The 63,268-nt window shown below is 35.9% G+C and overlaps 6 protein-coding genes and 1 long non-coding RNA gene across 15 annotated transcripts; 2 read left to right on the top strand and 5 right to left on the bottom strand.

The window, feature by feature from the left end:
- LOC105157135 (strictosidine-O-beta-D-glucosidase-like) lies at nucleotides 1-4,020 on the top strand. Its single transcript, XM_011073444.2, has 13 exons — nucleotides 1-136; nucleotides 240-309; nucleotides 571-629; nucleotides 710-785; nucleotides 889-966; nucleotides 1,069-1,156; nucleotides 1,697-2,033; nucleotides 2,110-2,222; nucleotides 2,299-2,510; nucleotides 2,625-2,659; nucleotides 2,756-2,864; nucleotides 2,971-3,079; nucleotides 3,586-4,020. The coding sequence occupies exons 1-13, from the start codon at nucleotides 23-25 to the stop codon at nucleotides 3,824-3,826; spliced, it is 1,641 nt and encodes a 546-aa protein (XP_011071746.1). The 5' UTR covers nucleotides 1-22; the 3' UTR covers nucleotides 3,827-4,020.
- On the bottom strand, nucleotides 5,641-8,208 carry LOC105157136. Of its 2 annotated transcripts, XR_847420.2 has the most exons (4): nucleotides 7,921-8,208; nucleotides 6,492-6,570; nucleotides 6,219-6,326; nucleotides 5,641-6,109 (listed from the first exon to the last, which is right to left on the bottom strand). It is a non-coding gene; the product is annotated as an uncharacterized LOC105157136 (long non-coding RNA). The 2 variants fall into 2 exon arrangements; XR_847421.2 differs by lacking the exon at nucleotides 6,492-6,570.
- LOC110011237 (raucaffricine-O-beta-D-glucosidase-like) lies at nucleotides 19,848-23,994 on the top strand. The gene is made up of 13 exons (XM_011073442.2): nucleotides 19,848-20,079; nucleotides 20,183-20,252; nucleotides 20,525-20,583; nucleotides 20,671-20,746; nucleotides 20,850-20,927; nucleotides 21,018-21,105; nucleotides 21,650-21,986; nucleotides 22,058-22,170; nucleotides 22,247-22,458; nucleotides 22,574-22,608; nucleotides 22,710-22,818; nucleotides 22,921-23,029; nucleotides 23,512-23,994. Exons 1-13 carry the CDS (start codon nucleotides 19,936-19,938, stop codon nucleotides 23,762-23,764), a joined length of 1,683 nt encoding a protein of 560 aa, XP_011071744.1. The 5' UTR covers nucleotides 19,848-19,935; the 3' UTR covers nucleotides 23,765-23,994.
- Nucleotides 25,461-27,070, bottom strand: LOC105157149. The gene is made up of 2 exons (XM_011073459.2): nucleotides 26,282-27,070; nucleotides 25,461-26,074 (listed from the first exon to the last, which is right to left on the bottom strand). The coding sequence occupies exons 1-2, from the start codon at nucleotides 27,068-27,070 to the stop codon at nucleotides 25,916-25,918; spliced, it is 948 nt and encodes a 315-aa protein (XP_011071761.1). The 3' UTR covers nucleotides 25,461-25,915.
- LOC105157133 lies at nucleotides 31,834-35,806 on the bottom strand. 2 transcript variants are annotated; one of them, XM_011073440.2, is made up of 4 exons: nucleotides 35,266-35,806; nucleotides 33,554-33,667; nucleotides 33,144-33,419; nucleotides 31,864-32,338 (listed from the first exon to the last, which is right to left on the bottom strand). In XM_011073440.2, the coding sequence occupies exons 1-4, from the start codon at nucleotides 35,764-35,766 to the stop codon at nucleotides 32,153-32,155; spliced, it is 1,077 nt and encodes a 358-aa protein (XP_011071742.1). In that variant the 5' UTR covers nucleotides 35,767-35,806; the 3' UTR covers nucleotides 31,864-32,152. The 2 variants fall into 2 exon arrangements, with proteins under 2 accessions (XP_020548574.1, XP_011071742.1); XM_020692915.1 differs by lacking the exon at nucleotides 33,554-33,667 and having other exon boundaries at nucleotides 31,834-32,338.
- LOC105157132 lies at nucleotides 46,090-48,716 on the bottom strand. 6 transcript variants are annotated; one of them, XR_847419.2, is made up of 4 exons: nucleotides 48,646-48,716; nucleotides 47,133-47,564; nucleotides 46,760-47,053; nucleotides 46,090-46,662 (listed from the first exon to the last, which is right to left on the bottom strand). XR_847419.2 is itself a non-coding variant. In XM_011073439.2 (3 exons), exons 2-3 carry the CDS (start codon nucleotides 47,409-47,411, stop codon nucleotides 46,895-46,897), a joined length of 450 nt encoding a protein of 149 aa, XP_011071741.1. In that variant the 5' UTR covers nucleotides 47,412-47,564; nucleotides 47,646-48,639; the 3' UTR covers nucleotides 46,090-46,894. The 6 variants fall into 6 exon arrangements, 1 of the variants encoding a protein (XP_011071741.1); XR_847416.2 differs by lacking the exon at nucleotides 48,646-48,716 and adding an exon at nucleotides 47,646-48,639 and having other exon boundaries at nucleotides 46,760-47,065; nucleotides 47,126-47,564; XR_847417.2 differs by lacking the exon at nucleotides 48,646-48,716 and adding an exon at nucleotides 47,646-48,639 and having other exon boundaries at nucleotides 47,126-47,564.
- On the bottom strand, nucleotides 50,964-52,469 carry LOC105157148 (transcription factor MYB35-like). Of its 2 annotated transcripts, none has more exons than XM_020692931.1 (3): nucleotides 52,201-52,469; nucleotides 51,886-52,030; nucleotides 50,964-51,744 (listed from the first exon to the last, which is right to left on the bottom strand). In XM_020692931.1, the coding sequence occupies exons 1-3, from the start codon at nucleotides 52,334-52,336 to the stop codon at nucleotides 51,066-51,068; spliced, it is 960 nt and encodes a 319-aa protein (XP_020548590.1). In that variant the 5' UTR covers nucleotides 52,337-52,469; the 3' UTR covers nucleotides 50,964-51,065. The 2 variants fall into 2 exon arrangements, with proteins under 2 accessions (XP_020548590.1, XP_011071760.1); XM_011073458.2 differs by having other exon boundaries at nucleotides 51,886-52,018.

The raw sequence follows: 63,268 nt of genomic DNA, 5'->3' as shown, positions 1-63,268 counted from the left end.
TCTTTGATCATACTTTGAGAAAATGCAGGCCAACACTCTCAACTCTGCCCCAACAATCCATGAAAATGGTGCCGGTTTAACCCGTAGTGATTTCCCTGAGGGTTTTATCTTTGGAACTGGCACATCTTCCTTTCAGGTATTTGATTAATTTTCACACAGTTACAAGAATAATTACGTAACTCTGCTGTATTTAGGTTGATTAATTTTTTATTGTTGTGTATGTTTTACGTATTTTTCAGGTCGAAGGAGCTGCTGCAAAAGGCGGTAAAAGCATAAGTGTATGGGATGACTTGACGCTGAGAACTCCAAGTGATTACGTACCTTTGATCTTTTTTTAGATTTTCTTATCTTTAAATAAAAATTTTAGTTTGTACTTGTGTACGTGTGTGTGTTTATATAGGCTTACATGCGTTTTTTGTTTCGTAATTTAAGTTAGTTGGTGTATTTCATCCTTTAATTTATAGTTCTTTTTTTTATCGCAGTCACTCTTCTTACAAAATCAAGAATACATTTAATTCATATATTACATTTTCAATGATATATAATAATGAGGTTTAATGTGAGCGACAGATTTGATTGTGGATGGATCCAACGGAAATGTTGCTTGTGACGGGTACCATAGATACAAGGTATTAAACTATTTATTTATTAAATTTTGCGATAGTGTGCAGATGTACTGCATGCTTATTTTATTGCATGTATTTTGCAGGAAGATATTAAGTTGATGAAGAACATGGGCTTTGATTCCTACAGATTTTCGATTTCATGGCCAAGAATTCTGCCAGGTAACCAGACTAGAAGATGCATGGTAGAATTCGGACAGTCGATTATATTGCAATAATCAATAATACGTTTCGACTAACTGTACTAATTAATAATATGTAATAGGCGGAAGAACTTGTGCTGGAATCAACAAGGAAGGAATCGATTACTACAATGATGTCATCAATACTGTGTTCGATCACGGTTGAAATCCACTCTACACATCTCAACCCCTTTTAATATGATGTCTTATTTTCTGGAGCAATACGATGAAGTACTAAACTGACTTCTATCATTTTGATGAAGGCATGAAACCCTTTGTGACTCTCTTTCACTGGGATATTCCTAATTGCTTGCAACTGGAGTATGGTGGCATGTTGAGCGATAAAGTAGTGTGAGTTACTAAATTTTTACAGCTCAGTCTACATCTCATTCGTTGCACATTAGCCAGATCACTCGAATTGAAGATGTTTTCGAGTAAACATGGCGATTGAATTACACTTGTTAATACAATTGATATACTTTTATTATCGTCATCTCGAGAAAACTTATAGATATCATGGAGGGGCACACCCAGGTGAACTGGTTGTTTTTAGAGCATAAAGTTTGGACAATACATTTTTTAATCCCATTATAGAAAAGTTGTAACACTTTCGATTCCATTATAAATATAAATAACTATATTCAAACATTAATTTATTATTTATATAAAATAAGTAATTTAAATTTCCCCTCCTAGAACACTCAACTCCAATGAGTTTTTCCCTCCAAGTGGCCACTTAACAACCACATGCAATGCATGTGCCTTACGCCGTTAATTTTTCAACATCATGACCATGTTTTACAAGTTTAGTTCAACGGGGCTAAAAAAGCATTATACCTATTTTCGTCTCCTACGATGTATGAATGATATATAACTTTAATGATCTTGCAGGGATGATTTTGTAGAGTTTGCAGAGATATGCTTTCAGGAATTCGGTGATCGGGTGAAATTCTGGACAACGGTAAACGAGCCATGGACGTACGCGGTGCGTGGGTATACGCCTGGTGATCACTTCTTAGACATCAATGCTGCAGACAAGCAAGGAGAAGTAGGGCGCTTTCCTGCTCATAGAGCTTGCATACGAATGAAACGATTAGACTCCACAACTCAGCCCAAAAGGGACACTTGGTTTCTTGTGAATGATCCGGCCAAAGATGCATATACCGTGGCAAGAAATTTGCTTCTTTGCCATGCGGCAGCAGTTCAATCGTACCGAACCAATTTTAAGGTGCGTATGACATAATTATGAATACAAATTAAATAGTTAACATTTAATTTCAACTTACTGAATGTACGTAGCGCAGGTAGTTCAAGAAGGCGAAATAGGAATTGTTCTTAATTCCAGTTGTCACTATCGATCTCAACTGCTTTTGGGCGATGAATCAGTCAAAAGAGCCTATGATTTTATGATAGGCTGGTACGTTTATTTCAACGACATATCTTGATTTCAATCATATATGATCGTTGTATATGACGGGAAAAATTCTCTACAGGTTTTTGGAACCCGTAATATATGGCCAATTTCCAAAAACGATGTTGGATAATGCTAAGGCCAACATTGTCCCTTTCTCAGACAAGGAAACACAACTGCTCAAACGTTCGGTTGATTTTTTTGGTCTGAATTACTACACAGCAGATTTTGTTGCTACTGAGAGTAACCCTCCAGGTGTTGGCTACCCTGCAGATCAACGTTGTATTTACAGTTGTAAGTTAAAGATTATTTATATTAAGAACCCCACTCTTCATGCCTTTTTTTTGCTTCAAATACAAATTGATATACCTCTTAGTTAAATAAAATATTCCTCTCATTTTCATGCAGCTTACGACAAAAAAAATAATCCAGTCGGAGAACCCGTAAGATTTCTAATTTATTTTATAAAAATAATTAAATAAATTTTAAGATATATTTTTTTTTAACTAATCTTACATTTGTTTCTCTTCTGTTATTAGACTTCTTTATCATGGTTGTATATGGTTCCAAAAGGATTATATGACCACATGGAGTATCTAAAAAAACAATATGGCCAAGACTTGCCTCCTATGTACATTACTGAAAATGGTAGTATTTTGTTATTGTTATGCTATATAAATTATTTTCTATTTCAATTTTATAATTACTATGAATTTCTTACAAATGATCCAATCGTTTATATATATATATATAGGAGTTGCCGATAAAAATGACTCTGCGCTCACAGCTAAACAAGCTTGCGCAGACACAATAAGGACTCGATATCATCAAGAGCATCTCGCCTATCTTCGAAAAGCAATATAGTAAGTTTTAAGATAACCTCTTTAGTTTTACTACCTTAAGTTTCAAATCATTATTATTAGCGAAATAAAATTTTTGCGATGGTTGTAGGGATAACCATGATCCAAACCAAACAAACGTTACGACTATAATGACAAATTTTAAAGTTATCATTAAAAATATATATTAAATGACAATAATTTCGATTTTATCGCATGATAAGAACCATAACAAGTAGCCACTATTAATATTTTATGACACATCTATATATGATGACAATTTAATTACTTATAATAAAAAAATTATAGTGACAGTAATTATTTATTGTCACTATATATCTGTCGCCAATCCTTGCTACTAACAACGTTTATAAAATAACTATAATCCGCATTAAGAATATGAAATCCATTATTGCAACAAAATAAAAAACAAATCTTTGTCATTAAATAAATATATAATTAGTGACAATATCAATACTTCTCTTTTTTTTTTTTTCTTTTTGTGCCGTTAATATTCTCTTCTTTTGTAGTGAATTGCAGGTTGACGTAAGGGGCTATTTTGCTTGGTCGTACTGTGATAATTTTGAATGGACCGACGGATACACAGCGAGATTTGGTTTGGTCTACATAGACTATATAAATAACTTGACACGATACATGAAAAATTCAGCTCTGTGGTTTATGAAGTTTTTAAAGGGGCGACCAACTTCAGAGAAGAGACAAGTTGAGATGGATTCAGAGCGTGGATCCAAGAAAAGGAGAGGTACATAAAAGGTTTGATCTCTTTGGAGATTGTGAAAAAATTATGTACTAAGTACTTTTATTTCGAATAGGAGAAAATAAGGAAGCATTGTTATGTTCCCATGTTGTCGGAGGATGGTGTATTTCCCTCTATGTGTTATTTTCTTTTGCTACTTGTTTTATTGTACGAAATTTCCATAATGAAAATTAAAAGTTTATTCTCATATGGTTTCTTTTTATTTATTTATTTATTTATTTATTGCATGATTTAATCAACACCATGAAAGAAATTTTCACTTTTATTTACTTAAGTAGCTATGTATTTGCTTTTGGTTCACTTCTTGAAGTAAGTAGAAAAAATAACATTCTTAAAAAATTCAATTCTTTTTAGGGTTTAATTATACGTAATTCTGTTAAAAATATAAACTCACACTTTTTCAGAAAAAACTTTAAAATTTATATTTATATTCCTTTTGAAAATATTTGATCTAAAATATTGATATCAGCAAACAATTTAAGAGAACTTCCAATATTACCCTCTTTATTTGAAGGTATTATGTTTTAGGGTTAAATACACTTTACTACCCTCAATTATGCCGTAAGGTACTGCATTCACCCCCTTAAATTAATAAAATATAACACTTAACCCCTTGAGTCAATTAGTTGAAATTTTTTCCCTCATATCGTATATTTTTATATTGCTTCTAATGTATTTGAGTGTTTTTTTTTATATATTAAATCAACATCAACAAAAGAATTAAGAACACATTTTATGTTAAATGCTTTTGTGTATTTTATTATTCCCACTTATTATGTGACACTTTAATCTTTAAAATGTAAATTATATAAGTTAGTATAGTTGAAATATATTGTTTTAATTAAGAAATATTTGAAGTTCAATATAAAGTGTAAAATATTAAACAAACTTTGTGTATTATATATGTATATATATAAGGGTAATTTTATCTAAAAATTTAGCCAAAAGGGATAATACTACACTTATTAATTTAAAATAAATAATATATTTGGGGTAAAGTGTATTTCACCCTATTTTATTTAATTTATTTAATTCAAAAATAAGAGGGTAAATAAAAATTTATTTAATTTAAGAGATAATTCACGAGGATAATATACTATAGGGCTGCAAAATGTATTTAACCCTAAAAGTATACATAAAAATATATGATGTATTATTATAATAGAAATATGGTAGAGTTGGCTTGATTGGATTAGGTCATATTCATATTGTGATTAAAGTATGTACAAGACCAACACTGTGATAATGATTTTGGTTTAATAATAATTTTATTTTAATAAATCATTTGAAAATTTACTATGTTTATACAAATGTTTTGGTTAATTCACTACAAGAAAATAGGGTATCAGAGACGGAAATTTCCATCTCTGAAAGTAGGATTTCCGTCTCTAAAACAAATTAGAGACGGAAAAATCCGTCGCGGAAGTCCGTCGCAGAAGACCTCGTCGCTAATAATTTAGCAACAGAAATATTCCGTCGATATATCTGAGACCGAAAATTCGGTCGCTAATTCTGTTGACAAAAAAGAAGAAAATTTAACTGTAATCCGTCTCTGATTTCCGTAGGTAATCCGTCTCTGATTCCGTCGATAAAGGTAAAATAATTTTCGTCTCTGAAATGAAGAAAATATTCTGTCTCTAAAACCTGACAAATTTTCGTCTCTAATTCGGCCTAAAATTTAAAAAATTTTCCGTTTCTGTACCCAAATTAATATCCTGGTCATTATACCATCAAATATACATTCCATCAATACCAAAATCTGAATTTCCCAAACAAGAACAACAAATATTAACAAAAAAGATACTCATAATACAACAACACTAATATAATTGATGTCATCATCCAAATACTACCAAATAATATCAATGTCTACTCCCAAGTCAACAAACATAAGTCAAAGTACAACCCAAATCAACATACACTAAGTCATAAACAACCCAAATCAACATACACTAAGTGATAAACAACCAACAAAAAAAATAAACTAATTATCTTTCCTGGAATGTTGTTGCTCCTGTTGTCCCGACCCACCAGCAAATTGATGGTTTGTGTATCCCACATCTTGAATTAATTTTCGAACTAGTTCTTGTAGGTCTGCCTCCCTCTTCCGAGCCTCTTCATCCCTCTTTCGAGCCTCTTCCTCCCTCTTTCGAGCCTCTTCCTCCCTCTTTCGAACTTCTTCAAGAGCAATTTCAAGCAATTTTTTATTTTCTTCTTCTCATTTTGAAAATTCCTCCATAACTTTTGTTAACTCATTAATCTGCAAGGTATTCTTCCTGTGCAAGTACATTACATACAAAGGAACATTTATGTAATAAAAGTCTAACAAAATTTCTCAACATATATACTAATCAATATTTAAATCCAATGACAAATTATACTTACACTAATTCTTTTGGATTTGTTGTCGATGAACTCCCTGATTCCTTTGTTCTTTCTATGGCATCTTTGAAATAGCTCAAGATCAGTCACTTCTCTACCAAGTGCTTTTTCCTATAGTGTACAAAACAATATTAATCCATTTTTTACTATGTGTAAATGCGCATCACTCCGATTCAAAAATCTTGTGTTGCTGCATTTAGATCATGGACATTTGATTTGTCCATTATTCAGAAATCATGGGTTATTAAAGGCAAAGTTCAAGAACTCCTGATCAACCTTTGTTACGAATTCATCTCAAAGAAACCCATTATCATCCAAGCGCCTCCACATCCAACTACGGTCAATATTCATTATTCTGCAATTTTTAGAGAAAGGAGGCTAGATGAATTAACCATTATTTTGAAGATCATGGTTTTTTATCTACTGATATAAGAAAAGTCCCAAAATTTAAAGGATCTGACATCAAAATGAAGTGAGAAATGCTAATCACCAAATAAAAAAGAAACAAGTGAAAAAAGAGGAATAGGAATAAAAGATCTCAGATTAGGCCTAATTATAACATTTAAATACATGTGTAAATTAAAGTATCTCAATCTTAATGAAGAATAAGATAGTCATCAAAAGATTCAGGAAAAAATGATTTTTGTTTGATGAAGAAACTATTACATACATGCACAGTCTATAATTAATACTCCAGTTCTAGAAAACAATGATGTGGTATTCTAAGAAAGAGAGAGAGAGAGAGAGATCGCAGCAGAATAATTGCTTTGGTACTATTGTTGGTATCATATAATGGTTGAAAGATGTAATTGGTGACAATTAATGTTGTTGGTTAACAATTTGAAAAACAGAGGTTTCGTATTAGTTTCCCAAGTTTGTGGATAGAAGCACTAAAATGTATGAGTGGACTGGAGAATGAATAGTTGGAGGAATTGGTTCTGAAGTCTCCTTCACACTCTCAAACTATCAACCTACTATTCATAGTTACAAATGGAATATTATCCTGCTCAGCAATATGAGATTAATTGGCCTTAGAGAACAACATTTTACAAGCAATATTAATGAATAACCATTGTCTGTTTCTTTCACCTATGATTTAGAGAACAACATTTTTGCAACTCTTTTATGTAGGTGTAAGTTGCAATTATGTTTTTACTGCTTCCTGTTTTGACTTGGTGCTTTCATATTTTTGGAAAACCAATCATTCCACTGAGAGGATAAGGTATAGTTAGCTCACATCTGATGCACTAATTTTCCTGGCTCCCTAATTTATTAGAATTTGTTGTTAATTGTTTCAGATTTTTGTCTTGCTAAATATTTATATTTTTAGCAAAAAAACATTCATTCTAATATTGTTTTTCATTATTAACCAATACATGGTAACATTACAAATAATTGAATTTTCAAACGTCTTCTCACCTTAGTTCAAAATTCTCAGTAATGTAACACAACAGTGAAAGCTTCTCTTTTGATACTTGCATCTTCTTCTTACAACTAGCCTGTTATCAGCTGGAAGTTTCATCGGGAAATTACTATATATCTAACATCCATAAAAATTATGTTTGCCCCAAGTCTGCTATCAAGATCTACGCAGAGTCTACCCAAGTACACTATCGGCCAGCGAATAGTCTACCCAAAGCAGAGTTCCAACAAACCCAAAAAAAAAAGAAGAATAAGTAAAATGCAACAAAGAAATAAGGATTACCTGGAGAAGCCGTACTCGTCGCCTTCCTCGTTGCCGATTTACCGTCCTTGTTGCCGTGAGTTTAATTTGGGGCTAGGGTTCTAAGAGATGGGTTTGGAGAAAAAAATGAGAGGACAAAGATGGAAGCCGTACTCGTCCCCGTCCTCGTTGCCGACCTGCTGTCCTTGTTGCCCTGAGTTTGGAGTTAGGGTTCTAAGAGATTTGGGGAAGAATTGAGAGAGGAGAAGGAATGGAAAAGAAACACAAAGTGAGAGAGGAGGAGGAAGAAGAACGATAACAAGAGAGAGAAAGAGGTGAGTTTTTTATTTTTGACTTTTTGTATAAATATTTATTTATTATTATTATTATTATTGTTATTATTATTATTATTATTTTAAATCATGAGACATACATCATAAAAAATTTACATAGATATAGTTGAAATTAATATATGTTCACAATCTGCAAAATTTATATATTTATAAATGTTATTATAACATTGATATAACTATCATCTTATATTATTAAACAACATGGGTTAATCTGGCTATCAAAATTCAGATCAGACCGTTATATAAAATATACGGATGTCGAGATATCGTACTTGAAACATAAGAGTAATCATTCAAGAAGGTGTATCGTTGAATCATACCATGTGATTTTAAATCATACCGTCCGATATGATCTAATGGACATAGTCTTGTATATATTTAAATTTCGTATGAATCAGGTGCCCGGATTTTAAGATATCATAATTATTGATTAAACTTTTTAATCTCATTATATATAAAATAAAATAATAATTAGAATTGTTCAACTATCATCATCATCATTATTATTATTATTGTTGTTGTTATTATTATTATTATTATTATTATTATTATTATTATAATTTTTTGATTAATTCATAAGAATTACTAAATTTTGACATAAATTTATAAATAATAAAAAATTATAAATGAATTACTTGTCAATTTAAGAAAAATATAACATAATACAAATATATATTAAAATATAACATAAAGTTTATATATGTCATATTAAATAATAATTTTAATTATAATATAATTTACTAAGTTGTTGATTAAATTTATTTTTATATAAAGATTAAATGTATAAATAAAAGTACCATAATTTATTATTATCCCAGGAACACACACATACTTAGGCCTGGCAACGAACTCGAAAATAATTATAATATATGGTCAATTTTTTTGATTATAAAATTTATCAAATATTAAATATAAAATAAAATATATAAAAAATTCAAAAATAAAAATATATATAAAAAATAAAAAACAAGTTTACTTTTAGTTTTATTGTAATTAATTAAAATTAAAAATACATTATAATTATACAAATATATATATATATATTATCATGTTATATAATTACAACTTAATTATTACATAAATAAATAAATTCTTATTTTTGTGTTTTAATATTTTAATAAATAAAAAAATTTCTATTTACACCATCAGAGACGGAAATTTTCGTGGCTAAATTAAATAAAAAACTAGCTACGAAAACAGAGACAGAAATAATCAAGTCTTAGCTATCTCGATTTTTAAGCAATCATTTAACAGTATCAGCGTCGGAAATAGAGATGCAATTTAGCGAAATTATAAATCTGTCTCTAAAGTAAAAATTATTAATAATTTATCATAAAAGGATTTCCGTCTCTGATAAAGACGGACGGATTTTGTTCCGTCTCTAAATTTTGGTCTCTGATACCCTGTTTTCTTGTAGTGATTTAACTTTTGAGGTATGAATCAATTAAAGGTACAAATTATATATCTAAATAATATAGTAATATATGTTTAGAATCTGGAGCTTAAAAATATAAATTATAGTATAATAATAAATTACAAAAATAATATATATACATTTGTATAATATGGATATTATTTAAATGATTTCCGAACATGGCATGGTATTAATATCAGTCTACATATATATAGCAGATGGCTTTGGTCAGAGGCAAGTGAATTTTGATCAAATACTAATTTTTGATAACTTAAATTTTTTTAATTGTACTATTTTTTATTGAATAGAAATTTTATTTATTTTAAATAGATTAAAGTTTGTGAGTTCGAGTCGTACGAATATAAGTATTTGGTTTTTTTTCTACAAAAGTATGTTTTATTTATTTATTTTTGTTTACTTGAATTTGTTGGTTGATTTAAAGATACTAATGTATTGTATATTGAATGTTGTACTAATAGTATGTTGGTTGATTGGTGCGATCATATCAACACTAATGCATCGGATCTCATCAGAACTCTGAAGTTAAGCATGCTTGGGTAAGAATAGTACTAGGATGGATAATTCTCTGGGACGTCCTCGTATTACACCCCTTTAAAAAATGTGTTAAATAAAATAGTATGTTGGTTGATTTAGAACTGTTGATGTATTTTTTTTTAAAAAAAATTAGAGTTTTATTTTTATTTTTATCTATATGCACCAATTCAAAATACTAGAAAAAAAAATAAATGGAGTAAAAATCATAGTAAATAATTTTTACTCACCACGTTAAATAATCGATACAAAACATAGATTTTCCATCAAGAAAAAGTTATTTGCCATGACTAAGAGCCATGATAAATAAAAATCATAGCAAATATTTTAGCCACCCTCGCAGATACAATGGCCAACAGCTGTTGCATGGTGTGATCAATAACTATTTGTTACAACTATTTATTTTTAACCATGATTAAATATTACATTTTTTGTAGTGAAATCTTATCTCCAAATTTAGGATACAACACAATTTGTAGTTTATCTTAAATAGAATTATATTTTAGGATTGTTTTAACTTTTAATTATTAAAAAAAATTATTGGTTAGAAACCACATCCACTTTATAACTTTACTTTGTTTTTATATAAACAAATTCACATATCCAAAATCTTATCCTCAAAATTAAGATACTAATTTAATATATATTTATCTTAAATAAATTCGTATTATAAGATTATATTTTATTTTGTAATTATTATAAAAATAGTGAATTGATTAGAAACCTGATGTGCTTTGAATTAATTAAAAAATTAAGCTCATATATTTATTTAATTCATCTATACACACATATATATTGCGAAATTATATTTTCGCCCCACTAAATATGGGTCTCCACTTTTGGTCCATGGTTTACCGATTTGACACATGTAGTCCCAGAAATCCTAAAAAGTAACTTTATTTAACAAAAATAAAAAAAATAACTTCAACATAGATATTATTTTTTTTATTTTTATTTATAAGTACTCATACTTTTATAATATCTTATTATAAAATTTAAATTATATCAAATTAATGAAAAAATATTCCACAAATTGCTTTCCTTTATTCGAAGAGAGGTCCTTTCAAGTTTTTAAATCGTATTTTCTCCTAATTATATAGTTATTATATTTTTTCTAATTAATATTAAGATGTTAACTAATTTTGTTTAATTACTTATTAGTTACGAATAAATCTCTTTATTATAACTTGTTTATACACACAAATCCATTATTATATGAAAATTATACAATTGGAATAACAAAAATAGAAGAAACATAAAACAAGGCAAATAACGAACACTTTTATAATATACATAAAATAAATAGTCTAGAGTGAGGAAAAAAAATTGATATTTTAGAGCCAAATTTTTCCCTCCATAAACGAACTCCAAGGTCTACAGGCTATTTCCCCCCTCTTACGCTCGTTGAGTCATTAACTAACAACACGTAGTTGGCTTGTACAGTTCCTATTAATACTTAATCGCAATTCGCAAAGGTCTAACAGTGTCCCTTTTTAAGAGTTTTGAGATTACATATGTTAAATTTGTAAATTATGAGATCAAAAGTGAACACCCCTTATCTCGTAGAACCAAAAATGCATTTTCACCTATATATATTGAATGGTGTCCCAAAATATGCAAAATCCATGAAGGAACCCAACATGAGAAAAGCCCAAGAAGGATTCGAAGTCACATGCGCCAAAGGAGGAAAAGACCTTAACCCCCAAAGCCTTAGTAGGAGCCATTGAGTGAAAAGGATCGAGGAGGCCCAACAGAGCTCACGGAAAGTCTAGGAAGGTTGCTGGTCTGGTAGCCACATCAGTACTTGGAAATTCCCCCTCACACATGGCCTAGCCTTAGGCGGACAACTCAGAGGAATGACAATCTCCCTGCCACGGAGGACACCCAAGAATCTAGGAAGTCAATCATCCCCTAGGAATCTAGCAAGCTTTATACCAAGAAAGAATCCTATTGGATCGGCGGATAAGTCTTCAATGGTTAAGGATCCAAAATGAAAGTTTCCGACGATATTGGAATTTATCGCCTACCAAAAAGGGAACGACTCTCCAAAACAAGAGGCAAGGGTTATAAAAAGGGTCCTTTCCCCTCGGTAAAGGGTAACATTTTCTACACACAGAAACATTATTGCACAAATACTGAAACAATGAATAATTATCCTACTTTACACTTTCTTTTCAACTTAATTCTTATTTCTATCATTATTTACTAACTTGAGCTTCGGAGTGTTGATGCATTTTTTGTAGATCCCCTTTCCAAGACTTGTGAAAAGTTAGACCCAAATATCTTAAGTTGGACTTACCTAAACAAGCAATTTTTTGCTCGTATCAATAGTGTCGTCTGTGGGAATCATAGAATTAAGACCTGAGAGTCATGAACGTACCTAACATTGGGATGAAGAATCAAAACTATGTCAACTCTCAAGTTGAAGAATTACATATGGTACTGAGGGCACCCTTGGCCCCTACTGGTCGCCGAGCGGAAGAGCCCGTAGATCCAACCCTAATAGCATTTCATTAGACACTTCTTCTGGGAAGCTATTACGCATCCCACTGGAGATTCTGTAGCAAATGATTGTAGTGACAGTACATACGCACAACTACTTCCCAAGTACCTCTAGCAACTCCCCCAGCCACCAAGAACCCTAACTCGCTGTAGGAGAAAACCTGGTGAACTTGTCTCAGGACCCCCAGCTTAGCAAAGAGAAGCCAGTCCCCACCCATGGGAGGATGTCCTGAATTAATAGATAGCTCGGAGCATCTCCAATGAGGACTGCAAAGTGTGCAGCACCACGTCCTTGAAGTCCTCTTCAGGGGAGCAACGAGGTGTCCTTTTCAGTTAGTAGGTCATGGCTGACGAAATCACTTCTAATTGTTGAACCCGAATTATGTGGAGTACAACGGTTCCACAAACCCTTAGAAGCATTTATCACTGTTCGAGAATGCAACCCTACTTCAACGCTATACTAATAGTGTTAAGTGCTCATCACCGTGTTTGCTCGAGCAGGTCAGGAATGGTTTAACCAATTATTGTTTGGTTCAAACCAAACTTTCCAAGAGTTTCACTCCATTTTCCTTCATTAATTTGCTAGTGGTAAGCGACACCGAAAGATGAACATTGGCCTCTTCTTCATCCAGCAGAAGGTTTTGGAGTTCTTTCAGCTATTCCAGAGGTGCGTGTTAGTGCTTTCTCATCAGGATTGCTAGACAAAGACTTCTTTAAATCTTTGGATAAAAAATCGACAGTAAACATTGGCAGCCTCCTGGGGTGGGCAGAAAAATACATCATTATAGGGGAAGCTCGAGCCTCTAACAAGGAAGGACAAGAAAAACGAGAAAAGATGGCAAGGAAGAAGGTTCTTCTATGAAACAAAAATTGGAGTTTTTAGACAACAAGTCCCCTTTCCAGAAGGAGTATCCCCCATACACTCCCTTGAACGTACCACATCACACAAGCACTAATGCAGGTAGAATGTAAAGGACTATAGCCTGTCTGCGAACGACTAAGGATTGTCTTTCTTGCCTCGGTCAATCAAGTTCTATCATTTCCATAATTAGTATGGACACACAACAAAGGAATTCCAACATGAAAAATGAAATAGAAATATTTATCCATAATGGATACTTGGAGAAGTTTGTTTTCAGGAAAAATGACACAAGGTACTGGTCCTTATCAAAAGCGTGATGCCCCTAAGGGAAAGGTGCATGAGAAATCCAGCCCAAACCCCTAAGAGGGGAAGATCACAAGCCCTCAATGGAGAGGTGCCCTGAGGAATCTAATGCCCCTCGTTAGGGGGTCATTCGTATGATAGTAAAGGATCATCGGGAGGAGACTTCCACAGGGCTCAAAAAGCCCAAATAAGAGAATTGGAAAGAGAATTCCTTATGTGTTGGCATAGAAACAACCACTGAACCCCTATCATTCAGTTCGAATCTACTAAAACACATGGGTTGGCTTCTCCTCATAATGATGCTTCAGTTATCATAGCCACGTTAGCAAACTACGAAGTTAGTCAGACATTCATCTATTCGGAAATTTTGGCTGACATTTTCTTTGCGAGAGCATATGATCAAATGCAACTGGGAGACACTCCGTTGGAAGCTATTGGCACTTCCTTGTACGGTTTCTTAGAGAAAAGGTCCGCCAGCTTTACCCTCTCGCTAGGGGAAGAGAGCCTTGACGAAGGACTTGTATGATGAAGTTTCTATTAGTAAATGTCTCTTCATTAAAATTAGATACAAGGGAGATCATACTTAATACCTTCCAAGATGTGGTATCTACGTTCCATATGAAGATCAAATTCCTTGTCCATAAAGGAATAGGGAAAGTAATAAGTGATCAACTGTAGGACTGAATATTATGTTGGAGCAGTCTACAAAGGATAAAACTAAAGCTTCCTGTATTATCCTCAAGAGGAGTCCTACAAATGTAAAGGGAAGGATCTTATACTTGAGGAAGGATTAGCTCCCGAGGAAGAACCCCAACCAAAGCCCCTCCTATGGAGGACTGCTAAATATCAAATTAGTCCCCGGGCACCTGTTAAAACCACCACGTACCAACTCCCAATTAGAGCAAAATCAAAGAAGAATTGGTTCTCTACCTCCAGTGCAATATTGCTATATTTGCATGGACGCCTCAAGATTTGGAGGCATTGGCCCAGTGGTGATTATGTATCACCTCAATGTAGACCATTTGATGAGACCCATCAAACAAAGAAAAAGACATTTTGGCCTAGAGAAAGATAAAATTGTACAACAACAGGTGGATAAATTATTGGCAACTGGCCACATTAAAAAAAATTTAGTTCCGCGAGTGGCTATCAAGCATAGTACTAGTCCCTAAGCTAAGGAACAAATGGTGTATGTGTGTGGACTTTCGACACCTTAATAAGGCCTATCCCGAGGACTTCTACCCCCTCCCATGAGTTGATCAACTGGTTAACTTTACCTCGGGGAATGAGCTCCTCAACATGATGTATGCCTCACAGGTACCATCAGATAATGTTGGCCTTTAAAGACCTTAAGCAGGGCATTTTCATTACCTCCTCAGGGGATTTCTATTACATTGCTATGCCCTTTGGACTCAAGAATGCCTAGAGTATTTACAAACACTTGCAGATAAAATCTTACGATCCCAATTGGGAAGGAACATGGAAGTATATATGGATGATATGCTGGAAAAAAAAAGTAAAAATGCAGGTGATCATGTGACAGATCCTAAAGAAACATTCGGAGTCCTAAGAAAGCATAGAATAAAAACGAACAAAATGCATAAAACCCCCCTATATTTTAGAAAGTATGCAAAAAACACCCTCTTGTTTTCAGAATAGGCTAAAACTCTCCTCCTGTTTTGTTTTAGTCAGCAAAAAAAACCTTCATTCTGTTAGCAACTAACGGGAAGTGGAAGGAATGCGCGTCTACTGTGTTTAGTAGTCATTTTCTGCGGTTTAGGTTCATATTTAATGACACTTTGGACTAAAATACCCCTCTATGGGTCTATATAACATACAAATGATTTTTTGGCTTATTTTGTGTGTTCTTTTTGTCATTTCTCACCTTGAAAAATAAATTAAATTTTTTCATATTAAATTTAAAATTGAAATATTAAATTAAATTATATTTAAATTCAAATAATTTTATAATTGTTAATTATTAAATCTAACTATTATTTTTAATTAATTAAAATATATATTTGATTACAATAATTATTATTAATTAGCCAAAATATTTAATTACTATAATTATTTAAAATATTCTTAATCAACTAAAACATATTTTAATTAATATAATTAAAATTAATTAAAAAATTAAAAAAAGAGGAAAAATAGTGATTTTTGCCCTTTTTTGCCTGAAACTCGCCGTCCGGATGAATTTTTTACGGCCAATGGTACCATTCGAATCCTCTTTTCAAGACAAACATTTTCATACCTTCAATTTGAGTTTTCATCAATCATAGAGAGTGGGCTCAAGTCACGACCTTCGAACATGTTTGTCCTTGATTCATCTCCGTTCGGTCGAATCTCAGTCTCAAACCACCACCATCAGACTCGTCTCTTCAAGAAGATTCTAATGAGACCGACCTCACTCAATTTGGTAAAGAATTTACGGAGATACGACGATTTTAATAAATATTAGCCGCCGACGATGAGAATGGGGGGAAGCCGGGGGGTGCTAGGTGGGTAGTTAGTTTTTTTTTAAAATATATAATAATAATATATTTTTAAAATTTTAAATTATTTATATATAGTATAAGTTAAATAATTTATTGAATCTAAACCTTATATTTTTCTAAAATCTAACGGTTGAGATTAATTGAATAGATCTAACAATCATTATTTGATCAAAAAAGATCTAATGGTCATTAATATAAGAAATAATATATAATAAGTAAGGGTACAACGATCATTTTTTAAAAAATTAACACCGTTAGTTGGATTTAACGATAATAAGAGAATTTATTTTGCAAACTTTTTAAAACACAGAGGGGTTTTATGCATTTTATCCTAATAAAAATATAATGTGGACAAATGTACTTTTGAAGTAAAAGGCGTTAGATTCTTAAGATTGATTGTGATGGAAAAGGGTATTGAAGCAAAACCCCTTCAAAATTAAGAAAATATTCAATGTGAAGGCTCCCTTTCATATGAATGATGTACAACACATGCTGGAAAGATAGAGACTTTCAGCCAATGTATTTCCGAGTCTACCTTTCTCTAAGGTTTTGAGTAAGAACGCATGCCGGAAAGATAGACTTTCAGCCAATGTATTTCCAAATCCGCGGAAAAGAGTTTACCTTTGTCTAAGGTGATGAGTAAGGCTAATAACTTTGAGTGCGGCCCGGGATGTCGACATTATGTTTGGTTTTAATTTTAACTTATTTTGATGTGTTTTGTAGAGATAAAGAGAGAAAAATAAAGATAAGTAAGTATGTGTTAGAGATAATGTGTATTTTTGGATTTGTTTTCTGAAAATAATATAAAGGAAAAAATATTTTTTAAGTCCGTCAAGTATGCCCAATTTTAGTTTTAGTCCTCTAAGTATGGTCATTTTTTCTTAACTCCAGTAATTTGCAAAATTGATTACATTTAGTCATCCGATGGCTAGGATTTATAATTTGCGCGTAAAAGTGACATGGCTGGACACCTGGATGCGTTTTTGTTGATTTATATTCCTATGTGGTTAAAATCATGAGGTGGAAGACAGGTTGACCATCTTTTGGAGGGAAGAAAGGTGACTTTTCCCTGCAAAACACTTTTTCTAACCAACAAAATATATTTTCTTCTCTCCAAGCTTGGACAAACCCATTTCTCTCCCTCATCTCTTGGCTTCAATGTCTTCTTCTATGGAAGGACCACTTTTTTGCTACTGCGGAAAGAAAGCAATGGTCCGAATTTCTTGGACTAATCAAAATCCAGGAAGGAAGTTCCATTCTTATCAAGATTACAAGGTAATAATAAGCTCATTTTTTTTTCCCTAATCATTGTTTTTAATTTTTTTTATTTTTTAAATGAATTTAATTTTGTAGAGAGAAGTGTCTGTCCAGGCAGCATACAAGCCACGTACTCTCTCATGTGGCCTAACACGTGGTTAATTGGCCGAAAATTCAACTAATTTACACGATGGTAAGTTTCAAGTAAATTTAAAATTTTGGCTCGAAAAAAAAGTAGAAAAACCTTCAAACGGACTAAATCTAATCAATTTTGCAAGTTACTGGAGTTAATAAAAAATGGGCATACTTATAGGATTAAAAACTAAAATTGGACATACTTAACAGACTAAAAATATATTTTTCCCGAATATAAAATAAGTATGGTATGTTTGATATTGTTTAGTAGGAGACAAAAACTAATGTTCATTGTCAAATCATGTATCTTTTATATATATTTATATATATGTGTGTATGAGTATGTATATAATTTTAATATTGTAGGATTTATAATTAGTGTAGACTTATTTTGATAAAAAATAAATAAGTCATTATTTTAAAACATCTCACCAGAAAAAAAAAATTCATATAATTTATTTGTCTTCACAAAAGAATTAAAATGAGATGATTATTAATAGCTCTTTCCACTTGTTACTATTTATAACATTTCATCAAAAATAACCCAACATTTAACACTTTAAAAAGCATTAACTCGTCCAAACATCTCATTGGTTACATTTTTATAAATTTCTAACCATCTTGTAAGGCTATTAAATCACACAGTAAATGGAAAAAGAAAGACGACATCGTAGGGTAGCAGCCGTCACATTTAGACATTACAGTAGAATATAAGTAGCTAAGACAGTTGTATGTTGGGTGGTAGTTTTGGTTCATTTATTAATCTAATCTACTCTAACTATTGTAGGAAAAGTTATCCACAAGGTGAACATTAAAATGAGTTAATTTTGTTATATTTATTCTTTCTTAGTTATTATTATTAAATTAAAGGGTAGCTTATTAAAATACGTTTACACACGTACATTATTTTTATTTATTTTATTACCCATATACATAATTTCTGTTCAATTCTTTTTTCCTTCCCTTTGATAATGTCGATACATAATTTTTTTAGCAAAAGTTACCTAATTGCCGGAAAAACTACTACGTCGTCCTACAAATTGACCTACAAAATAACTATGCAACACATCAAGACAACCCCTCACAACGTGGTTCCACTGCAAGATAATTAAACGAAAAAAAAAAGAATAATAGTACAAACACTACCGACATAAGGGTAATCGGTTACCTTTTCAACCGGTAAAATACCAAACTCACCACGTGACCCAATTTTTTTAAATACAAATTCTTTTGAGCAGATTGTGCTAGTAATATTTTTATTGAATTTAATGCAATTTACCCTCTTATGATATTACAAATGAGCTGATTACTCTCATGTGAAAAAAATAATAATAATTTACCTCTCTATATTAGTTAAAATGAAGCAATTCTCCCCCTATTTATTGAAAAAAATATAAATTCAAAATATTATAAATTATACAATTAAAAATTAATAATTATTGCAATAACAAAGAAAATATAAATTATACATCTAAATTAATATTCGACTAGTATAAATGTACTATTTATAAAAGCATTTTTAAAAAATTTTAAAGCAAAATATGTCAAGAAATAATTATTTGATTCTAATAGTATCATACACATTTTAGTTATTTTATCAATAAAAAACCTTATTATACAAAACATCCTAAGATAATATTCGACTAACTTATAAGATGTTGGATCTTATTTTAAATTTTTTTTTTAAAATATTTGGATTTTAAAAAAGTTTATCCAAACACGCTCTAAGTTGTTTATAACTCCCCGTGTGTACATACAAAGAAATTCAAACTATCTATTTATGAGGTGCAGTGACACAAATATTAAATGCCAACTACCACTTGTGTATAGTCAAGGTGGATGACGTGTAAATTCTCCTTTCAGCCAGAAATGTTTAACACATGTTCGGCGCACATGACCCACGCCATTAAATTGTGGGCGGAGAGCTGGATGATGACCAAAAATACTAATTTTTATAAGTTACGAGACTAAGAGTACTCATCCCACAATGAATGGGACCGAAAGTAAAACGGGCCTAACATATGAGATCAAAGATGCTATTTCCCGCACTTCTATTATTGCTTCAACCCGGCAGCAACTATAAATAGGCGCAGCTGCTCTTCATTTTTCATCACGGCTAAGTCCCTCTAGTAGTAAACAATTTTATAAGAAGCTATACTTTGATCATACTTTGAGAAAATGCAGACCAACACTCTCATCTCTGCCCCGACATTAATCAACACTCTCAACTCTGCCCCGACAATCCATGAAAATGGTGCCGGTTTAACCCGTAGTGATTTCCCTCATGGTTTTATCTTTGGAACTGGCACATCTGCCTTTCAGGTATTTGATTAATTTTCACACAGTTACAAGAATAATTACATAACTCTGCTGTTTTTAGGTTGATTAATTTTTTAAGGTTGTGTATGTTTTACGTATTTTTCAGGTCGAAGGAGCTGCTGCAAAAGGCGGTAAAAGCATAAGTGTGTGGGATGACTTGACTCTGAGAACTCCAAGTAATTACGTACCTTTGATCTTTTCTTAGATTTTCTTATCTTTAAATATAAATTTTAGTTTGTACTTGTGTACGTGTGTGTGTGTGTGTTTATATAGGTTTAAATGCATTTTTTGTTTCATAACTTAAGTTAGTTGGTGTATTTCATCCTTTAATTTACAGTTCTTTTTTTTTTTTATCGGAGTTCACTCTTCTTACAAAATAAAAAATACATTTAATTCATATATTACATTTTCAATGATATATAATAATGAGGTTTAACATGAGCGACAGACATGATTGTGGATGGATCCAACGGAAATGTTGCTTGTGACGGGTACCATAAATACAAGGTATTAAACTTTTTATGTTTTATTTATTAATTTTTGCGATAGTGTGCAGATGTACTGCATGCTTATTTTATTGCACGTATTTTGCAGGAAGATATTAAGTTGATGAAGAACATGGGCTTTGATTCCTACAGATTTTCGATTTCATGGCCAAGAATTTTGCCAGGTACCCAGACTAAAAGATGCATGATAGAATTCGGACAGTCGACAATATTGCAATAATCAATAATACGTTTCGACTAACTATGCTAATTAACAATATATAATAGGCGGAAGAACTTGTGCTAGAGTCAACAAAGAAGGAATCGATTACTACAATGATGTCATCAATACTGTGATCGACAACGGTTGAATCCACTCTTCACATCTCAACCCCTTTTAATATTTCTGGAGCAGTACGATGAAGTACTAAACTGACTTCTATCATTTTGATGAAGGCATGAAACCCTTTGTGACTCTCTTTCACTGGGATATTCCTAATTGCTTGCAACTGGAGTATGGTGGCATGTTGAGCGATAAAGTAGTGTGAGTTACTAAATTTTTACAGCTCAGTCTACATCTCATTCGTTGCACATTAGCCAGATCACTCCGAATTGGAGATGTTTTCGAGTAAACATGGCGATTGAATTACACTTGTTAATACAATTGATATACTTTTATTATCGTCATCTCGAGAAAACTTATAGATATCATGGAGGGACACACCCACGTGAACTGGTTGTTTCTAGAGCATAAAGTTTGGACAAAATATTTTTTAATCCCATTATAGGAAAGTCATAACACTTTCGATTCTATTATAAATATAAATAACTATATTCAAACATTAATTTATTATTTACATAAAATAAGTAATTTAAATTTCCCCTCCTAGAACACTCAACTCCAATGAGTTTTTCCCTCCAAGTGGCCACTTAACAACCATGTGCAATGCATGTGCCTTACGCCATTAATTTTTCGACATCATGACCATGCTTTACTAGTTCAGTTCAACGGGGCTAAAAAAGCATTATGCCTATTTTCGCCTCCTACGATGTTGTATGAATGATATATAACTTTAATGATCATGCAGGGATGATTTTGTAGAGTTTGCAGAGATATGCTTTCAAGAATTCGGTGATCGAGTGAAATTCTGGACAACGGTAAACGAGCCATGGACGTACGCGGTGCGTGGGTATACGCCTGGTGATCACTTCTTAAAAATCAATGCTGCAGACAAGCAAGGAGAAGTAGGGCGCTTTCCTGCTCATAGAGCTTGCATACGAATGAAACGATTAGACTCCACAACTCAGCCCAAAAGGGACACTTGGTTTCTTGTGAATGATCCGGCCAAAGATGCATATACCGTGGCAAGAAATTTGCTTCTTTGCCATGCGGCAACAGTTCAATCGTATCGAACCAATTTTCAGGTACGCATGGCATAATTATGAATACGAATTGACATTTAATTCAACTTACTGAATTAATCTACGTAGCGTAGGTAGTTCAAGAAGGCGAAATAGGAATCGTTCTTAATTCCAGTTGTCACTATCGATCTCAACTGCTTTTGGGCGATGAATCAGTCAAAAGAGCCTATGATTTTATGCTAGGCTGGTACGTTTATTTCAACGACATATCTTGATTTCAATCATATATGATCGTTGTATATGACGGAAAAAATTCTCTATAGGTTTTTGGAACCCGTAATATATGGCCAATTTCCAAAAACGATGTTGGATAATGCTAAGGCCAACATTGTCCCTTTCTCAGACAAGGAAACACAACTGCTCAAATGTTCGGTTGATTTTTTTGGTCTGAATTACTACACAGCAGATTTTGTTGCTACTGAGAGTAACCCTCCAGGTGTTGGCTACCCTGCAGATCAACGTTGTATTTACAGTTGTAAGTTAAAAGATTATTTATATTAAGAACCCCACTCTTCATGCCTTTTTTTTGCTTCAAATAGAAATTGATATACCTCTTAATTAAATAAAATATTCCTTTCATTTTCATGCAGCTTACGACAAAGAAAATAATCCAGTCGGAGATCCCGTAAGATTTCTAATTTATTTATAAAAATAATTAAATAAATTTTAAGATAATTTTTTATTTATTTATAATTAATCTTACATTTGTTTCTCTTTTGTTATTAGACTTCTTTATCATGGTTGTATATGGTTCCAAAGGGATTATATGATCACATGGAGTATCTAAAAAAAACATATGGTCAAGACTTGCCTCCTATGTACATTACTGAAAATGGTAGTATTTTCTTATTGTTATGCTATATAAATCATTTTCTATTTCAACTTTATAATTACTATGAGTTTCTTACAAATGATTCAATTGTTTATATATATATAGGGGTTGCCGATAAAAATGACACCGCGCTCACAGCGAAACAAGCTTGCGCAGACACAATAAGGACTCGATACCATCAAGAGCATCTCGCATATCTTCGAAAAGCAATATAGTAAGTTTTAAGACAACCTCTTTAATTTTACTACCTTAAGTTCAAATCATTAGTATTGACGAATTTTTCTGATAGTTGTAGGGACAACGACGATCCAAACCAAACAATCTTTACGACTATAATGATAAATTTTAAAGTTATTATTAAAAATATATATTAAATGACAATAATTTTGATTTATCGCATGATAAGAACCATAACAAGTAGCCACTATTAATAATTTATGACACATCTATATATGATGACAATTTCATTATAACAAAATAATATAGTGACAGTAATTATTTGTTGTCACGATATATTTGTCACCAATCCTTGTTAATAACAACGTTTATAAAATAATTATAATCTGCATTAAGAATATGAAATCCATTATTGCAACAAAATTAAAAAAAAATATTTGTCATTAAATAAATATATAAATTAGTGACAAATTAATATTCTCACTTTTTTTTTGCCGGTAATATTCTCTTCTTTTGTAGTGAATTGCGCGTTGACGTAAGGGGCTATTTTGCTTGGTCGTACTGTGATAATTTCGAATGGACCGACGGATACACAGCAAGATTTGGTTTGGTCTACATAGACTATGCAAATAACTTGACACGATACATGAAAAATTCAGCTTTATGGTTTATGAAGTTTTTAAAGGGCCACAAGATGGGGCGAATTGCTCTACACAAGACACAAGTTGAGACGGATTCAGAGCGTGAACCTAAGAAAAGGAGAGGTACATAAAAGGTTTGATCTCTTTGGAGATTGTGAAAAAATTATGTACTAAGTACTTTTATTTCGAATTGGAGAAAATAAGCAAGCATTGTTATGCTCCCATGTTGTCGGAGGTTGGGTTGTATCAATGCTCCCATGTTGTCGGAGGTTGGGTTGTATTTCCTTCTATGTGTTATTTTCTTTTGCTACTTGTTTTATTGTATGAACTTTTCTTAATGAAAAATAAAAGTTTACTCTCATATGGTATCTTTTTATTTATTTATTTATTGCATGATTTAATCAATATCATGAAAGAATTTTTCACTTTTATTTACTTAAGTAGCTATGTATTTGCTTTTGGTTCACTTCTTGAACCAAGTAGAAGTAATAACACTCTTAAAAAAATTCAATTATTTTTAGGGGTTAATTATACGTAATTCCGTTAAAAATATAAAATCATACTTTTTCTGAAAAAATTTTAAAATTTAATTTATATTCCTTTTGAAAATATTTGATCTAAAATATTGATATCAGCAAACAATTTAAGAGAACTTCTAATATTACCCTCTTTATTTGAAGGTATTATATTTAAGGTTAAATACACTTTACTACCCTCAATTATGCCGTAAGGTACTGCATTCACCCCCTTAAACTAATAAAATATAACACTTAACCCCGTGAGTCAATTAATTGAAATTTTTTCCCTCATATCGTATATTTTTATATTGCTTTTAATGTATTTTGAGTGTTTTTTTTTATATATATATTAAATCAACATCAACAAAACAATTAAGAACAAGTTTTATGTTAAATGCTTTTGTATATTTTATGATTCTAACTTATTTTGTGACCTTTAATCTTTAAAATGTAAATTATATAAGTTAGTATAGTTGAAATATATTGTTCTAATTAAGAAATATTTGAAGTTTAAACAAACTGTAAAATATTAAACAAACTTTGTGTATTATATATGTATGTGTATATATATAAGGGTAATTTTATCGAAAAATTTTAGCCAAAAGGGATAATACTATATATAAGTAATTTATAAAAGTAATATTAAAAATAAGAATAAATTACATCGAAACATCCAAAGTTAGGTCCAAATATATAAATATTTCATACTATTTATAAAATTATAAACACTTTTTAAAAGATTATAGTTGTAATTACATATACCCCTATTCAGAAACACAAACTTACACACACTACCTAAAATACATTACACTAACACCTCGTCAGAAAATATACCTGCAATTTTTGCAAAAATTAAGGAGTAGCATTTGAGCCTAAGCTAAAAAAGTGTCAGTGTAATTTTTCACAAAACTACATTGAACATATACCTCTTCATGTATTAGCGTATAAAAATATATAAGAATAATTTAATCAAACAATATTTATATGTTGTACAAAGATTCAATAATTAGTCAATAAAGCTAAATATGAATTTTGATTTATTTTTTCACTAATATCAATAATTTCAATACATTTAACTGAAGAATAAAATTTATTTATTAGTCAAAAATAAATATAAAAAATATTAAATATAATTTTCTAAACTGTCGATATTTACGTGTAATTATATCAATTTAAAAAAAAACAAGAATTACAGAAAAGCCAAATGGGGATAAAGGTAAGCACTACAACACTCAAAGGCACAAAACAAAGTATATGTAAAACAGTGAATATAGTCACTAGTCAGTCTCTCCATGAACTGACTGACACATCCATCAATTCTTGTATTCCCAATAATTTACTCAAACCAAGAAAAAGGCAATTTGAAAGAATCTATAACAAGCCATCTTACATCATGTGATCTAACTTTTCTTTAACTACACACACTCACAGACACTGTTGCAATCCAATCCTCAAAATTCCCAAGAACACATCTTCCCCATTTTGAGGTTATCTTTGCTAAAATGGAATAATTATACAGCAAGAACAACAACAACAGCAATATCTATCCATCTCCCAATTCCTTTTCTTGGTAATAATCAATCATTCATGCTAATATACAACAACAAATTACATGGGAGACAGACAGCAATGTCTTTTCAATATGATGATCATGTCTCTATGCTAAACACCTGCAAGAAGGAATTTTAATTACCACAAAGAACTGATCTTTTGAGTGGTTATTGATTAGTAAAAACATCTCTGAATTGGTAAGAATTCTCCTCCTCATTCTGCAGCTCTTTGTACAGTGGTCTTGAAGAGAAGGATGTATAGCTTGTGATCCATAGAGAAGTACATGAACCCACCCACTGAATGTGTTACAAATGACCCAAAACTGGTCCCTACTATACAGTGCCAAGCAGGTCCATAGACCCCATCAAACTCCTGCAAAAAGCAAACATAAACAAAAGGGAACTCAGACAGAACCATCAATCTAATCTATCTACTCAACATGTTCACAGAAACACACACACAACACCCAGTTATGTATATATATATTTGAGAGATTATCAAGAGCCCCACATCTGTTAATCAACAACCAAATGATTGTTTTGTGTTTTTTTTGTATCATATGGGGTTTTAATTAATCACCTTTTTGAGTGTGAAAGCAAGAGTCTTGGAGGTGAACTTTTCCAGGCTATCATGCGCCTTTCTAGCACAATCAACAGCATGAATCTGCATGAATGGGGGCATATCAACTGCCACAACTTTCACACCGGTGCAAGAGAAGAAATCAGCCAGCTCAACCTGTGAGCTGCAAAATGACCTCCTTCTCCCTCCATTGACCGCTGGAGGGATTGATGACACGGAGGTTCTCCTCATCACTTCACACCCTAATTCTTGAAATCCCTTCTTCACCTCTTCATTTTCAAGGCTTCTTGACATCAACTGGGATGCTAATTTCTTCACATCACACTCCTCAAAAGATGATCTTTTGGGGGGGTCTTTCTTGGAAGATATTGGTTTCTTGAGATCAATATCCTTTTCCTTCACCTTGGTTTTTGTGCTCAAGAAGTGATTTTTCTCCACGATTCCTGAGACAATACCGCTGCTATTTCTCTCATGCTGGCTGCTTGATTTGGTCAAAGTGGTGCATGAGCTGTCCAAGACTGGGGAAAAGGAGAGGTTCTTGGCTTGGAAATGTGAGTCAGGTTGAGGATTTGGATGGGGTTTCAAAGAGTTGGAAACAAGTTTCTTGTGATTTGCATAGAGTTTGGAGAAGCGGTGGGATATGTTTTGGATGGTGGAAGGGGTAATGGTGGTGGGATCTGGGAGGGGGTGGAGGTGGCGGTTCTTGGCGGCGGTGGCGGTGGGGGGATCCATAGGTGTTAGAGGGTCAGGAGCTGCTAAGATGCGCCTGTGGGTGGTGTGATGTGCCATTTAAGAGATAAAATGAAAGAGAGTATGGGTAGAAGTGTTCTTGAACAGGGTATAGTTTAGTGTGTGTGTATGTACATTTGGATGTGGACTAGACATGTTGGAAGATCTGTTTGGGTGGGGATTGGTTCTAAAATGCGCCGGGGGTGCGGAGGGGAAAGGTGTGGGTGTTGAGTCAAAGTGTTGACCTGATCTCATCTGCTTTATCCCTCACAGTCTCCGCCATGTGGTACTGACTGCATTAATGGCAGTACCTGGAATTTTCATGCCATAAATAACAAAATGTTTTTATGTTTTCTTTAGAATAAATATAAAGAATACATTAACTACCTGTGACTATTCTTCTTTTGTCAAAATGGACTCACAGAAATAGATTTTAGATTTTGGGAATTTTATGTAATGGGGTTTCCAAAAATTACTGCAATCTTAAAATTTGAGGATAATGAAATTTAGGTAAATAAAATAGAGAGTAGAATTAAAAAAAATTGATAAGTTTTGTCAACGATGCTTAGTTCAATTGGCAAAGTTGAAGCTCCGATCATAAGTTCGAACCCCACCAACGTATTGGATATTATTTGACTTTAATAGCAGGCAGTGTCGTTCTACTTTAATAGTAGTAGTTAACTAAATATAGTTATATGATATTGGTGATTAGCATATGATTGTTATAATTGCCAGTAGTTGTTAGATGCATGTATTTAATATTGATGATTATTTGTACAAAAATAGTATACCATCATTTGATTACGATCATGATAAAAATATATCATCATAGTATTCCATTTTTGTTGATGATGTTTACAAACTTTTCACATTGATTGTCGATGAGAAACTTATGTTGCTTACAAGTCTTAAGGTCTTCGCTCCTTAAAAAGATGTATTTTAAAGATAAAATCAGTCAGAGCGGATAAAACTTTAAATAAGATCTTCACTCCACGGTGCTAGACTGCAAGCTAGATCATTCGGCTTGGGGGCTAACGATGTCGTCATGTGTTTCTCATCGACTGGAGATGAGTGGTTTGTGTGATTTATATGTCTCAAGGTTTCATCTTCTTAGTAAGACGTCTTTTTAGAACAAATTCGTGTACTTTCATCCAAAAGACATCTCGCATTAAAATGAAAACTTGAGATTTATAAATTGTACAGACCCCTCATCTCCAATCAATGCGAAAAGCATGTAATAATAAATCGCAGAAAAACTTTGATTGTAATGTCTGCATCGAAATTAGGGTGTAAGTACTGGGATTCCCCCCCCCCCCTGAAAAAGTCACATTGACATTTTTTAAGGTTAGGTCCAAATATACAAATACTCCTGATCTTTTATAAAATTACAGATGCACCCCCTAAAGGGGTGTTTAATAAATAGTGTTTGTGTAAACTTTGGTCATTAAATATGGAATATATTTATAATTACGATTATAACTTTAAGAATTGTACTTGTATTTTACGAAAAATGTATTTATAATTTTATGCTGGCATGTAAATATTAAATTTAATTACAACTTCAAAAAATATATTTATAACTTTATAAAATATGCAATGTATTTGCATAATTAAATTAAATGTTAAAATGTGTTATTGTAATTTACCAAGAAGACTTAATGTGGTTTCCTACTACCATAACTTAGATTGGAATTCTAATATATCATTGCTTTTATCAACTTTCACTTGCATTAATACCACCTAAAATGTCAATATAATATTTGAAAAATTTTGAATCGAATTGATTTGACTGAATTTGAATTAATTATATAATAAGTTTAATATATTTATTTTATAATCAATGTAAGATTCAGAGAAAGTGATCAATCACATATCAAATAAATTATCATAACAAAAAAAAAAAGGCTGGTGGGAAGATTTGTCCTATATGTGCAAATCCAAATCGAGCGTATACTATAATTGGTTAAATTCGACCAAACTTAATTTTAATTTACAAATTACAAGACTTATATTAAATAAATCACACTTCATATTTTTATATTAAACCATGTACATACATATATATATATATATATTATATATATAAAGAATCATTTGTATTTATCTATCCTTGGAATAATAATGAAGAATATGGGACACCAGCAATGACCATCACTATGCTGCACGTTGTGGGTCCACGCATAGGAAAATGTTTCGAAATTACTTTTTCACTATGCTGCACGTTGTGGGTCCACGCATAGGAAAATATTTCTAAATTACTTTTTTTTTTTAATTTTTTTATCTTGAAAATTTAATGTTGAGATTTATTTATTTATATTAAGATAAATTATAATCACCTTCTCTCAAATTTAAAATAATTATAAATACCATCTAATTTTAATGTTTGTCTAATAATAAGTTTATTCTCTTAGTTTTTATTAAGTTTTCGTTCAATTTTTGTGATGAACTAACCAAAGTATCATTTTGGATCATGAATTATAATTGTAAATATTTTTCAAAATTTTCTAATATATTTTTATGAAATAATATGTCTCACAAATTATTTATTTTACCCACCCTCAATTTCTTTTTATATCTTTTCAAGTATAAGGATAATATAGTAATTTCTCGCCTTCTAAAGGCTACATAATTATTTGTCACATGAGTGAGATATTTATAATTTTTCAAATAATAAGAGGGGATTCGTGATTAAGATAAATTTTGGGAAGGTAGCTTTAATTTTTTACCCCTTATTATTAAGGGATAATACACCGTTCTTTCCTGAGATTTGGGATAATAATACATAAATTTCTTGTGATTTGAAAAATTACATCTAGTACTTTTGAGGTTTGCTTCATACAACAAATAGATCCTTTCTTTAGTCAATGCATAATTTGTTGATATCACCTTTATAAGAATGAAAATATACCTCCTCACATACATTAACATATGAAAATGTATAAAGATATTTTGATCATAAAAAGATTGTTTGACCTGCAATAAGTCAATATAAGTCATCGAAGGTAAATATAAATTTCCAACCATTCTTTTTTTTTTTTTTTGTTAAAATCAGTAGATTCAATGAATTTTGACTAACGAATGGATTTATTTATTAAATGAAAGCAAACTCCACAAGCACTAATTAAAAATTTTCATGTAAATACTTAAAACCTCAAGGAAGGATGATGTTAGTATTAATATAGGGTAAATTACAATGACCTCATCTGAGATTCGTCATAATTATGAATATCCCCTCGTTATTTGAAAAATTACAAATACCCCTCTTGATGTTTGATGAAATTATGTAATTTTTGGACGGAAGTATGAAATTATCAACTTTGCACTTACTCTACTTTTTTATTTTTTGTTTTCTAAAATAAAAACTTGTAAAAAAATCGGGTGGATGAAAAACTTTTAAAAATCATAAAAAAATACCTACTTAGTCCAAAAAAAAAAATAAAAAAATTTTAAAACATAAATAAAACTATAATTTCTAATCGATAAGGGCATTTTGGTCAGTATACCAAAATAATGAATAAAAACCTAATCGATTAAACTAAATATTAGATGATAGTTAATATTATGGGATATTAATAATTTTATAAATAACGACAAATATTCATAATCAAATCAACCCTCAATTGAGATAGTCGCAATTAATCCATTAATATATAAGCAATTCATGATAAATGACAAGATTACCGTTGGAAATACTTTGTTGGTGGATTTTGAAATTTGAGAACTGAATACCTATCGCGGCGTTGTTCCCAATTTAATCCACCTCTTAATCATTGTTAGTGTTGTATATTAAATTCATATGTGATTATTTAAATGTTGTGGTTTATTTTGATGCAACAGCTGTGACTTCCACTCTTCCTTGTCATTAATATTCTGGGATGATTATATTTATTTTTTATTTTTTATAATTATATAAATCACTCCTAATAATAAAGAAATAGGGATGTGTGATAATTTTAATATTTTTGAGAATATATGTATAATATTTTTTAATTTGATTTTTCCAAAATACTCTCATTATTTCTCTACCCTTTATAAATGTGTAATCATAGTTAAATACATAAATACATATTTTTTTTTATACTTTTCATACATATCCGAGTGTGCCAAACGAGTCAAAATCAATTAATTATAGGGATAATTAGCAAAAAATTTGAACAAAAATTCATGTTTATCTTCAATTGAATTTGTTGATAAATAGTATTAATTTTCAATCGGGGTGAACATGAATTTTCAATCAATTTATTTACTAATATCAACAAACTGTAAAATTTTAACTAACAGACGGATCTATTTGTTAGAGAGAAACAAACGTCACGGATACTAGAAACACTAAGGCACATTAACTGTAAACACTAGAAACTATTTTCATTAATGCACAGAAGCGTGTGTGTGTATTGACTGTGTGGCTACACAGATGATATGAGAATTTAGAATTCCAAAATAGCAGTGTGAGGTAATCAGTTACCACATCCAGAGTTTTGTCACAAATGAACAAAGCATGAATCACAATCTAAACATGTCATCTCCCATTTATGAACAACATGTGATGTCAGATCCATCTCCTACCAGTTTCTGTGGAGTTCATTAACAACCTCAACTACCACAAGTAATGTGTTCAGGTAGTGTAAATGGTTAAAAGTTAGAAAAGTAAAACTTGTATAATGTAGAGGCTGGGCAGTTTCCAGCGCCCCGTGCAGAGCAATTGCAGGACCAGCATGATGTTCTTCCCACAAAAAAATTTAGGAGTTACTACTGTGAATGGTATGTTGTCGTTTCTGTGTTTAAAACTCAGAATTGCTTGATCACGGAACTTAACGAACAACTTCAAGCAACAGAGCACCATAGAGTATAAATTACGTCAATGAAAGGTTATATACATATCTCAATTCTTCAAATACATTATGGGCTTTTCACTCATGAAAATAACAATCGACTTGGTTGATGTACAGCATACAAACTATTGATCCATGAGAAGATCAATCTTTCCATGATTCTATTAACTACACACTAAGAACAGTCGAAAAGTAGTCTCTAATCTTACTTCCCAATAGGTTGTACTCTGTACCAATGAAGCAAGAATAGAATATGGTTCACACTTCATAATAGATAAGAGATGTGACATGTGGCCAAAATAAAGTGCTCCTAATTCCAAGGACTCGGAAGCCTACCGTCTCTAAATACTGAAGTGCCACCTGATGCTGCAGGAGAAGGAGAAGAAGCTATATAACTTGCTCCTGATACAGAAACTGAGGAGTGTCCCTGCCCACCAGGCGCAAACCGTGAAGGACTACCTGCAACCCCTAGTGTAGTCCGATAAGAGTGAGGTATCTGCCACCACGAAAGAAAATTAATCAACTTCATGCCTAAAGATCCAAGATAATAGATTTTTACAGAGTCAGAGCTATAGGAAAGGTTTCAGATATCCACTTATCTAATTATTTGAAATTGTGACTAGATTACAGATAGCCAATTACATAGCCTCGACATTATCTATAATTCCCGGTTGTGACTTTCTACTCACCAGTTTTTTTGCATCCATTAATAGCATTTCTCTTGCTTGTTTCATTTGGACAGATTAATGATTGAAACCATATGGGCCTCCCTTTCTTTTCCAAGGACAATTGTGTGCCCACTTTGTCTGTCGCTCTCAATCATTCTGGCTCTGTTATAGACACTTACTTATGGGGACCCAATAAGTCTCCATATGGTCCAATTTTGCATATATACAAGATAGACTCCGAAAAGGCTAATCTTGAACTTACCAACTCAAATATCTATAAACTAAAATCTCAACCTAGTAAGTGAGTGCACCCAAATGAATTGAGGGTGAATTTGAAAACAATATTGCATCAGCTATCCAACCAACGATTAATGATCAGCAATCATTCTAACATACAGAATGGTTATCATGGAATTTCGTCCAATAAAACTTCCAAGGCGGTGTATGGAATTCAAGGACTATAATTTCCGCAGGCCGCTTCTTAACATCAGCACAGGTAGACCCAGATGAAAAGGTGATATGCTCATATATCTTTTACCAGAATAGTGTGATGCTCGAGTTGCATTAGAATAAATGGAAATCACGAAAAGCAAGTGGAAAAAGAAGATCTTATGAACTGATTAAAATTTTCACCACGTTAGCGGCAGGCTTCCGCTGCTGAGAGTCAGAAGATGGTGAAGTACTGCTCATACGAGGTAGACGAGATTGCATATTGTGGTTTGAAACATCATCACCTTCTCCTCCCTCCATATCACCGCAAGGATTTCCATCTGAGCCCATTCTAGGGGTGTTGACCCTAGTCATTGATCCAGAATCAGTTGTAGTATCCACTTGTAGAGGAAGAGGTGGACGACCAGATGTCCCTTGCATACTATTTTGTCTCTTTAACTGCTCTTCTGCATTCAGGATCTGTTAACAAACAAATACCAAATTTCGATGACCATCCAACCAAATATCAAGATGAAATTCTTCTATAGTATATGTCGAAGCAGCATCAGAATCTATGCTCCTAACAAGAACCAGCAGATATATATATATATCACCTGTTTCAGCACTTGTACCAAACTATGTTTTTTCTCATTCAAAATTTCCAACTTTTCCTTAACCTCCTTTTTTCTCTTCTCCACATCACTTGTCGCATTTTCTGTGTTGCTTTTCTACCATAAAGAAAAACAAACATATAAGAAATTAGAGAAACATAAAAATAGGAGACTATGTTAATAAACCATTATAGTTATGATTCTCATTGGCAGTCTTCAAGTTAGAAAATAACCAAGACAATTCAGACGAAATGTTACTGGTCAAAGGGCTAACATCTAATTCCATGGATACCTAAGAACATGAATACTTGCAACCATGCCAGCATACTACATCAGCTCGCTTACTACAATTTAAAATGATACAAAGGGGTCCAACAACCCCTGGAAGGAATGGAAAAAGGCCCTCTTTCACTTCCAACAAAGGCAATAAGTAACAAACAAGTTAACCAGCATAACAGCATTTAAACCCTGGTTCTATGTATTGCTGGAATTCCTCAAAGTGAACTTCTCAGTCTCTCACCAAAGTAGTTGAAAACAAAGCAAAGTTTATCATACAATGAAGCTTAACATACAATGTCATATAATATGGAAAAATTTTCAAGACTCAGCATCTCAATAGAAACCTCTCTCTCTTAATTCACTAATTCTTGCACCAAACAACCAATTTCCGTTTTCTTGTTGTTCTAAAGTTTATCTCACATAAATTATTTCGGAAGCCATCTTGTGTCTACTAAAAACCATCAAGATTGAATTTTCAACCCAAAAAGGAAGGCTAACAACTCTTCAGAGTAAGATATACTTTCAGTAAACGCTAAAGAGTAACATGACACTTCAATAGATGCTAATTTGTAAAGCAAAAAATATACAGGTTCAGTGTAGTACAGTGAAGTATTAGTAAGAGAACAGTAAGGGGTACTATATGAGCTGGGCACCTCGACTCTCACACTACCACATGAAGAGAGGACATAACGACCTAGAGAAAAAGGTAATATATAAAATGCAACAAAAGGCCAATTTCTCAAAAGTGAATTTGATTTAAAAAAGAAGTGGAGAAAAATGGAGAAACCCATAGTCCCATACATAAGCTGTTCAATCAACTCTCTACTCTCCTTATGCCCTAAACACCATCCAATAACCTATAAAAGTGGGAATGGAATGCCTAGGTCAGAGGAATGGAGGAAAAGTGATTTTAATGCTATAGCAATCCTTGCTTCTATAATTAATCGATCACCTTAAACTTATAGCTATGTCAACTCATAAACAATAGTGGGAAAAAATTATACATATTGGAATCATTGAAGATTATCCAAACAATTGAGAACCAAAATCCAAAGACAGAACACTGGTTTCAGAGTCATATTGGCTTACTGGTAGTTGCCTATCCAAATTGCATAATTATTTTTACCACATCACAAGTGCCTATAAACTCTAAAGTATGTTTGCAACTGCACTCAATAAGAAATTAATGAATTCAGACGTGAACATCCTCGACAAGGAACATCTCGTTTTTAAACTTTCTAACTATCACAATGAATGCAATCTCTAGATATTATACGCAAAAATAATGCAAACTAAATAGGCGATCTCCAAACCACCACTTTCAAGAATTATTTCCATAATAACTTCCAAAAACTAACACTAAAATCATCCACATAACATCAAATTCCGAAGTAAAATGGATTCCAGTAGAAGAATAAATCTCAGAAACAGAGTACCTCGACCACCGGGTTCACAGGAACCTCTACTTTCTCCTCATTCTTGACTTTATCCACATTCTTCTCCTCCTCCTCCTCCACGAAAGCATCAGTTTTCTCCATCAATTTCCTCAATGAATCCTCTCCCCCTACCAATTTGTCTTCTTTCACCTTCCCCTCCTCCCTTTCACCCTCCTTCACATCCCCTTTCTGCGGCAATTCAGGTTCAGAAGCGGGATTCTCAACACGATTACCACCCTCATTACTGTTCACAGCATTATCCACAGGACTCGGATCAGCAATACCATTATCCAAGTCGGTGTTAGGCGCAGGGGCAGGGTTAGGGTTTGAAGTGGTGGCGACGTCGATGGTGGACAAGCGGAGGCGGGAGAGGGCCCTGGCGCGGCGGCGGAGGAGAATCCTGAAATCTTTGAGTGAGATTTTGGGTGTTGGGCGCGGCCATCGATGGGGGACGTCCGGCACTTTGTGGAGGTTGCCTTTGTACAGTGATATAGCCACCATTTCTTTCTCTCTCCGTTTCCTCTCTTTCCTTCTCACGGGAAATAACTTTCAATTCTATTTATTTATAGCTTTTGGATTATTTTTTTTTTGTTGAAATGACAAAACGATCCTCTCTACTCTTTTTTTTTTTTTTTTTTTCCGGTAAAAGTAAGTTGCATTAAGAAAAATCTTAATGTACAGTCATATGGCTGATATTGTGTGCCATGAAAATTGTCATAATCTATACAATGCTATCGTACTAATTTTATTCGGCAATTCTGTACTAAGTATACCTAATTGAATTTCGTCTAGAATAATTTTAGCCACTGCCGACGGGTCTCGATCTAATTGCTGAAATTTCCTCCTATTGCGCTCCTGCCAAATGTGATATACTAGAGATGCTAATAGGTTGCGATAGGCGGCGTTAACCACGTGCTTTCCTTGCCACTTTCGCGCAGCTATCATCACATCAATCATCCATCCTCTGTTTGTCCATGAAAATCGGACCTCCCTGCGTAAGATTCGAATACACTGTTTTGAATAAGGGCACGAAAATAGCATGTGTTGGTGAGTCTCCGATGTACCCCTCGAGCAAAGAACACAATCCTTATTAAGATGCTGTATCCACGGACGATCCATGGTGGAAAGTTGTTCATGTAGAGCTAGCCATAAGATAAACGAATTTCTGGGAATTTTGAATGGCCCATAAGGAGTGAATACCAATCTACCTTTGGGCCTAAAAACCGAAATATGTCATACACCCTCCTATTGGTGTAGGCCACCCCTCAAAGTGATTGAGTCTTGTGTGCCTTGTAGTGGAGGCAAGTTTTGGATGATGTCCAACATAATATTATTTGCCCATGTGTGTGTGGGCGCAAGAGGCAGTGGCCAATGTCATACTCCATTGTGAATAACCTCTCTAAGTAGCATGTCTGCTCGTGTGTGGGTGTGATATGAGTCGTGTGGAAATATAGTCGTTAAGATCCCCATAGGATGCCAAGGATCCTGTCATATATATATTAATTCCCCATTGCCAATCTTATAATGGATATGATGTTGTAGTATATGTCGAAGTCCACGCATTTTGCGCCAACCCCATGCCCCGGAATTGGCCTCAACTGTCCATATGGATTTGCCTTGAAGTCTCTTGGTGCAAATCCATGTTATCCATATAGAATCGCTAGATCTGCTTACTATTCTCTAGATATGTCTACTCATAAGAGTTTGATTGACGGCTGCTACATCCATGATTCCTTGTCCTCCTTCTTCCACTGGACGACACACTTGATCCCATGAAACCTTCAGATATCCAGAGGTTGATGCACCTTGGCGGAACCGTTTCTCTATCTCCTTAATAACTCCTTTTGGCAAAATAAATGGCATAGCCCAATAAATTTGTAGCGATATGAGGACTGATTTAATGAGTTGAACACTAGCTGCAAAAGCTTATCAATCTTAATAAGCAAAGGATTGCAATCAGAGATGGAAAATCGAGAGGCAATAAGTGGTAATCCGAGATATGTGACTGGCAATTCTCCCTCTTGAAAGCTGAGAATGCTAAGAATTATAGTTTTAAGCGGCTGAGCGGCTTTAGAGAATATAACCTGACTTTTAGCAGCATTAGTATGAAGACCAGATAAAGAGGAAAAATTGTCCAAACCTTCTTTGAACACCCATATAGAGGACGCATCAGCACGACAGAAGAGTAGCAAATCATCAGCAAACGATAGTTGGAAGAGCCGCGTTTCCTCACATCGCCAATGATAACGAAATCCGCCTTGACTTTCGATCTTCTGTTGGATTATGAGACCAAGAATTTCCGTAACCAATACAAACAGATAAGGAGACATAGGATCCCCTTGTCTAAGCCCTCGAGCCCCCGCAAAGAATCCATGAATGCCACCATTCAATGCAATAGTAAAAATTGTGGTTGTAACGCATTCACGTATCCATCCAATGAAGAGTTTTGGGAATTTATAAAGCCGTAGAACCACAAACAGAAAATCCCACTCCACCATATCATAAGCTTTACGCAAATCAATCTTGAACGCGTTCCAAGGGGGCTTACGTTGTTGGTTGTAGCCCGAAAATAATTCCTGCGTCAGTAACACATTATTCCTAATACTACGACCGGGACAAAAGCATTTTGTGCAGGGCTAATTAATTTGTTAAGCACCAACCAAATTCTCTTGACTAATATCTTAGTAATAGCTTTGTAAAGCACATTACATCACGATATAGGCCTGAAATCACTAACAGATAAGGGATTGTGTACCTTGGGAATTAGAGAAATAACCGTGGAGTTAATTTGCTTTAGTAGTCGGCCATTATGAAAGAACTCCAGTATTGCATTTGATACCTCCTTACCAACGATAAACCATGCGGCTTTATAAAACCCACCGAAAAACCATCAGGTCGGTGCCTTGTCCTCCTTAATGTCAAAGAAGGCCTCTTTAACTTCATCTCTGGTGACTTGGCTAACAAACCTATCTCCTTCCTCTTCCGTTAGCGCATGTGTAGCCCTCGATCTCAAATGTCCTAGAGTCAGCTCCTTTCCTCGGCGTTCACCACCTAATAAGGTCTCAAAATAGCGCACAAATTCTACAACAATCTCCTCCTGGTCGTTGATCATATTATCATCCGGCCCTTTAATTTGGAAAATCCGTTTTGTTGCTCGTCTGGTGGCCACTTTATGAAAGAAGATCCTCGAGCATTGGTCACCCTCCTTCAACCATTGCATTTTAGCCCGTTGCCGAAGCATGCTTTGTTCTAATTTCACCGCTTTCATGAGCACGATTCTACAACAGTGCTCCAATAACAACAATGTCTCATCATGTCTGTCTTGTGCAAGGAGTTCCTGGGCTGTAGCAAGGAATTCCTTGGCTTGCTGTACATTGAGAGAAAGATCCCCTTTTTGTTGTGACATCAACCTAAAAATAGGCTTAAGAGCACATAACTTTCTAGTAACCGCATACATACAAGTACCCTCAATATCATGTATCCACACCGACTTAACAACATCTAAAAATTGAGGAGATGATGCCACGTAGTTATCAAAATGGAAAGGACTTACATAGTTAAGTCGGGAACCACCTTGCAACAATAGCGGAGAATAATCTGAAGTAGCTGGAATAAGGCACCTATAATAAGCATTTGGCCACATGTGTAATACCACATCATTGGCCAAAACCATTGGCCAAAACTTTGTCAAGTCGTTTCCACAAGCTTCTACCATCTCTACTACAATTATGCCAAGATCCTCTCTACTTTTACTCATGAATATGAGTAATACTAAGGGATAATTATACACAAATTAACCATTCTACATATACACTTATTACAAACATCTATATTATTTATATAAATTATCTCTAATTTTTAAAAAATTATACATACAGCCCCATAAACGTCAATTTTCAATATTTTTTTACTATCAGGAGTGATTTATATAATTACGCAAAAAATAAGAATAGTTTGTATAAATAACCCATAGATCATGGTGTGTTAAAATTATCATTTCTAATAATAATTAGTAACCGAAACAAACTCAATGCAATAAAATAAAATAAGTAATTGATTAAAATTGATAAAATAAATTAATTTTAAATGTATATAACTAATAAATAATTGATTTAACTAATTAATCAAAAGAAATAATGATTTATAATGAAATATAATGATGTCCCCTAAAATTGTTAAGCCAAACCCACAAGCTAGCATACTAGCCCAGCTGACGAGAGTCAAACTGGCCCACCAATAGGATGGGTAAAGCCCACCAACAGGACGAAAAGCCCACAGGCCTACCTGCTGCTTTACTGAACTGACAAGCCAAGAAATATGCCCATATAAGTTAGACATGTCATCATACAGCTGGGAGGACATGTCATGTAGCTTCCCAACACGTTTGTACACATCACCTGAAATATCTCTAGGTAGTTTCAAGTAAATCGGGAATAAAGAAGTGGAAAGATTGTGAATAACTAAATCCTGAGAAAATAGGCAAGTTTGGTAGGCTCTCGCCCAACTTACATATCTCTTCCAATTTTTATTTTACTAACAGCTTGTTGCGTATGATAGCTAACGCAAAGAGCTTTTCAATATTGTACGACATTCAGCAATTATTTTCATATCTAACTTTGTACAAGTCTATAAATAAAAATTTTGTGCAGGTATTTTGGGACACATCATCAACATTACTCTTACTCTCAAACTCTCACTTACTAGCGTTACTCTCTCTCGGCCTTTTAGCTATTTCAGGCTTACAAATTGCACTCGACACAAATATTCACCATTTTCAACCATATATTACCATTATTCTCACTTTGTTTCAAGTTTTTCCTTTTATTTCTTCTTTAATCAGTTGCTGACTTAAACATCAGAGTGCTAACTTCTGTTTTGCAGGGCTAGTCCTCTAATATCTTAGGATTTCTTGGAAATCCTTCGTCCCTTGTGGTGTAGCCAAATTTCTGGTACGTATCATTGGCATCGTCTGTTGAAACACTTCAGCTTTGGCGTGAGAAATGGCAAATTCTAATAATGGAGGTGACCACGGATCCTATGAGGGAAACTCTTCCCTCTCTGCTGCGTCCGGGCCTGCTGTTTTACCTATAGATCTTGTTGTGGGAGACATCAACATCCTCGGACCAAACCTAACACCAGAAGCTAACGCTCTGGCTCCTGCTGCAGCTCTTGACCCAACAACTTGGCCTGCTGTTCTGAACTCGCTCTTCTGTGAGCAGCTCCAACAATTCATCATGGAAACCATCAACTCAACTCTTTTGGGATCTCAAGCCAGCGGAGTAGGACCCTCTTCCAAGTTGGAGAGAGGGGAACTGCATAAAACCAAGGTATGGACGAGTGCATCTCTGCTGGACTCTAGCATGATCACTCCACTCTTACTAATTTTTCAGCAAAGAAGTAGCTAGGCAGCCGCCCCCTAACATCTGGTGCTCCCTAAAGAAGGAAATGGTGGATCTTCACCAGCAGGTAGCCAAGGAGACCCTGTCTGCTGAGCGGGGCATTTCTTTTAGTGAGCACATCATGCCAAAAGAACTTGCTCATTCCAGGCACCTTCGTATGCTGCACAAGTATACTGATAGCACTGAATGTCGTGTTTTTCTTACTACGCCAACAAGCTCTGCCCAACAATCGTTCGACCAGCTCCTTGTTGGATCAGTTAAATCTTTTGCAGAATTCAGTTCCCTCTTCCAACACCAGTTCGCTAGCAACAAGAAGTACATAAAGTCAACTATTAGCCTTTTTGAAATAAGAGGAGAAGGAAACTATGAGGACCTATGTCCAACTTTTCAATATAGTATCTTAGAGCTCCCTACAACCCACCAAGAGATGCTAATCGATGTATCTACTCAAGGGCTCCGTGGAGGACCCCTGTTCGAATCTTTGGCTAAAAAACCAGCGACAAGTTTCTTAGATGTGCTAGCACGGGCTGAAAAGTACATGAATTTGGAGGACGCTTGGCTGGTGAAGAAAATGAACGTGATAGGAGAAGGGAGGGCGACTCGCTTTCCACACGTAGGATAAAGGGAGAACCATGAGGCCGTTTTAACCCCCTCGACCTAAAGAATGACCACTACACACCTTTCATAACTAGTCCAGCTAGGATGCTTGTGGCATTGGATAGACTCACTACTCTGCAATAGCCCAAAGGTTCAGAGGAAGGTCATTAACTCCCAAAATTCAAATATTTTTGCAAGTACCATAGAGAATATGGGCATGACACCAATCGTTGAGCCAACTAAGACAGGAAATAGAAAGATTTATTCAAGCCGAACATCAAGGATTACGTGGATAAAGAAAAAAAATGAGAACAAAAAAAGAAGAGCGTTCCCAGCATCACAAACGAAAGGCTGAGCAGTAAAATGAAGATTCCCAAATGAGGGAAACATAGGAAGAAAGAAACCTCCAAAAGAGAGGCCAACATAGTGAACATCCCTGCTAAAGGGATAATTCATATGATAGCAGGAGAACCCGTGATGGGGATTCAGGACGAGCTAGACGTGCCTATGCATGAGCTTTTAGAATCATCATGGAGATAGACGACAAGGCGCCAACAGGAGGACCCGTGATCCATTTTTGTCCTGCTGACGCCTAGGGAGTATATTTGCCTCATAATGATGCACTTGTTATTTTTGCGACAATAGCTAATTATATTGTTCAATGTATATATTTGGATTCAGGTAGCTCCGCGGATATCATGTTCCACAAAGTATATCAGGAAATGGAGCGGGGGACGTTCCGCTGGAGCTTGTGGACAACTCGTTATATGGTTTTGTAGGAGAGGTTGTCCACCCATTGGGACAGATTTCACTTCCTCTCTCCTTGGGGTTCGAGCTCACTAGGACCAGTATGGTTCGATTCCTAGTCATGGATATGCCATTTGCATACAACCTGATCTTAGGACGACCTACTCTGAACACCTTCTAGGCTGTTGTTTCTACATATGATATGAGGTTGAAGTCTCCGTTGGAGACAAGTACGGGAAGTTAAAGGCGACCAATACACAACACGAAAATGTTACGTAGAAGCCATAAAAAGCAGTAATAACAAAACGAAAGTGCGTACGCCTAACAAAGAAAGCAGTAAGAACTTCACCCAGCAGAAAGATCAAAAAGTTGTGGTCCCAGCTCGTGTCCAACAGGTAGAAGAATTATTAAGCATCCAGCTGGTGCCAAGAGAGCCATATAAAATTACCAAAATAGGTTCCCAGCTGAGCTTTGCATTAGCAGGACAATTAACTACCTTTGTACAACAGAATGTTGATGTCTTTGCTTGGATATCCAGCGACCTAGTAGGTATTGACCCTAGCATAGTTGTGCATAGTCTGAACATAGATCTAGCCTGCCCCCTAGTAAAACAGAAGAAGAGGCATTTCAGAACTGAGAAAGACAAAATCATATAGGAGGAGATAAGTAAATTGTTATCAACATGACACATAAAGGATATCCAATTTCTAGAATGGCTGTCCAACGTCATGCTAGTGCCTAAACCAGGTAAGACATGGAGTATGTGTATTGACTTTTGGGACATTAACAAAGCATGCCCTAAAGATTTCTACCCCTTACCTCATATAGACCACCTGGTGGATTCCACATCTAGTCTGAATTATTGAGCTTAGTGGATGCCTTGTAGGGTTATCATCAAATAATTCTTAATCCTGATGATCAGAAGCGAGTTAGCTTCATCACATTAGGGGTGACCTATTGTTATGTTGTTATGCCTTTTGGATTTAAAATGCAGGAGCTAAGTATCAATGCTTTGTGGACCGCATGTTCCGAGAATAGCTAGGAAGCAAAATGAAAGTGTATGTTGATGACATGCCTGTAGAAAGCAGGCAGATGAACCGATACCTTGTTGATTTAGCTGAGACATTTGACACATTGAGGAAGTATCACATGAAGCTCAATCCAGCCAAGTGTGCTTTTGGAGTAAGAAGTGGCAAATTTTTAGGATACATAGCTAAAGAGAAGGGGATATAAGTTAACCCCGAGAAATTTCGAGCTACCCAAGAGATGAAACCCCCCGCTAACCTCAATGAAGTATAGAGATTAGCAGGACGTTTAACTACTCTAAGTGGTTCATCTCCCGATCGGCAGAATGAAGCTTGCCATTCTTTAGGGCTCTAAGGAAACCTAGTACTTCGTCTGGGATGAGGAATGTAAGCAGGGTTTCAAAATCTGAAAGCATACCTAGCACAATTGCCCTTGCTCACCAAAAAGACACTAGGTAAGACCTAATACCCCTACTTGGCAGGAAGGCAACAGGCAGTTAGCTGCGTACTCATCAAAGAAGAATGACACAAAAAACCTATTCTATTACGTGAGCAAGGTATACATTGGACCAAATAATGGTACCCTGAGGTAGAAAAGTTAGCTTTCACTTTAATTATAACAGCACGCGAATTACGACCTTATTGTTTTATCACATTATATTTGTGTGCGTACTAATGCCCCATTGAGGACCACTTTAAGCAAGGCAGAAACCTCGAGAAGAATGATAAAATGGGCCATCGATCTTAGTGAGTATGATATTTCATACCAGTCCAGGTCGGCTATCAAAGCACAAGTTTTGGCCGAATTCATGAACGAAGCCACACTTACATAAGAAGATGAAGGTAACTGGTTACTAAATGTAGATGGCTCTCCACACTTGCTGGTAGTGGAGCTGGAATGTTGCTCACCAACCCGAAGGGGGATGAGTTAGAATATGCTATTCGATTCGACTTCAAAGCTTCTACATGAGGCCGAATATGAAATCCTCGTTGCAGGTATCAAGATGGCTTTAGATGCACGAGCTAGAAACTTAATCGCCTACTGTGATTCCCAGCTAGTGACTAAGCAAATAGAAGGCGAATATGAGGTCAAAGAGGAAAGGATAAAAGAATACCTCCAGGAGATAGGCAAACCCATAAGCTAGTTGAACAATTTCCAGCTCCACCAAATTCCTCAAACAGAAAATGCCAAAGCTGTTTATCTAGCCCGATTAACTAGCTTCTAGGTTAATTGTAGTACTCGCAGCATCACTGTAAGAATCCTTGTAAAAAATTCTCTCAAAACTGACATTGCTCAATTGCAGGTTGAGATAGATTGGAGGAAACCCCTCCTGGACTACCTTATAGAAGGTTTCCTTCCTATTGATGAAATGGAAGCAGCCCGCTTAAAGAGTAGGGCAACCAAGTTTGCTCTACTTAATGTCAACAAAGAGTAGGGCAGCCAAGTTTGCTCTACTTAATGTCAACTTGTATAAATGTAGTTTTTCTCAACCTTTTTTTCGATGTTTGTCAATGGAGCGAGGGAGAAATGTATTACAGGAAATACATAAAGGCTCTGTGGATCCCACCTAGGTGGCATTGCTTTAGCCAATAAAACTTTGCAAGCAGGATATTTCTGGCCAATCCTTAAGGAAGATGCAATAAGCTGGGCAAAAGAATGTGGGCAATGCCAACAACATGCCTCACTCATTCATGTTCTAGCAGAACCCCTCAGAACACTATCAGCACCTTGTCCGTTCTCTCATTAGGGGATAGATATTGTTAGGCCTTTCCCAGCTGCAGCAAGATAATGTAAATTCCTCCTTATGGCAGTAGATTTTTTCAGCAAGTGAGTGGAGGTGGAACCTTTAACCCAAATCACAAAAAATGAAGTGATAAAATTCTTATGAAAAAATATCATTTGTAGATATAGTTTACCTTGTGTTATTATTTCTGACAACGGTCATCAAATTCAGGGTTGGAAAATCCAAAATTGGTTGCTGAGCAAGGCATTTAACAAATGTTTCACGCTCGTTGCTTACCCCTAAGCCAACGGCCAGGTCGAAGTCATTAATTGAATCCTGGTTCAAGGGATTAAAACAAAACTAACACAAGCAGGCGACAGTGGGTAGATGCGCTTCCAGGAGTGCTATGGTCATACATACCCCTCATTCCACCACTAGAGAAACTCATTTCAATTTTGTGTACGGATTCGAAGCCGTCATCTCAGCAGAAGTGGAGCTGGAGACTTTCAGAATCTAACATTATGAGCAGGAAAATAATGACAGCTTGTTAGGCGCTAATCTGGACCTATAGACAGAGTACGAGAAGATGCTCGTACCCGCACAGAAAGGTCGGTAGTCAACGCTTACAATCGATGAATATGGAGGAGAGAATTTCAAGTGGGAGACTTGGTACTTCAACGAGCCGACGCTTTTAGACCAGTTGGGAAGCTAACCCCTAATTAGAAAGGACCCTATAAAATCACTCGGACCATCAAATTTAGGGCGTATGAACTGGAAGACATAGATGGCAGAAAACTTTCCCAGCTAAGGAATGCTTGTAACCTCAGGAAGTTTTACTCTTGAAATTTATTTACTTACAAAGTCGAATATTAAATGTAAAGCATCTCTTTCTTAATAAAATTAGAGTTTCTTGTTTCAATAACGATTGCAGGATCAGATTTAAAAACTAAAGTGCACAGTACAAACTCGGTTTTACTTAAATTGCCTTGCTGGCGCACTTACTTAAGCCACCCTGCTGGTGTACTTACTTAAGCCGCCCTACAGGCGCATATTTACTTATGTTTTCCTACTAGGCACACTCATTTATGTTGTCCTGCTGACGCACACTCCTTTAAGTCACCATGATGGCTTACTTCTTACTTAGGTCACTTTGATTGGCCTACATTTTTATCACATAGCTATATTTTCTTAAGGCAACTTAGAGATTACATGTGCATTTTGTCGACATAGAATTCGTTGAAAACACCTTGACAATATGTAGCTTGGTTTTATTGAGTAATTTTGAGTTTTTGCAGACTTTATCACTTCGAGAAGAAGTAATACCAGCAGAAATTAATCTCTAAAAACAGAAAGAAGACAACTTCCCCTGTTTTCCCTTCAGGCTATATTGATCCTTTCAGGAATCTTACTTGAAACACTGACGTGTGAGATAGAGAAAACAAGGAGATTGCATAGATCAACAAGTAAAAAGAGGAATAAAAATCCAAAAATCATTCAAAGCCCACAATCGGGCACTTCCATAACCCTCACGCAGGTGGCAACAATACTATTTGGAAAACAGGAAAATAGGAAAGTAAGTTTCATTTATCAACAGGAGGGGTAGCACTATCATCGCGAGCAGGGGGGGCATCTTCAAAAGAGTAGCGTCCTCTACCATGGGATCTTCTAGATCGGCCGAAGCCTCACTTTCAGGGGGGGTATAAAGCAGGCTCTTTAGAAACTCTTGAGGTACTTCCGCATCAGGCTTCGGAGTATCTGTCAAGCCAGCATGAGGGGGACCGTCTTCAAAGGGTAGCGTCCTCTACCATGAGATCTTCTAGACAGGTTGGAGCCTCACTTTCAGGGGGAACATGAGCAGGCTCTCTGGAAACTCTTGGGGTATTTCCTCATCAGGCTCCGGAGCATCTGCCAAGCCAGCATGAATGTCCAGGGAGTAGTCAAGAGCGTATAACCAGTATAAAAAAACTGACCCGAGCAAGTTCGATACCCATGATAGTAGTACCTTAAAGCGTTATTGGCAAGAAGACGCTGAAACTCCTTGGACCTCTTGAAGTCTGCCAGCCTACTGGTCTACAGTTCATCCAATTTTTTCCTTCCCTTCCTCAGTAGAGGAGTAATTCTAAAGCTTCAGCACTGCTTACTCTAGGCGACTATGTAAGCTTAATACTTTAGCTCTCAGATAAGTAAGGCTAGCCTCATCTTGGCGCTCCTTTTTGTGCATATCTCCCTCTAGCTCCTCCACCTTCTTCTGGGCCTCCTCCACAGCAGATCCTCCAAGCTCTAGCAAGTCCCCAATCTGCAAGACAGTCTGCAAACATGTTAAATAAACTTCTCAATTTAAGCATACATTGGAATTAAATTCTTATACCTTTTACCTTGCTAGCATATAAAGCCAGTAAGTTCATGATTTGATCACGAGGAAGGCTCTCCAGAAACCTCTTATCCAAGGGAGTCAGAAACCCTTTGACACAGTTGGCCGCCTGGCTGCTCTCACCCTCTTCTTTTAGTAAGGATGGAGTCTCACTCGCACCAAGTTTCTCTCTTTTTATTTGCACTAACGAAGGTCGAAGAGTACTAGTATAAGTGGCTAGTTTGCGAGCAGGTTGAACGAAGGAGCCTGAGGAGGACTTAGTTTTCTTAGCAGGAGGTGACATGGGCTTTGCTTGGCGTTTACCCTTGGGATCTCAGTGGAGGCTCAGCTGAAAGGTGTCAAAAAGGACTCTTAGCTATGGGACACTTGGAGGAAGAGCCAGGAAAATTCCCCTCTGTCAAAGCCTTGTCTTGCAATAGTTTGTTGAACATGTTGACTGCAGAAACACAAAGAGAACAAGATAAATACAAAATAAATCTAAGGGAAAACACATAAAAGAAATCACAAGAAACTATACCAGCGTCGGTATCCAGGACAACCTCTTTAAAATTGAGCTCGAGATGAAAGAAAAAGGCCGGGTGGGTTAACTCATGAGGCTCAAAATGAAGAGTATTTAAACAATCTAACCTAGTTTGAAAAGTAGCAGAGTGAGTGCGAGTAGAGTACCTAGGTGAATCAAGAGCTACTAAAACCCACTATGTAGGGCAGACCCATGGAATAGGGGAAGAAACGAAGAAATAATGATGCTTCCATTCCTTAACAAAAGAATTAGAAAGCAACAAATGAGCATCACCTCTAGATGTAAAGTAGAATAGACCTGGACTCGCCTTCTTAAGCATGAAGAAAGATTGGAATTTGGGCAGCAGATGGAACTTCACCTAAGTTACTTACTAAAATATAAAAACCAGCAAGAATGCTGAAAGCCATGGGAATGAGTTGATTCAAAGGAATTTTGAATAGGAAGGAAACTTTGGCAAAGAAAGGGGGTTTGGGAAATCGTAACCCCCTTTCTAGCTATGCCATACAGAAACTTACAAAACCCCCAGGAGGCGAATGGGGACGCTCAGAAGAAGTAGGGACCTGGATAAAAAATTCCTCAGTATCCCAAATCTAGCCCTAATTTCTCCTAACTCCTCCTCTTTTATACAGGATCAAAAAATCCTAATAGGACGCGGCACCAGAGGCAACCACCATATTCTCGATTTTTCTCCTCTCTGCTTCTTTCCTAGATTTACTTTTTTTGCTACTAACCTCCTCTTCACTTCTCTCCTCTGGATGATCGGATTTTGAGTTATCAGAGAGAGCTGCCAAGTCAATGAGGAAGTCCTCAATTGCTTGCTCATTTACTTTCTCCTCAAACATGATTTAAAAGTTTTTCAAAAGTTAGGAAACTTTCCTATGAAAGGAGACATTGCGAGATGGGAATGAGAAAAGAACGCGAACCTACGAGATTGTAGGGTTAGAAATTACTCTAGCCTTAAACGCAGAAAAGAAGGAAAAATGGAAGTTTTCTTTACCTTAAGAGCGTGAAGGGAGATAATAGTGGAAAAGAAGATTGCTTATATAATCCAACATGAACAACCCAGCTAATAAAGGAGTTAAAGTCATTTCCACCTCCCGTATGAGTCTCTAGGGAAAACAGGATCCTTTCCTTCATAATCATTATTGCTAATCATTATCTTTCCTTTACAGGTGGAAATTCAAAATTCAAAATTTTACAAAACTCTACATGGAGGGAGTAATAGCATTTTTGGTAGGAATATTCTCCAACTAGAGCCCAGCAGTCGATCAGCAACATTCTCGAAGCTTAGTAGGATTCATCTTGCTAATGACCAGGAAACTTATTCTCTTTTTTGCATGACATCTTACCTACTCCAACAGTTCCACTTTATGACTTGCACTCCTGGAGTGGAGGGGGGGTGATGATGCTCCCTAAAGTTGTTAAGTCAAGCTCAAAAGCTATGCGTACTAGCCCAACCAACTAAGAGCCCAACTAGCCTACCAGCAGGACAGATAAAGCCCACCAGCAGGGCGGATAAAGCCCACAGGCCTGCCTGCTACCTTACTGAACTGGCAGACCCAAGAAATAGGCCCATATTAGCCGGACACGTCACCATACAACTAGGAGGACACGTCATGTAGCTTGCCAAACATGTTTATAGACATCACCCTGAAATATCTATAGATGGTTCCAAGTAAATCAGAAATAAATGAGCTGGAAAGATTATGAATAACTAAATCCCGGGAAAATAGGCAACTTTTGCAGGTTCCCGTCCAGCCCACGTATCTCTTCCAATTTTTATCCAAATCACTAACGGTTTGTTGCGTGTGATAGCCAACACAAAGAGCTTTTCAATGCCATATGATACTTAGCAATTGGTTTCGCATCCAACTCTATAGAAGCCTATAAATAAAGGTTTTGTGCAGGTTTTTTGTGACACATCATCAATATTACTCTTACTCTCAAACTCTCGCCTACTGGCATTACTATTTCTCTGTTTTTTAGCTATTTCAGGCTTACAAATTGCACTCCGCATGAATATTCACCATTTTCAATCATATATTACCATTATTCTCACTTTATTTCAAAATTTTCCCTTTTATTTCTTCTTTAATCAGTTACTGACTTAAACATTGGTATACTAATCTCTGTTTCGGAGGGCTAGTCCTCTCATATCTTAGAATTTTTTTTAAAGATCCTTTAACCCTTGTGGTGCGAGCAAATTTCTAGTACGCATCAAAATAAGAAAGGTATTTTTGTCGATTCACATTTTGCTTATAAAAAATAATTATTTTAAGATTTTGAAACCTTATAAAAATTAGTTGTTGAATCACACTCGATACCTGTATATAATTTTAAATATTAATTTAATTATATAAAGGGAAAAAATTAAATAATTAATTGATCACATTGATGTTTCTTAAATAACTTTTTAAATTCTAAATGTACATGATTTGATCATTATATGTAGAAAAATTATTTTGTTCAAGCATATATATGATTGAGGATATATATTTAATTAATATTAATTTTAATTAACATTAATTAAATACGTTACGTTAAATTACCACTAAAAATATAGTTCATGTTTAGTAATTTATTTTTAAAAAAAATTATTATTGATGAGTTTCCATTAGCGCATTTGCTCATATGTCTACTACTTTAATATTACCCAATTCTATAACTTTTTTAATATTTTCTTCTGCCCCAAACTTTTTATTTTTATTTTTTCGTTATTGTTGGGTATGTTGGTGTTGGAATGTAATTAAGTAGTTCAATACTCAAGCTTGAGGGGCTAAATCGAAATTAGAGCAAAGCCGAGGTACTAAATTGTAATTGTCCCATAAATAAATAAACAGGGAATCCAAAACAATATTTATCATTTATTTTTTAAACACGTCATAATTCAATATTGTTATGAGTTAATTTCCATAAATCATTTGATTGATTCTCTCTCTCTTTTTTTTTTTTTTTTTTTTTTTATTTTTTAAACACCTGTCCAAAACAATATTTATCATTTATTTTTTAAACACGTCATAATTCAATATTGTTATGAGTTAATTTCCATAAATCATTTGATTGATTCTCTCTCTCTTTTTTTTTTTTTTTTTTTTTTAAGTTTTACAAACCTGACTTCAAGAAGTTGATTATGTTATTATCTAATAATCTACGATTCGGATCTTTCTAGATCGTTCTAGGAGTTTAAATATCTATTTTATTTGACATATACATATTGTGACGATATTTTTAAAAAAAAAATATTTAATTTCACATTATATCAATTAGAAAATATTTTTTCAACTGAGTTTTACATAATTATGATTTCCCACCTAATTAAAACTCTTTATTACATATCATTTAAATTATAATTAAATTAATCCGTACATAGCACGAGACACGCACCAGTACTACTATTAATATAAGTTCATCATCCTTCTAGTAGTAAAATGGCTCCTCATAGAAGGCTGCAGGGAGCTGAGAAAACACATCACAATCTTGGCTGTCTACCATAGCTTCAACAAATGATGAACTATTTGAAGATGATGATGCTTCAAAGTTCTTGATCACCATTGCATTAGCCACACCATTCCCTTGTATGTTTCCTCCTTGTAAAACTATACCCTTATTTTCTTGCTCGTCGGGCTCCGAGGGCAGGAAGGCGTCTTCGAGGAGGAAATCGCTCCAACTGAAGCTGGATACTTCTTGATTCACTGTTAATGGTGGAGAAACTTGTCTTGTACAAGTGTCTGTGCTGGCGTGGTTTGAGGCTTCAGAGACCAAGTTTATGGCCTCGAGCTGTGAGTAAAGGTCGAGGGTTGTGTTTGCTGATGAGGAGGTGTGGTGGTCGGGAGTTGAAGAAGCTTGTGCGTGCCTCTGGGACTGGTCTGGTTTCGACATGATCGCATTTTTCAGGTCCCTGGACAGGGAACTGAATCTTGTTCTGGCTTTTGGGAAGGCGCCGATGTTGCCGTAGTCTGCAAGGATTTGGGAGAAGGGCTTGTGAGTAACCGGATCGATTCCCATTGCAGAGAGCTTCTTCCTAAGTTTGCTGTTCCATAAAACTTTCACGTCGTTGTCGGTTCTTCCTGGAAGTTGTTGTGCTATTATAGGCCACCTACACCATCCAAACATGCATAGTGAGTGACGTATTACACTCGTTATATAATTAACGGGTTGTTTTTACAATATGCATAAACCTTGGGGATGCTAATGTAGTTGCCCCTTTTTCCATTAACAAAAGAAAAGAATCCCCAACCTGCTACCTATGGCTGCATGTAGCTGAATGACCAATTCTTCCTCCTCAGGGGTGAAGCTCTTGTGCCTTGGATCAGCCTTTTGATTGCTACTACTCCACCTCTCTCTTCCACTCTTCCCACTTCTTCTTTGTCCTGCAAAACATACTATCTATATTATTAGTTCTTCAGAAGTTATCTAAGTTAATATCAAACATCAGTTCCATCAAAAAATAAATAAATTCGAGTTAAATACAATATACCTCTTATAAAGTCAATTAAACCCGAAAAACAGAGAACACACAGAACGAAAAACTCAGTCCCGACATTAGTCCTACCTGACCTCCTCGAGAAAGTTGCCCAATTACCCGTTCCGTGCCCCCTTGAAGCATACGTGCCCGTTTTTCCATCTCCCTCGTCGTCCCAACGACCCTTTGGCGCATGTAGCTTATCCGAGCAAGCGGTTTTCACCATTTTATACCGTTGGATCAAGATTTGTTTGGGAACGATAGGAAGAAACAAATTATATAAATGGCCTCAAGAAGTATTAGGATAAATGTAAGAGCTCTTTAATAAACACCATTTAGGTCATGGGAGGGAGGCAAGAAAAGCATGGGAGTGAAGAGATCATTGAGCTATATTTGCATGATCAAATGCATATTATACTCATTTTTCTAAAACAAATTTGGATTGATTGGTTTAAAGAGCATTTTTTTGGAGATTCAGGTTCAAATTGGGTGAGTTTTTTGGTTAAGTATAGATTGAGTCTAAGTTGATGTAATAACTGAGATTTCTCAAGAGAAAGGAAGTGCTTTTAATTCTTGTTGTAGTTTAATGCGATCACAAGTTTGATGAGAGTAATTAAATATCTGAAACAAGGATTGAAGTGATCAGATGGGGGAAAGAATTATGAGAAAAGGTGTGGAATTTGTTGACACTCAACAATAAGCTAAGCCATAAATTACAACCACTTCTTCTAAAATTTGACATAATTATAAATTTTTTTTATTGTTCGAAAAATTGTAAATTCCTAATTGATATTTGACCAAATTATGTAATTCTTGTTTGGGTTTAAAAATGTCCACTTTGCCCCTTTTTCTAGTTAATTTTCTTTTGAAAAATTCTTATAGTCCATAAAAAAAATTACAAAATGTTTTTTAAAAAAACTAAAAATATTTCATAGTCCACGAGGATATTTTGGTTAATTTACCAAAAAAATAGATAGAAACATTAGGAGATTAACAGAATTGGCTACTTGTTAGATGAATTAAATTCAGGAGAATATTGATAATTTTTCAAATAACAAAAGATACTTATAACTATATCAAATTTTATAGAAGATGGTCGTAATTTATTCTAAAAGCAAAATATATCCACCAATTACGCATGAGTTAGAGAAAGTGGATCTGTTTAGAGACATATAAAGACGGATGATATTATAGGGTTAATTGTGTGGCAGTGGTAAAATTACTGATGTGGTATAGAAAAAGAATTCCCAAAAGGGAACATCACCCTATAAAAACAGAAAAGAAAAAAAAAATTAATTTCCTGCAAGTCACGAGGTTGCGTTGGTCTTTTATAAAAAGTTCAGGGGCGCTGCGGGTCATATTATCTTCTATTTTTTTTTTAATTCAAGAAATTTTTTATTTATTAGTATTCTACAAGGAAAGTTTGTTGCATTTAACCCATATTATATATATATATATGTATTAAAAAAATTATATAGGTGATATATATAAAAAGTGCAATATTATACACAACTCAATTTATAATAGAATGTCTAAATTGGAATGTGGAAGACGCATTTTGTGGGGACAAAAATGCGTAGAATATGGGATCCATTGTTAAGAGTTAAGCCATTTTCCACATTAATGTCATTGCAAGTTTGTTGCCAAAATTGCATTTGGTCCCACGGAATAAAGGGTGGTGTTAGAATGAACATCTTATCAGAACCTATAATAGTGTACTTAATAAAATCTTTAGACAAATTTTAGATTTATATATTTTGGGTCCGTAAAAATAGATGATGGACTCTCCTAATTCTCTCTGTTCTCTCTCACATACTAGCACACCTCACAAAACACATACTACTACCCTACACACGGCTCACGGCAGAACTGTTGGCGGCGTTGGCGAGGAGGTGGCGTCCGACAGCGGAACCGATGGCGGCGTTGGCGAGAAGGCGGTGTCCGACGTTGATGATGATGGAGATGTCGAAGATCGCCGTGGAGAGGGCGATCCAAGGAATGATGATGTGCTTGACGGAGCCTTTTTCGTTGATGCGAACGGTGGGGAACTGGCTCCATGGTCGCGGCTGCTCGCGATAGAGAATCTTCCATGGCGGCGGTTGCTCTTGGAGATGGCGTGGTGGATGAGGCTGAGGTGGGGTAACTATGGATGTATCCATCCAGAGTTTGACGATGCTGCAATGGTGATGAACGGGCTGCGCGTGACAACATTGAACGGGAGCGGGTTTTTTATGTTTTCAACATCCATGAATTCCTCCAACTAGCTCACAAGGTGATTGATGTAGGGGATCACGACTCCATGGTTGCGTTGGCGAATTTGAAGAAAAAATGGGAGGAAAAGTTTGGTGTTCCCGTGGCTAAGCCCTCTGTCCCATTCGTGGATGATCACCCATTGGCGAGGGAGCTTCGTATGGCATGCCGCTGACTGTTAACGCGGGGGAATGGACCTACAATAACAGTAGTGATAGCGTTGCCTTTCATGGCGGCGGCGGCCGTGCTTCCAAACCCTAACCCCGATAGGGTTGTGCACTTGGCACCGCGATCTGCAGCAGCTGCTCCAGTGACGAATTCTAATCATGCAGCGAGCGCACCAGTCGTGACGGTCGAGGTTGAGGTAGGCGAGCCGGAGACGATGCGACCAAGCACTATTCAGTCCATGGGTTCGTCGATCGTGGCTGAACCGATCCCACCACCTGAGGCTACGAAGGTGAATTCCTCCCCTACTGGTTTGTTTGTTGGTAATATCCTGTTACGTACTTGCACCAAAATTCCTACTATTGATGATAAGATTGCACATGCGTCTAATAAATCATCACGTAAACTTTTTTTGTATATCGCTCCTATGATGCAAAATGGTGAGGTGATTGTACGCCTGACGTTGGAAGCTATTCGTAATGAGTCTCAGAGGTGGAAACCCATGGATGTTGGGTATTTTCTGGGTAAACGACCATACTTCCATCACTTGAAGGAGTACGTTACATCGATTTGTTTGGCTCTTCGAGAGGTTACCGCTGCTGCAAATGATTTTTTCTTTTTCCAGTTCAAATCGGTAATTGATATGGAGGAGGTATAGAAGGAGGTCATTGGTTGTTCTAAGGGTAGCCGATTGTGCTTCAGAAATGGTAACTTGGAATGGTGATGCGAAAGCTCAAACATACGCAAGTCCTAGTTTGGATTAAACTCAGACATCTACCTATTGAACTATGGACGACGGAGGGATTTAGCAGAGTGGCGAGTGGAGTTGGAAAGTCGTTGTATCCTGATGCGACCACTAGAGCATGCACGAGACTGGACTTTGGTCGTATATGCGTTATGCTTGACATTAACTCTAAGCTACCGAAGCACATTATTATTATGACACCGGATGAAGATGGAGGTGAGTCGTCGTGTAAAGTGGATGTGGAATATGAATGGCTGCCACCTAAATGTACTACTTGTATGAGCTTGGGACATCCTTCGAAGGATTGCTCGTTGAACAAAGTCTCCAAACCAGCAAAGCCTCCGGTTTCGGTCTACGTTCCTAAAACTGGCCCAACTATGCAGCCGTCCGCCTCGGTTGACAAGGAAGAGACCACTACACATCGATCGATCGTACATAAAACCCCCATTTTACGTGGTGATAGGGATGGAGGGGGTAAGGGTAAGGAATTAGTCATCTATAACACTTTTGATGCATTTAATCTTCTTGATGATGAAACAGATGATACTACTCAGGGTCCTAAAGCAAGCAGCCCCACCAGTGGTGATCCATGTTGAACGTTGTTTTATGGAATGTGCGTTGCCTGAACAAGAGAGACCATCAGCTAGCTCTGAAAGACCTCGTAGTTGAGTTCAGGTTACAATTCCTTGGTCTCTTAGAAACTCGCATTCACATTAATAATATCTCTCGCATTCAGTCATTGATTTTACCTCAATGGAAGTGGTTTGTTGATCCTATATCTGCTAGTAATCATATTTGGATTGCATGGGATGATGATCTACTTGATATTACTGTGATTGATATGGGTACCCAATTTATGCATTGTCGTGTGACTGTTAGAGCGCTGCATGAGACTGTGTTTATTGCTGCTTATCGTGCTAATGAGGTTGCTGAGCGTTGCGAGTTACGATGCTCTTTGGGTTTGCTTGCTGGTTAATGTGCGGATGTACCGTGGTTGGTGGGAGGAGATTTTATCGCTGTCCGTGGTCTTAGTGAGGTTTGTGGTTCCACAGGCGATATAAAGATGGTTATGGATGAATTCAATGCATGTATTTTGGATACTGGGTTGCTTCCTTTGCCCATGTAGGGTGAATGGTACACGTGGCATAATTGTAGCATGGGATCATGAAGCCTATGGAAGCGATTGGATCGTATGCTCGTTAATGATGCTTGGCTTGCGAGATCCCCAATATCATACTATTCTAGTCTCACTCCACATACATCAGATCACTCGCCCTTAGTGTTGTATGGGGATAAACAACAACTGGGAGGTATGTTCAGATTTTATAATAACCTTACACTTTCACCGATTTTTATTCCCAGTATGCAGAATGTTTAGCAGCATGATGCAGGCATGTGATTCACTCTGGTATTTGAGGCTATAGGCGAGGCATGTGCTTACAGAGGAAGAGAATCTACAACTCCTTTAGCATGTCACCGCTACTGACGTTAAGCAGGCCGTTTTTGATATTGCTGAAGATAAAGCACCTGGACCAGATGGATTTTCTTCGGGTTTATATAAAGCAGCATGGCCAATTGTGGGCACAGAAGTCACGAAGGCAACATTGGATTTTTTTATCATGGGAAAACTGCTCAAGCAAGTCAATGCCACGATTCTGGCACTTATTCCTGTGGTACAGTCCCCTATGCTGGTTGCTGATTTCCGACCTATATCTTGTTGTAATGTCCTTTATAAAGTTATTGCTAAGATTCTTGTACAGAAATTCAGTATTGTCCTGGATAAATTAATTAGCTCTTGTCAAACCACCTTTGTTCTTATAGGCGACAATGTACTGTTAGCACAGAAATTGTTTACAAGATACAACCAACAACGTCTTCCATCACAATGTGCCCTCAATTTGGACATTAGAAAAGCCTATGACACTGCTGAATGGAATTTTCTAATAGCAGTTCTTTAGCTTTTTGGATTTTCGGCACCATTCATTCGGTGGATTGAGGAGTGCGTCACGATCCTATCCTTCTCTGTTGGACTTAATGGAAAACCGCATGAATTTTTTGTGAGGGCTCGAGAGGGCTAAGATAAGGGGACCCTATATCCCCATATTTATTTGTGATCGTGATGGAGGTTATGCATTTATTATTCCTACAATTCATTGACTAGGACATGCAGTTTTCCTTCCATTGGAAGTGCGAACCCACTTGACTCTTCCAACTCGGATTTATAAATGATCTGTTGTTATTCTGCAAAGCTGACATGGAATCTCTTGGTGTATTTAAACAGGGGTTAGATCTATTTGCCTCCTTATCAGGACTCCGAGTTAACGCTCATAAAAGTTATCGACTATATCCCGTTCGATCCATGGATATGAGACCAGTTGCTAGCAGTACTCGGATTTTAGGAAGGGTATCTCCAGATAAGGTACTTGGACTTCCACTCCTTTCCTCCAGACTATCTATAGTCGACTACCAGCCGATGTTGCTGAAGATCGATCAGTGCATCTAAGGATGGGAAGGAATGGTGTTGTCGTATGTATGACGTATCCATATCATTGAATCTGCACTCATGGCATTGAGGGTATATTGGGTTTCAGCATTTCTTCTGCCTAAGGGGGTTAAGGGCGATTGAGAAGCGGCCGAGAGCTTTTCTGTGGAAAGGTACGACGAATTAGGGATATGCAAAAGTCGCTTCGAGGGATGTTTGTAAACAGTTTGAGGAAGGCGGTTAGGGATTGCGTGATATTGCAACCCTAAACCGTGCACTAATGTGCAAAAAACTATGTGATGTAATTCCTGAACGCTGAGGTTCGTGGGGATGGAGAAAGCCTATTTGCTTACGTACTTTATTGAGGCCGATGGTGGAGTATCGGATTGGAGATGGGTCTTCTGTCTATCTTTGGTAGGATTCGTGGCATGAGATTGGCTTTACTTCACAGATTTCTGCGAGGGCCGAGGCTGCTAGGTCTAGGGGTTCAGGAGAAACTCAACCCCATTATTCTAGATGGGCAATGGCACTGGACCATCAATCCGCTTTACCTTGAGTATTTGGAAATCCTACAGACGCTACCTACGATTCATGGAGGGAATGAATCCATTATATGGCGTTATAAGGATGGTCTACCTACTGTAGCGTCTCTTTTTCGATATTTGGACCCACCAAAACCTAAGGTAGACTGGTCTTCACTACTTTTGGGTTCCTTTAAGATTCCTAAACATAACTTCATCCTATGACTTGCAATCCTAGAGAAACGTTTTACTGCCGATAAACCATGGCTCTCCCACATAGGCACCTGTATATTGTGATTAGGAGAGGCTAAAACACATAACCATTTGTTCTTCAGGTGTCGGTATTCTCGACGATGCTTAATAATCCTTAGACGGTCTGTACGTTTTCGTTGGCCTAATCATAACTGGCTAAGGGATATTACTTGGGTAACAACAAAATAGAGAAAGAAACACATCATAAACGTGGCATATCGGGCAATGCTGGCTTCTTGTGTCTATCATATATGGCGGGAGCAACCTACGGAGATTTGAGCAGAAGGATCGGACGGCTGACTCGCTAGCCTTCCTTACTTTAGAGGATGTTCGATAGAGGATACTTAGTGTTACATTACCTCCCTCGATTAGTTCTTGTGCGGTTTATAGAATATGACGTATCCCTTGACCTGTTGAGGGAGAACCCACACTTTGAGCATAATTTTATAGGAGAATTTTATACAATTTATCCTGAATATAATTTTCGTCGTACATTTTGTTTTATAGAATTCTATATTTAAAATCTTTTGGACAGGTAATTTTGGATGAAACCGAGGATAAGTTGCATAATGACCCAATGTATCTTGGCGAAACAACGTGAAATACTTTTAAATTATGTTTATAGACAAAAAGCAAATATTGTTATTTAAAATCTAGCCAAAAAAAACCCTCTCCGTTGAAAACTGGCGCACAATATTTGACACGCACCTGTTGTGTGAAAGAGCTTCATTTTTTTTAATCATTTTTGCGGTTATTTGAAGTGTGCAAATGTCCATTTTGCATCCCTTTCTTTCATATTTAATCTTGGATCTTGGTCAATACCCTCCATTTTCTTTGTATTCCTATTCTATCATAAAGCCTAGCATAAGGTTAGAGACTTTCCTTGATCCTCCATACTCAATTTACTCATAATATTTGAAACCATGTTGCTGCTCCAACAACCCAATAAAAAATTAGTTGTCAAGGAAGGTTTGACAATGCTCATACTAACCTGGCAAACGAACAATCCAACAGAATGTACTTTAAAGATTCTACTTCAGCCTCGCATAAAACACACTGTGTATCCCCCTTTAAATATCGTCTAGTCAAATTCTCCATGGTAGGCACTTCTCCGAGATAGAAGCGCCAAGTTTGGACTCTAATGCGAGGAGGAATCGGCAAAGCCCACATACATTTCCAGAAACTCTAGCTCCCATCGGCTAATAAGGGAAAGGGAGCTAAAGTTGATGCCATAAATCGGTCCACCAACTCCGTCACGATATTATACGTACTTTTAATCGACAAGAGACCCTTTTTACTTGGCTTCCATACTAACCGAGAGCTGACAATTCAATCCTCCACTGTTAAGTGTCCACATCCTGCACGCGGTACATTTTTGGCCTCAAGTATACTTCTTTAGGTAAGGGATGGCCTCGACCCACTGGAGCCTCCCAAAAAGAACGCTGAGGGAAGTACCTAACTTTTAGAACTCGACTCAGCGCATCCGATTGTGATAGCAGAAGCCATCCTTGTTTTGCAAGCAGTGCAAGATTAAAGTTCTTCAAATGTTGGAAACCCAGCCTATCCATTGGTCTACACATCTTACACCAAGCTACCTAATGAACTCGTTTTCACCTCTTGAGTGCCACCAGAAATCCCCCATTGATGATTCCAACTCTAGCAGCAAGTGATCCGGCAACTTGAAACATGACATGGCATACATTGGTAAGGATTGTAATATCGCTTTAATGAGCACTCCTTTTCCTTTTGTATAAGAGCTTGCTATTCCATCCTGTGATACGTGCCCACACATGGTCCAGGATATTGTGGAAAAGAGCACTTTGTGACTTTCCCACCACCACAGACAGGCCTAAGTAACAATCATGGGCGTGCATTAACCGAACCCCCAACAAACTAGCCAACCATCTCTTAAGTTCATCTCCTACCCTACCACTAAGCATCATACTAGACTTTGAGAAATGAACCTCTTGCCCTGATGCCCACTCGTACACCATTAAAATCCGTTGAACCTTCTCAATTTGTTCATCATTCGTCTTGCAAAATAATCAGGTGTCATTTGCAAACAATAAATGAGAAATACATGGTGCTGGCGGGCTAACCGACACCCCTATACTCTATGTCTCCTGTTAGCCTGCTAAAGTAAGCCTGAAAGAGCCACTACAACAAATATAAACAGATATGTGGATAACGGATCTCCTTGGCAGATCCCTTGCTCTGATCTAAAGTATCCAAAATGTGAACCATTCAATGTTAACAAATAAGATACAGAAGTGACCAGTAACATAATCAAATGAACCAATCTACTCTCAAAATCTAATCTAAGGAGTATACGTCTAAGAAAAGACCATTCTACCCTATCATAAGCTTTGCTCATGTCTAAATTTAAAGCAGTGAACCTACCTTTTAAACGAGAAGATACTTTAATAAAGTGATTGAGCTCAAAAGCAAGAAGCACATTGTTAGTGATCAGGCAAACAGGAATGGGAGCAGACTGACTCGGTGAAACAATAGAAATTCATAATATCTTTCAATTGATTAGTTATGCATTTAGATACAATTTTGATAATCACATTGCAAAAGATAATTGGACGCAACTGAGTAATGAATTCCGGATTGCTGTCTTTAGGAATAAGCACGATATGAGTATAGTTCATTTTATTCAACATAATATCGTTATTTAATATTCGAAGGACCGACTCAGTAACATCAAACCCAAATATACCGCAAATTTTTTGAAAGAACAATTAGGACATATTGTCTGAACCAGGGGATTTAAGTGGTGACATACCCAATAATGCATGCTAAACCTCAGGCTCCGTGAAAAGCTGAGCTAGCATCGAGTTCATATCCGAGGTGACCTGTGCCAAGACTAGGAAGACTGCTTCCTCAATGCATAAATCCGGTGGGCCAGCGAGAAGTGAAAATCGTTGTGAAATGCTGCAGGAGCATGTGGCGAATTTCTTCCTCATCCCTCCACACTCCATCACTTTCTTTCAATCTAGTAATAGTATTATACCATTTCCTAGCTGAAGCTCTACAATGAAAAGACTCGTATTACCATCCCCATTATCTAACCAATGCTCTTTACTACGCTGCTACCCCCTTCGTCATTTCTTGCATCTAAATGTGAGTCAACCTTTCTTTTACTCTAAGCAACTCCTGATGTGTGTCAGCATTTATTTGCCCACCATCAAGTTTTGTATACCTTTCCTCAAACAGTTTGATTTCCTTCTTAGACTGTTCGAATTCGTCTCGATTCCATTGTAGAAAACCTATGCGGCAAGCTTGGATTTTTTTCCATAGTCTAGTATGAGCATCACCCTCCACAGAACCGGACCACACTGTATCAATAACTCGCTTACAACCCTCGAATTGCAACCACTTTCGCTTCGAATTGAAACTGATTCTTTCTCTAAATGTGATCCCTCACTTGTGTCTCCACATCCACCGCCAATACTTTATGATCAGAGATGAGACACCACGGCTCTGGAAAACTCACCTACCTAAGACGGGCTCCAACTACCTCTGAGTATTGTCGCTGATTAAACCATATAAACCATTATCACTGAAGTTACAGTCCGCCAACGCACGTCTAAAATTGTTCAATTGCCACAATGGCCCAGGCACGCTTGTCTTTTCATGTTGGAATAAAATCTCATTAAAGCCTTTAGCGCACAATCAAGGCATCTCTACCTGACTAGCCAGCTCCTTCAATTTGTCCCACCCTAACTTACGCCTAAACGAATCAGCAACCCCATAGAAACTTGTAAACCTCCACCCCGCCCTCGAAATCGACGACAAGATTTCTGCATCAATATGGAAGCGAGAGAACGAGTGTAACTGAATCACCGCCTCCTTCCGCCATAAAAGAGCTACACCCCCCCCCCGAATTGACCCTCAACAGGAACACATACACCAAAAAGGTCCAAATGCTATTTAACCATTTCAATACAACGATGGCCACATTTCGTTTCTGATAAGAACACCACCACGGGACTCATATCTCGGATTACCTCTTCGAGCTTACGAACTGTCGAGATTGTCCCTAAACCTCAACAGTTCCAAGCCAAGACGATTATAATGGTCAGCGGGGCTGCGGTTAGGATCAATCGCGCCTACACTCTCAACCACATGAACGGAGCCTATGCTACTTGGGCCCAACATCAGCTTCTTATGTATCGATTTTCCCGCCGAGAACCCTTCTTTTCATTTCAGCACCCTTATAAACCTATATAAAATCCCCCCCCCCCACGTGCCTCCCAATAACTATCGGTAAGGACGTACGAACAGCTCGTGATTCCCGTAGCCATACCCCATACTGCAACTCAGTTCCTCCACCCAATACTCCTCCGTCTACTGCTGTTAGACAATCTCGCATTATATGCCCTAAGATCCCTCATCCGTAGTAAAAATTCAGTAATCGTTCATACATAAATGACACTATCATCTCTCCCTCTGGCCGAGGAACCGTTTTAATGGTACCCTAACGTCCAACAAGACCCTAATTATAACACTGGCGTCCCATGTTGTCTCCTAATCAAAATACGCAAATTTACCTATCATGTTACTTATAAACTCCGCCACTTCCCGATTAATCATTCATAGAGGCAAATCATGAATATTCACAAAAAAGCAGCACCAGTTCAGATCAACCTTGAGTGGGTTTTCCTCCTATGACATCGTATTTGAAATCGCCATGTTCAGATCAAAAGTCCACGAACAACCCCCCCCCCCCCCCCCCCA

The sequence above is a fragment of the Sesamum indicum genome, linkage group LG3, assembly GCF_000512975.1.
Source record: "Sesamum indicum cultivar Zhongzhi No. 13 linkage group LG3, S_indicum_v1.0, whole genome shotgun sequence".
Taxonomy (NCBI): Eukaryota; Viridiplantae; Streptophyta; class Magnoliopsida; order Lamiales; family Pedaliaceae; genus Sesamum; species Sesamum indicum.
The sequence above is the reverse complement of the archived record's forward strand: the minus strand, read 5'-3'. Positions and strand labels throughout refer to the sequence as shown.

Bases quoted from the DNA above. Each gene is read 5' to 3' on its own strand.
- LOC105157133 (XM_011073440.2), bottom strand. From the start codon at position 35,766: ATGGTGGCTATATCACTGTACAAAGGCAACCTCCACAAAGTGCCGGAC. The intron at 33,668-35,265 runs GTACTCTGTTTC...TCTTTATGGTAG, and splicing joins CTGTGAACCCGGTGGTCGAG to AAAAGCAACACAGAAAATGC. The intron at 32,339-33,143 runs GTGAAAATTTTA...TCGTGGTGGCAG, and splicing joins GGAAGCCTGCCGCTAACGTG to ATACCTCACTCTTATCGGAC.
- LOC105157148 (XM_020692931.1), bottom strand. From the start codon at position 52,336: ATGGTGAAAACCGCTTGCTCGGATAAGCTACATGCGCCAAAGGGTCGT. The intron at 52,031-52,200 runs GTAGGACTAATG...TAATATAGATAG, and splicing joins AACTTTCTCGAGGAGGTCAG to TATGTTTTGCAGGACAAAGA. The intron at 51,745-51,885 runs GTTGGGGATTCT...TGGATGGTGTAG, and splicing joins CATGCAGCCATAGGTAGCAG to GTGGCCTATAATAGCACAAC.
- LOC105157132 (XM_011073439.2), bottom strand. From the start codon at position 47,411: ATGTCACCTCCTGCTAAGAAAACTAAGTCCTCCTCAGGCTCCTTCGTT. The intron at 47,066-47,132 runs GTAAAAGGTATA...ACATGTTTGCAG, and splicing joins TGGCTTTATATGCTAGCAAG to ACTGTCTTGCAGATTGGGGA.
- LOC110011237 (XM_011073442.2), top strand. From the start codon at position 19,936: ATGCAGACCAACACTCTCATCTCTGCCCCGACATTAATCAACACTCTC. The intron at 20,928-21,017 runs GTTGAATCCACT...ATTTTGATGAAG, and splicing joins CAATACTGTGATCGACAACG to GCATGAAACCCTTTGTGACT. The intron at 21,106-21,649 runs GTGAGTTACTAA...ATGATCATGCAG, and splicing joins ATGTTGAGCGATAAAGTAGT to GGATGATTTTGTAGAGTTTG.
- LOC105157149 (XM_011073459.2), bottom strand. From the start codon at position 27,070: ATGGCACATCACACCACCCACAGGCGCATCTTAGCAGCTCCTGACCCT. The intron at 26,075-26,281 runs GTGATTAATTAA...TGCTTTTTGCAG, and splicing joins TTGCTTTCACACTCAAAAAG to GAGTTTGATGGGGTCTATGG.
- LOC105157135 (XM_011073444.2), top strand. From the start codon at position 23: ATGCAGGCCAACACTCTCAACTCTGCCCCAACAATCCATGAAAATGGT. The intron at 310-570 runs GTGATTACGTAC...TGTGAGCGACAG, and splicing joins CTTGACGCTGAGAACTCCAA to ATTTGATTGTGGATGGATCC. The intron at 2,511-2,624 runs GTAAGTTAAAGA...ATTTTCATGCAG, and splicing joins TCAACGTTGTATTTACAGTT to CTTACGACAAAAAAAATAAT.